The 72,089-nt window shown below is 38.8% G+C and overlaps 1 protein-coding gene and 5 pseudogenes across 1 annotated transcript; all 6 read right to left on the bottom strand.

Moving 5' to 3' along the window:
- Positions 281–1,257, bottom strand: OR7C73P (olfactory receptor family 7 subfamily C member 73, pseudogene; annotated as a pseudogene).
- On the bottom strand, positions 22,768–23,700 carry OR7A124P (olfactory receptor family 7 subfamily A member 124, pseudogene; annotated as a pseudogene).
- On the bottom strand, positions 35,421–36,351 carry OR7A142P (olfactory receptor family 7 subfamily A member 142, pseudogene; annotated as a pseudogene).
- On the bottom strand, positions 50,381–51,313 carry OR7A79 (olfactory receptor family 7 subfamily A member 79). The gene has a single exon (NM_001390825.1). The coding sequence runs from the start codon at positions 51,311–51,313 to the stop codon at positions 50,381–50,383; it is 933 nt and encodes a 310-aa protein (NP_001377754.1).
- OR7A170P (olfactory receptor family 7 subfamily A member 170, pseudogene) lies at positions 58,066–58,980 on the bottom strand (annotated as a pseudogene).
- Positions 69,696–70,644, bottom strand: OR7A162P (olfactory receptor family 7 subfamily A member 162, pseudogene; annotated as a pseudogene).

Here is a 72,089-nt window from a genome sequence, read left to right as displayed (position 1 = left end):
AGAAAGCAAATTTTAAAAAGCTAGGTATGGAACAGGTTATTGATCACAGCTTCAGGATGAATGGACCCTGCTTACCCCTTGTTTTCAGAATTTTAGTCTCTAGAACTGTGAGGCAATAAATTTCTGTTATTTAAGCCAACTGATTTACGGTACTTTGTCATAACAGCCCCAGAAAAATAATACACTGTCTTTAAATATAGTCAAAGTCAAGGCACAGTAAGATATAGTGATTACAAAACTAGAAAAATTAAACTAATGTTTATATATATCCAAGATTGTGAAAAATGCCTACCAAAGGTTTGATCCTTGCTACTGATGAGAGTCCTACAATAATCCCATCACTGAGAGATGGTGCCCTGCTGAGGAGTCTCCCTAGGGTCCCCTTCATGTCTCTGTTCCTCAGACTGTAGATGAAGGGGTTCAGCATGGGGGTGACCACAGTGTACATCACTGATGCCACCAGAATTGTCCTAGAGGATGAAGTGACTGCAGAACTGAGGTAGACCCCGAGGCCTGTGCTATAGAACAAGGAAACCACAAAAAGGTGAGATCCACAGGTGGAAAAAGCTTTATACTTTCCCCTGGCTGATGAAATTCTCAGGTGGAGGAGAAAATCTGAGAGTAAGAAAAGAGGATCCAAAAGAGAGGAAAAACACCTAGAACAGTAGCCCCAAAATACACCACTACGTTATTGATGAGGGTGTTAGAACAGGTGAGCTTCAGGACTTCAAGAAGATCACAAAAAAAGTGTGGGATCTTCATGTTCATGCAGAAGGACAGCCTCAAGACAGTCAAAGTCTAAAGCAGGGAGCTTGTGACACTGAGGCACCAGGAACCCAGAGTCAGCAACCCACAGACCCAGGGGTTAATGATGACCATATAGTGCAGAGGGTAACAGATGGCCACAAAGCGGTCATAGGCCATCACACTCAGGATTAAAATGTCCAGGCATCCAAATACAAAGAAAAAAAATATCTGGATGATGCAACCTTCATAAGTGATAACTTTACTCTGTGTCTGGATGTTCCATAGCATCTTTGGGATGGTGGTGGAGGTGAAACCGATGTCTGCAAATGACAGGTTGGAGAGAAAGAAGTACATGGGGGTGTGGAGGTGGGGGTCTGAGATGATGGCCAGGATGATGCCCAGGTTCCCAGCAAGTGTGACCACGTACAAGGACAGAAACAGCCCAAAGAAGAGAGGCTGCAGGTCTGGGTCCTCTGTGAATCCCAGGAGGAGAAAGCGTCTTCTTTGTTTATTTCCATGTGGCTATCGGGTTTGTTCAGAATCAGCTGAAAAGAAACACAGAATTCACTCCAGATAATAATTACTTTATATGATTTAAGCCTGAGCACACTGTGACAGATACATTTATTCCATTGTACTCCGACTTCTCATTATAATGCAAGATCCAAGCAAGCAGGATTTCACCTGTTTTGTTCACTTTCCTATTTTCAAACATATGTAAATATATGTGCTGTATTCAATTGCTCAGTGTGACTCTTTGCGACCCTATGGACTTAAGCCCACTGGGCTCTTCTGTCCATGGGATTTTTCTGGCAAGTTTACTGAAGTGGGTTGCCATTTCCTTCTCCAGGGGAACTCTCCACCCAGGGATCAAACCCATGTCTCTCATGTCTCCTGCACTGCAGACAGATTCTTTACCACTGAGCCACTGGGGAAGCCATGCAAAAATATGTACACCTACAAATTTAAATAAATGTGAAGTTATATAAAGTAAAAAGAATGACAGAGGGGATGAACCAGGTTATACACAGTAGTTTCAAAGAACTATATTTAACATAATTGAAATATGCATCAAAAGCTAACTGCAATGAGATATAAAATAATTTGATGACTTCAACATGGACTGATAATTAAGTTGAAAATCACAGACATAAAAGAATTGATATATAATATTCCTAGAAATTTTGGTACTTAGCAGGTCAGATCAGATCATATCAGATCAGTACTCAGTCGTTGTCAGACTCTTTGCGACCCCATGAATCGCAGCACACCAGGCCTCCCTGTCCATCAGCAACTCCCAGAGTTCACTCAGACTCACGTCCATTGAGTCAGTGATGCCATCCAACCATCTCATCCTCTGTCATCCCCTTCTCCTCCTGCCCCCAATCCCTCCCAACATCAGAGTCTTTTCCAATGAGTCAACTCTTTGCATGAGGTGGCCAAAGTACTGGAGTTTCAGCTTTAGCATCATTCCTTCCAAAGAAATCCCAGGGCTGATCTCCTTCAGAATGGACTGGTTGGATCTCCTTGCAGTCCAAGGGACTCTCAAGAGTCTTTTCCACACCACAGTTCAAAAGCATCAATTCTTTGGTGCTCAGCTTTAGACGGACCTTTTTTGGCAAAGTAATGTCACTGCTTTTGAATATGCTATTTAGGTTGGTCATAACTTTCCTTTCAAGGAGTAAGTGTCTTTTAATTTCATGGCTGCAGTCACCATCTGCAGTGATTTTGGAGCCTAGAAAAAAAGTCTGACACTGTTTTCACTGTTTCCCCATCTATTTCCCATGAAGTGATGGGACCGGATGCCATGATCTTCGTTTTCTGAATGTTGAGCTTTAAGCCAACTTTTTCACTTTCCACTTTCACTTTCATCAAGAGGCTTTTTAGTTCCTCTTCACTTTCTGCCATAAAGGTGGTGTCATCTGCATATCTGAGGTTATTGATATTTCTCCCAGCAATCTTGATTCCAGCTCGTGTTTCTTCCAGTCCAGCATTTCTCATGAGGTACTCTGCATATAAGTTAAATAAACAGGGTGAAAATATACAGTCTTGATGTACTCCTACATGGAGTATGTCACGTAGGAACCAGTCTGTTGTTCCATGTCCAGTTCTAACTGTTGCTTCCTGACCTGCATACAAATTTAGCAATGCCAAAGAATGCTCAAACTACCACAGAATTGCACTCATCTCACACGCTAGTAAAGTGATGCTCAAAATTATCCAATCCAGGCTTCAGCAATATGTGAACTGTGAACTTCCTGATGTTCAAGCTGGTTTTAGAAAAGGAAGAGATCAAATTGCCAACATCCGCTGGATCATGGGAAAAGCAATAGAGTTCCAGAAAAACATCTATTTCTGCTTTATTGAGTATGCCAAAGCCTTTGACTGTGTGGATCACAATAAACTTAGCAGGTACGTAATTATTATTTGTTGATTGATTCAATAAATTAAGTCTCAGTATGTAAGTGTATTTAGTATGCCAAGGTCATATTTCAATAGGTTTGAAAAGGTTGGATTGTTGACTGAAATCTGGCAGAATAGATATGTAATTGAAAGAAAATTAAGTTGATTCCCAGCCTCGGTCCTACTGCAATGAATCAGAGGGATTATATATTCACTGTAAGAGTAAGCAATACCCTCAGGTGAACATTTAGAAAACCACACATAAAATCTACAGGAAGGCCAACTATCTTATTTTTTTCCTTTTGAACTTTGTATTTTATATTAGCATATAGCCTATTAAAATGTTGTGAGAGTTTCAGGTGAACAGCAAAGGAACTCAGCCATATGTACACAGGTACGCATTCTCTCCCAAATATCACTCCCATCGAGGCTGCCACATAACGTTGCACAGAGTTCCCTGGGCTATACAGTAGGCCCTTGTTGGTTATCCTTTTTTTTTTTTTTTTTGGTTATCCATTTTAAATATAGCAAGAGGGCCAACTATCTTAACTAAGGAAAGAAACTCAGAAGTAAGAAGATAAGATGCATTTAACTAAATACAATGTAAAACATTTTAATAGCCAAATCACCATTCAAAAGTCAGTTGAGAAACAGTAATTAAAAAAGAAATCATTTTGAAAAGTTGATAATGGTAGAATAATAGGCATATGGTATATGGGCATAAAATAATATAGGCGAGTCAAAATGGTGATCAAATGTATGAGTCTTTGCCCAAAGTCAGGAATATTTTGGAAAACAATAAATACCTCTTTCACAAAAAAACGTTAAAGAGCTGTCACATTGATTGGGATTGGGACTTTTAAACAGGTAGCAAAGGAGTTCACTAATGCTTCTGACAAATGTAAAATGTTCCAAGTTTGGGGAAGCAGGCTGAAGAAAGGCATAGCTATTAATAGTACAGAAGTTCTTTAAGGAGAGGTTTCTCAGTCTCAGCACTACTGACCTTCTAGGGCAGGTTGGTCTTTGTGGTGGGGTGTGTCCTGTGCCTTGTAGAATGTCTAGAGCTTCCCTGGATTCCATGCACTCCTTTTCTGTGTGACAGACAGACATTTCCCCACACATTGCTCAATGTCTCCTGGGAGAAAAATCACTCTTGGTTAAAACTACAGTTTGAACTTCACAATCCCACAATATTTTTTATAGCCTTGTTATAACAGCAGTGGAATAACAAAGAATATGAAAGACCTTCAAACTTATGAGCAGCAGAGTCCCATCATACCAATTTTTAAAAAACAATGAAAGAATTTTTGTGGTTATACTTATCTACTGATGACACAAAACAATGGTTCTCAAAGAGTCCCTGAGAAGTTTACAAAGGAATTCTGTGACATCAAAACTGTCTTCATAGCAATACTAAAATTCTTTTCACTCTGGTTCCATCATGAAGGTACAACAGAGGGTTTTACAGGCAGATAACATGTGGCATCACAATAGCTGAATGTAGAAGCAGATATGAGATCTAGTTGCCTTTCCCTCCCACCCAGGGATATTTTAAAATTTATTTTTAATTGAAGGATAGTTGCTTTACAATTCCGTGTTGGTTTCTGCCACCATTGTGGCATATTACACAGCCACTGAAAGAATGGAATAAACAAAAGGAGTATCTATGATGTACATAGGATTCTATTCATGCATTTTTAGAAAAGGGTATGAATAGGCATGTGTGCATGATATAGAAACAAATTTTAAATGAAAGTAACAACCTGGTGGCTCAGCAGTAAAGAATCTGCCTGTCATTCAGGAGAACTGAGGGAGATACAGGTTAAATCCCTGGGTCAGAAAGATCCCCTGGAGGAGGGCATGGCATCCCACTCCAGTATTCTTGCCTGGGGAAACCTATGGACAGAGGAGTATTGCAGGCTACAGTCCATGGGGTTGCAAAGAGTCAGACATGACTTAGCAATGACACAATCACAACTTATGAAAAAACTGTCAGTAAGAATGAATTAGGTTAAATACAGTGGTTTCAAAACAACTGTTTATAACAAAATTTAATGAAAATCTACATCTAACATATACAAATATAAAATAGTAATAATTTAATAACATCAATATAGGTCACTAATTGATGACTAAATTATCAAAGTCTTGGACATAAAATATAACAAAGCCTTTTGAAGTGGGAGGTAGTATCTGTGTTATAATTTCATCTTATCTAAAGATATATGAGTTCAAACATACTTATTGAGATATAGGTTGTCTCTAGTCTTATGGTAAAAAAAGAAAAATAGGTCTATCTTTTGCTGAATGTCTTCAAATGCCTAAGGGGATGTGAGTTTTAGAAATATATCTAATCCCCAAATGCCAAACAGAACAGTAAGGAATAAAGGAATGTGAAAAATAGTCAGCAATATGTATAAAGAGTGATTTATTATCCTTAAGGGATGCAGGAGAACTTTCACTTTTCATTGTCGTTTTCATTTAAAACAAAAATTCACAAGTGAAAATTACTGGAATGAAAGCCATTTTAGTAAAAAAAAAATAAAAAGAAAAAAGCAATAGAGAGAAACAATAAAGTTAATAGGCTCAACTCCACAATTTATAAATTATCATACATTCACTACATGTATGTCTACACATACATAAAAGAACTAAGTGTCATCGTCCAGTTGGTAACAAAAATAGCAATTTCTCTTTTGAAAGAAAGCAATCAAAATGAGGAATAAAAATGCTCTGACCCACTTTGTTAAAAACAAAGGACTCAGACAATTTGCAATAGAGAATGTAATTGGTTAACTAACCCATGAAAATATAGTATCTTATAGGGAATGAAATAATTATAAAGTAATCTTTATTTGAATATAATTTTTAACCTATTAATTTTTTTCAATGTGAATACCCAGAATGAAGGATGATATTGTGAAATGTACATCTCATTTACTGCTGTCCCAAGTATGTATTTGCAAACTTTCCCTGGTCTGGATCTTTCTCATCAATGTGGAAACAAAGTCAATTATGCTCCATTTTAAAAATAAAAGAAATGCCATCATTTCACTGTGTATCTTGCCAGATCAATATTTTACTATTCTACTCCCCCTTATTAAAAAGATCCTTGGGCTTATACTCTACTATTATTTAAGTATCACAAATGACAATTGCTTTGCTGAGATCAAGTACCCTTCTCCTTTGGCATCATAAATAAATACATTAATTTATTAAGCAAGCTAGAAAATAGCCACAGTGATCTTTGGGCTCAAAATTAGGCTGCAATGGCCCTTGGGTGACCTCAGGTCACTTTCTAGGCTTCTATTCTCTTTGATCTTTTCCTGTAGTATCTACTGAAATTTCAGGCTCACCTTGATGGGAACTCTGAGAAGAAGATCACTGGGCGGAAGTCTAAATTCCTCCCTGGATGATTGATGATGGAGACTGAAGCTCTATATTCAGATAAAGCAGCAGGAAGGGGGCAAGCCCTGGTCTCCAAGGAAGATTTATGAGTCTAAACTGTGTTCTGTGCAGACTAAGGTTGCACATGCCCAGGGACTGCTGCTCGCTTTATCTGCTCATTAAGAATGTTTCCTTTTTGTTACTCTAAACTCTAAGGACATGATTTCCCTCTGGGACACTTTTCTGACAAAAAGGAAAGTTTCCAGCTGATTTCCTGCTCCTAGGAGACTATGTAGATAAGCCAGGTAATTCAGGTCTTGTTACTCCTCCCACATTAACACTCCTGTCTTCAAGAGCTTCTAGAACCTCATCACAATACTGATTTAGAATTTTCTCAAAAGTCTAATACTGAGAAATTTGCCTTAACTAACACTCTGGATCTTCAAAGCATTGACTTGTGGGGTCAAGTCAGTGTCTCAAGACAATAATTATTCTCCTCCTTAGAAAAGAGAGTAACATTGTGTCTTTAATTAAAAAACAAAACAAAACAAAAATGGGGGCACCAAATTCATTGGCTTCAGGATAATATTTTAAAAAACAATTAAGAATTTCAAACTTATGCCACAAGTTCACAGATATCATTAGTTCTTTATTATAAAATACTTAGTAGTTACAGGAGGAGTTAGATTTTATGCACTGTAACCTAGTTTAGCATAACAAAGAGATTCGACTTACCGTTTTATGAAATTTCAATCTATGAAGTAATACTTTTATAAACTCTATTTTCCATTGTAGAAATGTATCTTAGAAGGATTTAATATTCTGTCCGGTATAAACCAAGTAAGAGGTGAAGTCTTGACTGAAAATTCCATCAGGATGCTTCTAACTCTCAAACTCTGGGGCACTGGTCATCAACCAGAGATGATTTATCCTCTGGGGATATTGGCAATATCTGAATTGTTTTTCAGCTGCTCAGTCATGTCTGACTTTCTGCAACCCCATGGACAGCAGCATGCCAGGCTTCCCTGCCCTTCATTTACTCCTGGAGCTTGCTCAAACTCATGTCCATTGAGTTGATGATGCCACCAAACCATCTCATCCTCTGTCATCCCCTTCTCCTCTTGCCCTCAATCTTTCCCAACATCAGGATTTTTTTCAATGAGTCAGTTCTTCACATCAGATGGCCACAATATTGGAGCTTCAGCACCTTCAGCACCAGTCCTTTCAGTGAATATTCAGGATTGATTTCCTTTAGGGTTAACTGGTTTGATTGCCAGTGACTCTAAAATAACTGTCGGAAACAAAATGGATAGAAAAATATTAAACTAATGTATATAAATATAAAATGTTTTTCATTAAGTGACCTTGATATAAGTAATTAATTCACGATTATGTTGCCAAAGCCTTGGGAATAAGTGAATGTAACAAGAACCTTCTAAAAGAGGACATAACAGTATCTAAAAGTTATACTTTTATCTTATATAAAGATATATGGGTTTAAAGATGCTTTGGAAGCTAATCTTCAATCAAGTGTAAAAAGAGAGTGCCTTGCAGCTGATGGACAAAGGTGACACAAGTTTCAGAAACAGATTTATTCATAAAGTACAAAAGAAAGAAAGAAGAAGAAGTGAGATTTGAAATCTAATTGTACATATGCATAAAGGGTGATATATTAGAACAAAGCATGAAGAAGAACCTCCACTTTGTATTTTGTTTGAAGTACAGACTTTCAAGTGAATAACAATAAAGTGACAGCTCTATTCTTTCTGTCAAAAAAGGGGGAACACATTATGAATGACTAGATAGAATTAACCACACAAAATGTATACATTTTTACTTCCTCCCTTGTAAATTTATATGTATATAAATGAACACATGGAAAACAGCTAGCTGGTGAAAAAAAAATCTCCCACTTGTTTGAATAAGTACAAAAAAAAAATGAAATAGAAACACTGAAACCTCCCTATACAAAAGTAAAGAACTCCCACAGATAATTATGATACAGATAGTATCAAACCTGAAGACACATTCAGCTTCATAGGTGAATTGCAAAGTAAAACTTGTTAACACATCTCTTTTCACCTATAGTTTTATTTCATGTGAATACACATTCTGAAATGATACCATAAGAGGTATATCTCATAAATTTCTTTTCAAAAAATATTTTCAAGCCTTCTTTGTTCTGGATTTTTTTCATTAATATAAAAAGTCAAATAAGCCCCATCTTAAAAAGAAGCATCTTCACTTCATTGTATATTTATCTTCAGCTAATGTCCTATTCCTCTACTTTGGTTAATTCCAAAGATTCAGGATCAGATGGTAGTTCTACTTTTCATTTTTTCAGGAACTTCATACTATTTCACATAGTGGCTGTGACAATTTACATCCTCATCAATAGTGCACAAGGGTTCACTTTTCCACACATCTTCAGCAACATCATTTATCTCATCTTTTCCATAATAGTGACTCTAAATGATGTAAGACGATATTTCTTTGTGATTTAGATGTTGACTTCCCTAATGGTTAGTCATGTTGGACATCTTTTCATGTAGTTGTTGGCTGTTTGTATGTCTTTTTTTAAAGAATAAATTTCGATGCAGGATACAGGAAGCTTGGGGCTGGTGCACTGGGATGACCCAGAGGGATGGTATGGGGAGGGAGGAGGGAGCGGGGGTTAAGAATAGGGAACATGTGTACACCCGTGGTGGATGCATGTTGATGTATGGCAAAACCAATACAATATTGTAAAGTAAAAAAATAAATAAATAAATAAATAAAAGGGAAAGAAGACCAAAAAAATAAAAATAAATAAAGAATAAATTTCTATCAAGTTCTTTGCTCATTTACTAATTGGATTATTTGAGTTTTACTATTGAATTGTAGGAGTTCCTCATATATTTAGAACATATTTAGATATAGGGCTTGAAATATTTTCTTTCATTCCATCAGTTTCCTCCAACACTTTGGCCACCTGATGAGAAAAGCTGACTCATTAGAAAAGACCCTGATGCTGGGAAAGATTGAAGGCAAGGGGAGAAGGGGATGACAGAGGATGAGATGGTTGGATGGTATCACCAGTTCAGTGGACATGAGTTTGAGCAAGCTCTGGGAGATGGTGAAGGATAGGGAAGCCTGGTGTGCTACAGTCCATGGGGTCGCAAAGAGTTAGACACGACTGAGAGACTGAACATCAACAACAATCAGTTGCCTCCTCATTTTGTTGACTATTTTACTGCAAAGATTTTTAGTTTAGTATTTTCCCATTTTTAAATTTTTATTTTGGTTCCTTGTATTTTTGGTGTCACGTCCAAAGAAATCATTGACAATACCAATGTCAGAGAGGTGTTCCTTGTAGTTTATTCTAGGAATTTTACAATTTTAGTTTTTATGTTTAAGTTTTTAATCCATTTCAAGTTAAATTTTTATTTGTGCGGATAGGGATCCATTTTGTTCTCTTTATTATCCAGTTTTACCAGCACATTTTTTGAAGACACTGTTCTTTCTTAATTGAATTTTCTGGGCTCTGTTAAATAATAGTAGATGGTATATAAAAAGTTTATTTTCAGGCTCTCAATTCTATTCAGTTATGGCCATTTTTATGCTAGTAGTATACAGGTTTAATTACTATAGTTTTATAATGAAATTTGAAATCAGGAAGTATGATGCCTTCAACTTTCTTCTTTTTCGAGATTGTTTTGGCTATTTGGGATCTTTTATGATTCCATAAAAGTTTTAGGATTTTAAAATATATTTCTTCAGATAATGCCATTAGAATTTTGTTAGTGATTTCATAGAAACTGTAGATGAATTTGAGAAGGACAGTCTAAAAATACTAAATCTTTGGATCCACAAATAAAGATAATTTTCAATTTATTTGTGTCTTGTTTCAATTTCTTTCATCAGTATCTCATAGTTTTGTGTGTCTTTCACTTCCTTGGTTAAGTTTACTCTTAGGCATTTGTTATTTTGATGCTAGTATAATGTTGTTTTAATTTCTTTTTTTATGGCTTACTGTTGGTGTATAAAGCAAAATTTTTGTATGTTGATCTTATATTAATGTATGTTGATTTGGTATACTGAAACTTCACTATTTTGTCCATTGTTTCTAACAACTTTTGGTGAAGTTTTTAGGGATTTATATTCAAACAGGAACAATTTTCTTCCTTTTGATTTTAGATGATTTTTGTTTATTTTTCTTGTCTAACTGATTTAGGTAAAACTTTTAGTGCTATGTTGAATTGCAATCGTGAGAGTGACACCCTTGTCTCGTCCCTTATGGTAGAGAGGAAACTTTGAAACTGTCACTGTTGAGTATGATAGCTGTGACTTGTCACATATTATTTTGAGGAATGGTCCATCTATTCTAAATTTGTTGAGACTGTGTATCATAAAAGGAAGTTGAATAAAAAGTTGAATTTGTATTTACTTTATCTTTAGTTCTATCAGTGTGGTGTGTGTATCATGTTTATTTCTTTGCACATAGGGCACCACCCTTATATTCTAGAAATAAATCTCACTTGATCACAATGTATATTTTTCTCTTATTGATAGTTTATACATCTATGTTAATTAGGAATATCAATTTGTCATTTTCTTTTCTTGTAGGGTCTTTTTTGGTTTTGGTAGCAAGGTAAGAGTGTCCTTGGAAAATGAATTTGAGAGTATTTCCACCTCTTAAATCATTTGGGGGAGTTTGAGAAAAATTGTTAATTCTTTAAATTTTGGTAGGATTCACAGTAAAATAATCAGATCCTTGCTTTTGTCTGCTTTCTGTTGCTGCTGTTGTTGGGAAGTTCATGGTTACTGATTCCTTTGCCTTACACTTTATTTGTTGGTTCAGACTTTCTATTTCTTCACAGTTTTGTCTTGGCAGTCAAAGCCCTTCAGCAATCCACCTGTCAAGGGTATTCTGACAGATGGAGGTGTTCAAGGCAAGGAGTAGAGTGTACTGAGAGACAAAAGTCTCCACAGTTCAATGGAGAAATAATATTAGCAAATACAAAATCATATAAAATGCCACATGGTGACAGGTAAAATGAAGAAAAAGAAAAGGGGTACAGAGAGGTAAGTGGCTGTGGTGGTATTCTTTACTGAGTGTTTAGGAAGGTTGGTAAACAAGGTAACCTTTGCAGAGACTTCAAGGAAGAGAGGTGAGGAGGTGAAGACAGGGCCTGCCTGGAAGGTGGAATGGCCAGTGCAAAGACCCCAAAGATGCCATTTGTTTTAGGTGTTCAGTCTCCAAAAATTTGCAGTTTCCCAAAGGGATTATGCAAGAGGGAGGGTGATAGGAAATGGGGCCAGAGGATGTTAGGGAATGAAGTGACCTTCCTCTGCTCCTGAACTTCAAAACATGAGGATTCCCTAATCCACATGTTGTTCCTTGTACTTCATTAATTTTGTTTCCAAGAATCCTGAACATAGAAATAGATCCCCCTTTTGTTTTCCCGTTCAGTTAACATTCTGTCATCTATATTTCCAGGGGAAAATTTTGATGTCTATGAGGTCAGAGCTCAGGTCCTTTTGTTCTAAGGACACTCATATCCCACAACACACACGTGCGTGCGCGCACACACACACACACACACACATGTGCACCCGTGCAACACAGCACTGTGATCTCTTGTGGCCATGGGGGAGTCAAGAGTCTTTTCACCTCCAACCACACCATTTAGGAATGGAATGATGCAAGGCAAGAATGTGAACATCAGATTATCTCTACCCTACTGTATGTACAAATAGCACCCAGATTCTAGTTGCTAAACTTTCTGTAGACATGTAAACGTGGTCTTCAATTTTAAAATGATCATTTTGTGCCATATATGTCTTTATAAATATGAGAAAGCAGTTCTAAGAAACATAGGTATAGCAAGCGAATAAATATGAGCAACAAAGATGATCTAATAAGCTTCAGTTCAGTTCAGTCGCTAGTCGTGTCTGACTCTTTGCGACCCCATGAACCGCAGCACGCCAGGCCTACCTGTCCATCACCAACTCCTGGAGTTCACTCAGACTCACGTCCATCGAGTCAGTGACGCCATCCAGCCATCTCATCCTCTCTTGTCCCCTTCTCCTCCTGCCCCAAATCCCTCCCAGCATCAGAGTCTTTTCCCATGAGTCAACTCTTCGCATGAAGTGGCCAAAGTATTGGAGTTTCAGCTTTAGCATCATTCCTTCCAAAGAAATCCCAGGGCTGATCTCCTTCAGAATGGACTGGTTGGACTCCTTGCAGTCCAAGGGACTCTCAAGACTCTTCTCCAACACCACAGTTCAAAAGCATCAATTCTTCGGCTTAGTCCCTGATAAATTGTTATGAGGGGAAAGTTTCTTTGATTCTAGCAGCATTTCAAACCCAGCTATATCCTCTTGATGTCCAAAATACCTAACAAAGCAGCAAAATAATTCATCCAAAAGAGAAAGGAGTGATGACTTCATGGTGTCAAGACACCTTAGTGATTGACTATCCTCTTAGAAAAAGGAGCAAAGGGAATAATAATAAACACACAATTCAGAAGAGAAAATTCATGAAGTGCAGGAAAAGGGTTGATTTTTTTTTATTCATCCAAAACTTAATATATTTATCTAAAACAGATTTACAGATATTTGATTTTCAGTTGACAAAAACATTTAAAAAATGATCTCAAGGATTAGCATTACTCTGATAATAAAATTTGACAAAGGCTACAAGAAAATTCTTGATGGTCTGATCATGAGTAATGCTGGATAATTCCAGATTGGATTCAGACTACATATTATAATGACATAATGGGAAAAGTTGATGGTCAATTAGTTATCAGATTTGCTATGAGATGATAACATATACATTTAATTTTATTGCTAATTATATAAAATATTGAAAATAGCTAATCTTAACCTTTTCTGTTATATTTAAAGGAAGTTGTTAATAGGTTTTTAAGAATCAAAGAGCATAATTAAATGTGTGAGAAATTATCTCATAAATTACATATTTGAAACTAATTGTCAATCTGTGTTTTGATGTTTTTGAAGTTGGGGCAAAAAATCTTTTTACCTTCTTGTGTGTTAAAAATTGATATTTTGGGCTTCTCTGGTGGCTCAGTGGTAAAGAATCCGCCTGCCAATGCAGGAGACACAGGTTAGATCACTGATCTAGGAAGAGTCCACATTCCTCAGAGCAACTAAAGCCTGTGCACCACAACTACTGAACCTGTGAGCCAGAACTACTGAGCCTATATGCTGCAACCACTGAAGCCCATAAGCCCTAGAGCCTGTGCTCTGGAACAAGAGAAGCCACCACCATGTAAAGCCCATGCACTGCAACTAGAAAGTAACCCTCTGCTTGCTGCATCTAGAAAAAAGCACATGGGCAGCAACAAAGATCCAGCACAGCCATAAATACATAAAATCATAAAAAAATTAACATTCAATTTACTGAAATAAATTTTTTAAACTAGAGTTTTACTTTTAAACCAAAATTATAAAACCTTCTTTTTCTATATAATGCTCCTCTATCTCTGAAATCACTTTGAGGGATTTGCACTGAAGTAAAGAATTTTATTAAGAAATTTAAAGTTGATCATAAACACTCTCTTCCAACAACACAAGAGAAGACTACACATGGACATCACCAGATGGTCAACACCAAAATCAGACTGATTATATTCTTTGCAACCAAAGATGGAGAAGCTCTATACAGTGAGCAAAAACATGACCAGGAGCTGACTGCAGATCATGAACTCCTTATTGCCAAATTCAGACACTAATTGAAGAAAGTAGGGAAAGGGTTGATTTTTAAGGATGAAATGGTAAAAACCTTTTTATTGTTTTAACTTTTATTTCATATTGAGTATAGTTGATTAATGGGCTTCCCAAGTGACTCAGTGGTAAAAGACCCATCTGCAATGTAGAAGGTTCAGGTTTGATTCCTGAGTTGAGATCTCCTGGAGAAGGAAATGGCAACTCATTCCAGTATTCTTGCCTGGAGAATCCTATGGACAAAGAAGCCTGGTGGGCTACAGTCCATGGGGTCGCAAAAGAGTCTGACACGACTTATTGACTAAACAATAGCAACAACATAGTTGATTAACAATGTGTGTTAATTTCAGGTGTACAGCAAAGCAATCCAGTTATACATATTCATGTATCTATTCTTTTTCAAGACTTTTTCCTGTTTAGGTTAAGGGCTCTCTTGTAGCTCAGCTTGTAAAGAATCTGCCTGCAATGCAAGAGGTTTGATTCCTGGGACAGGAAATTTGCTGGATAAGGGATAGGCTTCCCACTCCAGTATTCTTGGGCTTCCCTGGTGGCTAAGCTGGTAAAGAATCTTCTTGCAGTGCAGGAGACCTGGGTTCGATCCCTGGGTTGGGAAGATCCTCTGGAGAAAGGAATGGCTACCCACTCCAGTGTTCTGTCCAGGAAAATTCCATGGACTGCATAGTCCATGCGGTCACAAAGAGTCAAACACAAATGAGAGATTTCACTTCACTTCATAGAATATTGAGCAGGGTTCCCTAGCACAGAGGATTTTTATTTTATTATTTTATTTTTATTTTAATTGAAGGGTAAGTACTTTACAATATTGTGATTTTTGCCATACATTCACATGAATCAGCCATGGGTGTACATGTGTTCCCCATCCAGACCTTCCCTCTCACCTCCCTCCCCATCCCATCTCTCAGGGTCATCCCGAGGCACCGGCCCTGAGCACTTTGCCTCGTGCATCAAACCTGGACTGGTGATCTATTTCACATATGATAATATACATGCTTCAATGCTATTCTCTCAAATCATCCCACCCTCGCCTTCTCCCACAGAGTCCAACAGTATGTTCTTTACATCTGTGTCTCTTGCTGTCTTGCATATAGGGTCATCGTTACCATCTTTCTAAATTCCATATGTATGTGTTAATATACTGTATTGGTGTTTTTCTTTTTGACTTACTTCACTCTGTATAATAGGCTCTGGTTTTATTCACCTCATTAGAACTGATTCAAATGCATTCTTTTTAATAGCTGAGTAATATTCCATTGTGTATATGTATCATAAATTTCTTATCCACTCATCTGCCAATGGACATGTAGGTTGCTTCCATGTCATGGCTATTGTAAACAGTGCTACAGTGAACATTGTGGTACATGTGTCTCTTTCAATTCTGATTTCCTCAGCATGTAGGCCCAGCAGTGGGATTGCTGGGTCATATGGCAGTTCTATTTCCAGTTATTTAAAGAATCTCCTCAATGTTCTCCATAGTGGCTGTACTAGATTGCATTTCCACCAACAGTGTAAGTGGGTTCCTTTTTTCTGCAACCTCTCCAGCATTTATTGTTTGTAGACTTTTGGATAGAAACCACACTGACTGGTATGAAATGGTACCTCATTGTGGTTTTGATTTGCATTTCTCTGATAATGAGTGGCGTTGAGAATCTTTTCATGTGTTTGTTAGCCATCTGTATATCTTCTTTGGAGAAATGTGTGTTTAGTTCTTTGGCTCATTTTTTGATTGAGTTGCTTATTTTTCTGGAATTGAGCTGCAGGAGCTGCTTGTATATTTTTGAGATTAATCCTTTGTCAGATGCTTCATTTGCCATTATTTTCTCCCATTCTGAAGGCTGTCTTTTCACCTTGTTTATAGTTTCCTTTGTTGTGCAAAAGCTTTTAAGTTTAATTAGGTCCCATTTGTTTATTTTTGCTTTTATTTCCATTAGTCTGGGAGGTGGATCATAGAGGATCCTCCTGTGATTTGTGTTACCTAGAGTGTTTTACCTATGTTTTCCTCTAGAAGTTGTACGGTTTCTGGTCTTACATTTAGATCTTTAATCCATTTTGAGTTTATTTTTGTGTATGGTGTTAGAAAGTGTTCTGCTGCTGCTGCTGCTAAGTCACTTCAGTCATGTTCGACTCTGTGGGACTCCACAGATGGCAGCCCACCAGGCTTCTCTGTCCATGGGATTTTACAGGCAAGAGTGCTGGAGTGGGGTGCCATCGCCTTCTCCAAGAAAGTGTTCTAGTTTCCTTCATTTACAAGTGGTTGACCAGTTTTCCCAGCACCACTTGTTAAAGAGATGGTCTTTTCTCCATTGTATATTCTTGTCTCCTTTTTCAAAGATAAGGTGTCCATAGCTGCATGGATTTATCTCTGGGCTTTCTATTTTGCTCCATTGATCTATGTTTCTGTCTTTGTGCCAGTACCACACTGCCTTGATGACTGTTGCTATGTAGTATAGCCTGAAGTCAGACAGGTTGATTCCTCCAGTTCCATTCTTCTTTCTCAAGATTGCTTTGGCTATTCGAGGTTTTTTGTATTTCCATACAAATTGTGAAATTATTTGTTCTAGCTCTGTGAAGAATACCGTTGGTAGCTTCATAGGGATTGCATTGAATCTATTGATTGCTTTGGGTAGTATGCCAATTTTCACTATATTGATTCTTCCAATCCATGAACATGGTATATTTCTCCATCTATTTGTGTCATCTTTGATTTCTTTCACCAGTGTTTTATAGTTTTCTATATATAGGTCTTTGGTTTCTTTAGGTAGATTTGTTCCTAAGTATTTTATTCTTTTCGTTGTAATGGTGAATGGTAAAGATTCCTTAATTTCTCTTTCTGTTTTTTCATTGTTAGTGTACAGGAATGCAAGGGAATTCTTCGTGTTAGTTTTATATCCTGCAACTTTACTGTATTCATTAATTAGCTTTAGTAATTTTCTGTTGGAGTCCTTAGGGTTTTCTATGTAGAAGACCATGTCATCTGCAAAGAGTGAGAGTTTTACTTCTTCTTTTCCAATCTGGATTCCTTTTATTTCCTTTTCTGCTCTGATTGCTGTGGCCAAAACTTCTGAAACTATGTTGAATAGTAGTGGTGAGATTGGGCATCCTTATCTTGTTCCTGACTTTAGTGGAAATGCTTTCAATTTTTCACCATTGAGGATAATGTTTGCTGTGCTTTTATCATATATGGCTTTTATTATGTTGAGGTTTGCTCCTTCTATGCCTGCTTTCTAAAGGTTTTTTTTTTTTTTTTAATCATAAATGGATGTTGAATTTTGTCAAAGGATTTCTCTGCATCCATTGAGTTAATTGTGTGCTTTTTATCTTTTAATTTGTTAATGTGGTGTATCACATTGATTGATTTGTGAATATTGAAGAATCCTTGCATCCCTGTGATTAAACCCACTTGGTCATCATGTATGATCTTTTAAATATGTTGTTGGATTCTGTTTGATAGAATTTTGTTAAGGATTTTTAAATCTATATTCAGCCGTGATATTGGCCTGAAGCTTTCTTTTTTAGTGGCATCTTTGTCAGGTTTTGGTATTATGGTGATGGTGGCCTCATAGATTGAGTTTGGAAGTTTACCTTCCTCTGCAATTTTCTAGAAGAATTTGAGTAGGATAGGTGTTAGCTCTTCTCGAAATTTTTTGTAGAAATCAGCAGTGAAGCTATCTGGTCCTGAGCTTTTATTTGTGGAAGATTTCTGATTATGGTTTCGATATCTGTGCTTGTGATGGGTCTGTTAAGATTCTCTATTTCTTCCTGGTTCAGTTTTGGAAAGTTTTACTATTCTAAGAATTTGTCCATTTCTTCCAAGTTGTCCAGTTTATTGGCACATAGTTGCTGATAGTCTCTTTTGATCCTTTGTGTTTCTGTGTTGTCTGTTGTGATTTCTCCATTTTCATTTCTAATTTTATTGATTTGATTCTTCTCACTTTGTTTCTTGATGAGTCTGGCTAATGGTTTGTCTATTTTATTTATCTTCTTGAAGAACTGGCTTTCAGCTTTTTTGATTTGTGCTATGGTCTCTTTTGCTTCTTTTGCATTTATTTCTGCCTTAATTTTTGTGATTTCTTTCCTTCTACTAACCCTGGGATTTTTCATTTCTTCCTTTTCTAGGTGCTTTTGGTGAGCAGTTAGGTTGTTTATTTGATTTCTCTCCTGTTTCTTGAGGTAGGCTTGTATTGCTATGAACATTACCCTTCAGTTCAGTTCAGTTCAGTCATTGAGTCGTGTCCAACTCTTTGAGACTCCAGCAGCTGCAGCACTCCAGGACTCACTGTCCATCACCAACTCCTGGAGTCCACCCAAACCCACATCCGTTGAGTCAGTGATGCCATCCAACCATCTCATCGTCTGTTGTACCCTTCTTCTCCTGCCCTCAACCTTTCCCATCATCAGGGACTTTTCCAATGAGTCAGCTCTTTGCATCACGTGGCCAAAGTATTGGAGTTTCAGCTTCAACATCAGTCCTACCAGTGAACACCTAGGACTGATCTCCTTTAGGATGGACCGGTTGTGTCTCCTTGAAGTCCAAGGGACTCTCAAGAGTCTTCTCCAACACCATAGTTCAAAAGCATCAATTTTTAGAAGCTCAGATTTCTTTATAGTCCAACTCTCACATCCATACATGACCACTGGAAAAACCATAGCCTTGACTAGACGGACCTTTGTTGGTAAAGTAATAGCTCTGCTTTTTAATATGCTGTCTAGGTTGTTTATAACTTTCCTTCCAAGGAGTAAGTGTCTTTTTTTTTTTTTTAATTTTTATTCCTTTATTTCTCATGTGTTCCCCATCCTGAACCCTCCTCCATCCTCCCTCCCCATACCATCCCTCTGGGTCGTCCCAGTGCACCAGGCCCAAGCATCCAGCATCGTGCATTGAGTTTCATGGCTGCAATCACCATCTGCAGTGATTTTGGAGCCCCAAAAAATAAAGTCAGCAATTGTTTCCACCGTTTCCCCATCTATTTGCCATGAAGTAATGGGACCAGATGCCATGATTTTAGTTTTCTGAATGTTGAGCTTTAAGTTAACTTTTTCACTCTCCTCTTTCACTTTCATCAAGAGGCTCTTTAGTTCTTTTACACTTTCTGCCATAAGAGTTGTGTCAGCTGCATATCTGAAGTTATTGATATTTCTCCCGGCAATCTTGATTCCAGCTTGAGCTTCTTCCAGCCCAGCGTTTCTCATGATGTACTCTGCATATAAGTTAAATAAGCAGGGTGACAATATATAGCCTTGACATACCCCTTTTCCTATTTGGAACCAGTCTGTTATTCCATGACCAGTTCTAACTGTTGCTTCCTGATCTGCATATAGGTTTCTCAAGAGGCAGGTCAGGTGGTCTTGTATTCCCATCTCTTGAAGCATTTTCCACAGTTTGTTGTGATGCACACAGTCAAAGGTTTTGGAATAGTCAATAAAGCAGAAATATATGTTTTTTTGAACAAGGAAGAAATAGAAATTATGAATAACCCTATTACAAGCACTAAAATTGAAACTGTGATTAAAAAAAAAAAAACTCCCCCAAAACGGAAGCCCAGGACCACATGGCTTCACAGGAGAAGTCTATCAAACATTTAGAGAAGAGCTAATGCCTATCCTTCTAAAACCCTTTCAAAAAACTGCAGAGGAAGGAACACTTCCAAACTCATTCTACAAGACCACAATTACCCTGATATGAAAACTGGACAAAGACAACACAAAAAAGGAAACTGCAGGCCAATATGACAGATGAACATAGATACAAATATCCACAACAAATTTTAGCAAACAGAATTCAACAACACATTAACATGATGAAGTTGGGTTTATTCCAGGCATTCAAGGATTCTTCAATATATCTAAATCAATCAAATGTGTTACACCATTTAACAAATTGAAAGATAAAAAACCATATAATCATCTCAATAGATGCATAAAAAAACCTTTGACAAAATTAAGCAACCATTTACGATCAAAACTCTTCAAAAAATGGGCACAGAAGGAACCTACCTCAGCGTAGTAAAAGCCATATATGATAAGCCCACAGTAAACAGTATTCTTAATGGTGAAAAATTGAAAGCATTTCCCTTAAGATCAGGAGCAAGACAAGGATGTCCACTTTCAGCACTATTATTAAACATAGGTTTGGACATCCTAGCTACAGCAATCAGAGAAGAAAAATTAATAAAAGGAATCCATATTGGAAAACAAGAAATAAAGCTCTCACTGTTTGCAGATGACATGATACTGTACATAGAAAGCCTTAAAGATAGTATCAGATAATTACTAGAGCTAATCAGTGAATTTAGCAAAGTTGCAGAATATAAAATCAATACGCAGAAATCACTTGCATTTCTATATACTAACAATGAAAAATCAGAAAGAGAAATTAAGCAATCAATTTATTCACCCTAGCAACAACAACAAAAAAATTAAATATCTAGGAATAAACTTACTGAAGAAGACAAAAAAATGTAGAAAGAAAATTATAAGACACTAATGAATTAAATAAAGACAACATAAACAAATGGAGAGATATTCTATGCTCCTGGGTGGGAGGAATCAATATTGTGAAAATGACTATACTACAAAATGCAATCTACAGATTCAATGTGATCCCTATGAAATTACCAACGATATTTTTTGCAGAACTCCAACAAAAATTTCACAATTCATATGGAAACACAAAAGATCCTAAATAGTCAAAGCAGTCCCAAGAAATAGAATGGAGCTGGAGGAATCAATCTTCCTGACTTCAGATTATACTACAAAGCTACAGTCATTAAGACAGCACAGTACTGGCACAAAAACAGAAACACAAACCAATGGAACAAGATAGAAAGCCCAGAAATAAACCCATGCACCTATGGGTACCCTATTTCTGGCAAAGGAGGAATGGGGCAAAGACAGCCTTTTCAATAAATGGTGCTGGGAAAACTGGACAGCTGCATGTAAAAGAATGAAATTAGAACAGTTCCTAACATCAAACACAAAGATAAACTCAAAATGGATTAAAGGCCTAAATGTAAGACCGGAAACTATAAAACTCTTGGAGGAAAACATAGGCAGAACACTCAATGACGTAAATCAAAGCAAGATCCTATATGACCCACCTCCTAGAGTAATGGAAATAGAAACAAAAGTAAACAAATAGGACCTGATTAAGCTTAAAAGCTTTTACATGGCAAAGGAAACTATAAGCAAGGTGAACAGACAGCTATCAGAATGGGAGAAAATTATTGCAAATGAAACAACTGATAAAGGATTAATTTCCAAAATATACAAGCAGTTCATACAATTCAATTCCAGAAAAACAAACAACTCAGTGAAAAAGTGGAAAACATACTTAAATAGACTTTTCTCCAAAGAAGATATACAGATGTCTAGCAAATACATGAAAAGAGGCTCAGCATCACTCACTATTACAGAATGAAAATCAAAATTACAGTGAGATATCACTTCACACTGGTCAGAATGGCCATCATTAAAAAGTCTACAAACAATAAATGCTGGAGAGGGTGTGGAGAAAAGGGAATGCTCTTGCACTGTTGGTGGGAATGTAAATTAATACAGCCTCTATGGAAGACGGTATGGAGATTCTTTAAAAGCTAGGAATAAAACCACCTTATGACCCAGCAATCCCACTTCTAGGCATATACTCTGAGGAAACCAAAATTGAAAAAGACACATGTATCCCACTGTTCATTGCAGCAGTATTTATAATAGCAAGAACGTGGAAGCAACCTAGATGTCCATTGACAGATGATTGGATGAAAAAGTTGTGGTACATATACACAATGGAATGTTACTCAGCCATAAAAAGGAATGTATTTGAGTCAGTTCTGATGAGGTCGGTGAACCTAGAATATATTATACAGACTAAAGTGAGTCAGAAAGAGAAAGATAAATTTTATATTCTAACACATATATATGGAATCGAGAAAAATGGTACTGAAGTATTTATTTACAGGGCAGCAGTGGAGGAACAGACATAGAGAATAGACTTATGGACATAGGGAGAGGGGAGGAGAGGGTGAGATGCATGGAAAGAGTAACATGGAAACTTACTTTGCCATATGTAAAATAGATAGCCAATGGGAATTTGCTGTATGGCTCAGGGGCTCTGTATCAACCTAGAGGGGTGGGATGGGCTGAGAAATGGGAGAGATGTTCAAAAGAGAGGAGATATATGTATACCTATGGCTGATCCATGTTGAGAATACAATAAAATTCTCTAAAGCAATTATCCTTAAATAAAAAATAAATTAAAAAAATATAAAACAAGGGAACATTTGCTGGATATCAAAGGAAGAAGAAAGCTTATTAAAATGAGCTATGAGTTAAGATAGAAAAGTTGAAATCAAAGAAATGGAAATTCAAGAAAATAAAAGTAGCAAGTTCTGCTTTCATAATCTGATCAAACAGTCACAAGATCTGACTCTGAGGCTTTGACCTCTTCAATCTTGGGTACTTCTTCAGTTTTACAACAATTGTCCTTTATATATTTCCCTTCACAAACAATGTTTTCAGAGCCCTCTTCATGTCTTTATTCCTCAGGCTATAGATGAAGGGGTTCAGCATGGGTGTGATGATTGCGTACACCACCGAGGCTGCTGCACTTGAGTGTGCATTGTGGGTAGCTGAAGAGCTAAGGTACACTCCAAGCATTGTACAATAAAATAAGAAGACAATGGTGAGGTGAGATGCACAGGTGGAAAATGTTTTATATTTCCCCTGAGCAGATGAGATTCTGCATATAGAGGAAACTATTTTAGAATATGAACAAAGGATACCAAAGAAGGGACCACCACACAGCAGGACAGCTGCAAAATACATCACTATGTTATTAAGAAAGGTGTCAGAACAGGCAAGTTGGACCATATGATTGAGTTCACAGAAAAAGTGGGGAATTTCAATGTTTGTGCAGTAGGACAGTCACAATACCATTAAGCTTTGTAATAAGGAATTCAGGACACTTATGATCCAGGATATCAGCACCAGTAGTCCACAGAGCTGGGGGTTCATGATGACTGTGTAGTGGAGAGGTTGACAAAAGGCCACAAAGCGGTCATAGGCCATCACGGTAAGGAGGAGGATGTCCAACACTGCAAAGAGGATGAGAAAATAAATCTGTGTGATGCATTATTTATAGCTGATAACTTTGCTTTGTGTCAAGATATTCCATAGCATCTTTGGGATGGTGGTGGAGGTGAAACAGATGGCTACAAAGGACAGGTTGGAGAGGAAGGAGTACATGGATGTGTGCAGGTGGGCGTCTGAAGTGATGGCCAAGATGATGAGCAGGTTTCCAAACATAATGGTCAGGTACGTGGAGAGGAAAAGCCCAAATATGAGGGGCTGTACTTTTGCTTCCTCTGAAAGTCCCAGAAGGAGAAATTTTAGAATTTGCATATCATTGTCTGGTTCCATGCAGGAAGGTGACTTCTGGAAAAGAAAGGCTATAATATGGCTAATTTTCACAAAAACTTGTATTACATATTCAAAATGGTGTTTCAAATTTATATTTTGTTTTCAAATATTAATTTGATATTTTGTGTGTTTTGTATAGCCCATTGAAGGTATCTTTGTGCCCCACATAATGTGGAATTTTTTCCCCAACCAGCTTTTACCATAAGGGTCATGAGTTTTGCACTTTTAACGAGATTTCATAGTGTAATTCAAGAATGTAATACAAAGTCTATCGTTTTTAAGCACTGTCTAGGCAACGAGTGAAAGGTGCTAAAAAGCAAAAGTCCCCAAAGTCTCATGTCAATTATAGAGAATGAATATATGGTGCGAATGTAAGTTGATATAGCGACTATGGAAAATAGTGTAGAGATGCCTTAAAAAAACTGGAATAAAACTACCATATGACTCTACTATCCCACAAATGGGTATATAATCTGAGAAAGCTATAAATCAAAACAACACATGTACCACAATGTTTACTGCAGCAGTATTTACAGTAGCCAAGACATGGAAGCAATCTAGATGTCTATGGAGAGATGAATGGATAAAGAAGTTGTGGTATATACACACAATGGAATATCATTCAGCCATAAAAAGGAACTAATTTGAGTCAACTGAAGGGTGGTGGACAAATCTAGAGCCTGTTATACAGAGTGAAGTAAGTTAGAAGGAGAAAAATAAATATTTCACATTAAGGCATATATATGGAATCTAGAAAAATGATACGATGAACCTATCTGAGGTGTAGGAATAGAGATGCAGATGTAGAGAATGAACTTGTGAACACACCAGGGGAAGAAGGGGGACGAATTGAGAAAATAACATTGACATCTATATATTATCATGTGTAGAATTGATAGCTAGTGAGAAACTGCTACGTAACATAGGGAGTCCTGCCTTGTGCTTGGTAATGACCTAGAGGGGTGGGACGGGGTGGGGTGAGAGGGAGGCTCAAGAAGGAGGTGATACATGTCTTCTTCTGGCTGATTCACATTGTTGTATAGCAGAAACCAGCACAACATCATAAAGTAATTATTATCCTCCAATTAAAAATAAATTGAAAAAATGAATCAGGACATAAAAACAAAGACTGACTATTTAAACAGACCGTAAAATTATATATCATCCTATGGTGACAGATTCTGTGACAAAACTAATGACAGGCACAAAAGAGAGATTGCGTCTATGTGGGGACATGAGTGCCCAGCAGAGGGAACGGCCAGGGCAAAGGCCCTAAAGAAGGTGCTTGTTTCCTGTGCTCAATTCAAATACAGAGAAGCAGTGTTGCAAGTGAATGGATCTGAAAGACTGAGGAGAGGTGGTGTCACACATGTTGAGGAGGGAGGTGGTCTCTGCCACTGCTGAAAGCCCAGGGCACAGATATTTCCTGTTCCATACTACAACTTGCATTTTTTTCACCTTGTTGCTAAAGGGTCCCCAGGGGACTCCTCTGGTGATCCAGTGGCTAAGACTCTTGCTTACAATGCAGGGGGCCAGGGTTTGATCCCTGCTTAGGGATCTAGATCCCACATGAGATGACTAAGAGTTCACATTCCGCAATTAAAGATCTCGTAGGCTGCAACAAAGATTCTGAACAGCCAAGTCAATCAATCAATCAATCAATTAGTCAATATTTTAAAAAAGAAAGAGCTCCCCTCCTTAGTACCTCCTCTGTTTGAGTTCTGGTCCCAGAACTGTAAGAATCATCTTGGAATGTATGATTGTACTCTTGTTCTGAAGACTGGCCACACTCCACAAGTGTCTCTCTCACACACACAATGGCCTCCAGCACTGTAGTATTTCCGTGTCTTTCTCAGGAACCACCTTTCTGATTACACTTTGTTGTTGATGATTTTCAGTTGCTAAGTCCTGTCTGACTCTTTGCAACCCCATGGACAGCAGCATGTCAGGCTCCCTGTCCTTCACTATCTCCTAGAGTTTTCTCAATTTCCATTGAGTCAGTTATCTAGCCATCTCATCCTCTGGTGCCCTCTTCTCCTTTTGCCTTCAATTCTTCCTGACATCAGGGTCTTTTCCAATTAGTTGGGTCTTCAGGTCTTCAAGTAGCTAAAGTATTGGAGCTCCAGCTTCATAAATAGTCCTTCCAGTGTATATTCAGTGTTGATTTCCTTTCCTAATTGCACTCAGTTCAGTTCAGTCACTCAGTCGTGTCCAACTCTTTGTGACCCCATGAATCACAGCACGCCAGGCCTCCCTGTCCATCACCAACTCTCGGAGTTCACTCAGACTCATGTCCATTGAGTTGGTGATGTCATCCAGCCATCTCATCCTCTGTCGTCCCCTTCTCCTCCTGCCCCCAATCCCTCCCAGAATCAGGGTCTTTTCCAATGAGTCAACTCTTTGCATGAGGTGGCCAAAGTATTGGAGTTTCAGCTTCAGCATCAGTCCTTCCAATGAACACCCAGGACTGATCTCCTTTAGGATGGACTGGTTGGTTCTCCTTTCAGTCCAAGGGACTCCCAAGAGGCTTCTCCAACACCACAGTTCAAAAGCATCAGTTCTTCGGTGACTCAGCTTTCTTCATAGCCCAACTCTGACATCCATATATGACCACTGGAAAAATCATAGCCTTGACTAGATGGACCTTTGTTGGAAAAGTAATATCTCTGGTTTTCAATATGCTATCTAGGTTGATCATTAACTTTCTTTCCAAGGAGTAAGCGTCTTTTAATTTCATGGCTGCAATCACCGTATGCAGTGATTTTGGAGCCGAAAAAAATAAAGTCTAACACTGTTTTCACTGTTTCCCATGAAGTGATAGGACCAGATGCCATGGTCTTAGTTTTCTGAATGTTTGCACTAGGAATGCATAAAACCCGAACTGGCCCAATCAGTGATCTTTCTCCTTTGGAATGCAGAAATGGTCCTTAGATATTTTAATTCTTCAACTTCCCATGGACATATAAACCTGGGACTCCATACTGATAGTGCCATTTTTAGTTGATTTTTTTTTTAAAGCAAAAAAGAATCTGTTCAATTAACAGAAAGAGAGAAAAAATAAAGTGGGTCAGGAAGAAAAGATCTAATAAGCTCAGCCAGTCCCAGAGACATTGTAAGGAAGAATAATCTCCTTTGGTTCTGGCAGCATTCCAATCCTGATTACATTCCCTTGATGCCCAGAGAAAATAATAAGAGAACAACAACAAAAAAAAAACTTGTCTAAAAGACAGAAGTAGTGATGTTCTTTAATGGTGTCAAGCACCTTATATATGGTACATCCACCAAAAAATGAACAAAGGGATAAACCAACATTTCCCCAGCAAAAATGCATACAGTATAACAAAAGTTGGACATTGTTAGTATGATGCAGTAGATTTACTTTTCCTGTGCCTATTCCATAATTATTTGACCAATTGGTTTTTTTTTTTTAAGATTGTTTTGATGTAAACCATTTTTAAAGTCGTTACTGAATTTGTTACAATATTGCTTCTGTTTTTTTATATTTTAGTTTTTTGGCCATCAGGCATGTGGAGTCATAGCTCTGGTACAGGGGATTGAACCTACACCCCCTGCATTGGAAGGCAATTTCTTAACCACTGGGCCACCAGGGAAGTCCATACATACAGTTTTTGTATGGCCCAATAATGGATGAGATTAGCCCTTTTCTCCATTTTATTACGTGGTATCTTTCTTTTACTGTTCCCGTTCTGTAATATTTCATCCCTTTTTTGAGAATCTCAGTGGGCACATTCTAACCGTGATTCTGGACTTCATCCAACATGCAGAGGCTGCCATGGGGCATGTTGTATAAGTCCTGTCCCCACTATGACAGTTCTGCTTCCTCATACTTCATACAAAAGAAACGTATTGCATCCACGCTCTGTGTACGGATAACCAATACATTTTAGATGAACATCTAGAAAATGACATATTCAATTTGCAGGGAGCAAAACAACCCAATAAAACAAGAAATTCAAAACTAAGAATATAGATATATTTCAATAAAATAAAAGTTTTTATGGCCAAAAATATCCTCCAAAAGTCAATTGAAAAGCAATGATCAGTAGAAATTTTTTGAAATGCTAAAAACTGTAGAAAAATAGGTAATTATTATATAGGCCAATGCAGGAGTTGGGAGTTTGATTCTTGGGTTGGGAAGATCCCCTGGAGCAGGAAATGGAAGCCCACTCTAGTGTTCTTGCCTGGGAAATCCTATGGACAGAGGAGCCTAGAGGGCTACTGTCCATGGGATCACAAAAGAGTTGGACATGACTTAGCCACGAAACAACAACAGTAGCATAATAGGCAGATCAAAATGGTGATCAAATACATAAAGTGTGATGAATCTGAGCTATAGCTTAAGAAACAAAGAAGTGTCTTTCATACCTATCAGCCTGGTGGAGTGGGGGAACCCTTAAAGAACTGTCACGTTGATTGTGATTAGATCTTTTAAACTGGCAGCAAAAGCAGTTCTCTAACTTTGCTGTTAGAAACATAAAATGTTACAAGATTGGAAAGAAACCTGAAGACAATTATAAGTTCAGTTCAGTCATTCAGCAATGCCGACTCTTTGTGACCCCATGAACCACAGCACGCCAGGCCTCCCTGTACATCACCAACTCCCGGAGTCTACCCAAACCCATGTCTATTGAGTCGGTGATGCCATCCAACCATCTCAACCTCTGTCATCCCCTTCTCCTCCTTTCCTCAATCTTTCCCAGCATCATGGTCTTTTCAAATGAGTCAGCTCTTCACATCAGGTGGCCAAAGTATAGGAGTTTCAGCTTCAACATCAGTGCTTCCAATGAACACCCAAGACTGATCTCCTTTAGGATGGACTGGTTGGATCTCCTTGCAGTCCAAGGGACTCTCAAGACAACTGTAAATATTGCAATATTTTTTTTTAACTCAGGCTTTCTCAACCCCACGTGCTGTGAATATTCTGGGCCAAATCATTCTCTATTGTGTGCTCTGTCCTGTGCATTGAAAGACGTTTACACCATCCATGGTCTCCACTCACCCCTCTCCAGTGTGACAGCTAAAAATGTCCTTGGACATTGTTCAATGTGTCCCCCGGGGAGAAATCTAATCCCCTGACTAGAAGCACAGTTTTAAATTAACAAACTCAACGTATTTTTCCAACACTGACATAACAGCAATTTAATGATAAAGAATGTGAAAGATGGTCAAAGGTGTAAATAGCACTCTTGCATTGTGAAATATGTAATCACAGAAATAAACACATTAATTAATCAAACAAAGGAACAAGAGCAGCAGTCTCTTGCCTCTGGGTTGAGTTGAATTGGCTTCCATTCTCTCTGACCATCTCACACACCATCATCTGGGTTGTTGGACTCACCTGGATGGGAACTGAGAGGAAGGTCTCTGAGGAGGAGTCTGAACCCCTCCCTGGATGGTTAATGATGGAGACTAAAGTTCTGTTCCCAGACTAGCAGCAGGAAAGAGTGAATCTACAGCCCCCCAGGTAGGATTAGGACTCAAATCAAACAAAACAAAATAAAGACCCTTCTAGGCAAGGTTTGCAAACACCAAGGAGACTTCAGACGTGGAGATATTTATAGCTCCCTGTATCTGCTCATTAAGCACACTTCTCTCTCATTATTTCAACCTCTAAGTACATAATTCCCCTATGGAAAGCTCTTCTGGAAGAAAAGAAAATTTTCCTAATGATTTTCTGGTCACAAGAGGCCAGTGTACAAGTCAATTGAATCCAGTTTTGTTTTCTTCTTTTTACTCCTTATCCATTAAGTTGCTCCCCTTTCATATCTCTAAATCTCTTAGCATATTATCTCAACTCTCAATTAGAATTTTCTCCCAGGTCAAAGACTGAAGAACCTGTCTGGATTGGGTCTCTTGTGTCTTCAAAGCTTTGATTTATAATGGGGACACAGTCCCTGAACCTCCAGAAAATTTCTGTTCTCCTTTTCAACAGGGGGAGGAACTGAGTTTTTTTTGTTAGTGAAGCTTGGGCACAACATACAAGCATCCCCACCTCCAGTCTTCAGAGCCAGGCAATTGAGGATGGTTACTTGTGCAGTAGCTACAAAGTCCAGGCCATTGGATGCATAGAAGTTAAATAAACAGGGTGACAGTACACAGCCTTGACGTACTCCTTTTCCTATTTGGAACCAGTCTGTTGTTCCATGTCCAGTTCCAACTGTTGCTTCCTGACCGGCATACAGATTTCTCAAGAGGCAGGTCAGGTGGTCTGATATTCCCATCTATTTTAGATTTTTCCACAGTTTATTGTGGTCCACACAGTCAAAGGCTTTGGCATAGTCAATAAAGCAGAAATAGATGTTTTTTCTGGAACTCTCTTGCTTTTTCAATGATCCAGGGGATGTTGGCAATTTGATCTCTGGTTCCTCTGCCTTTTCTAAAACCAGCTTGAACATCTGGAACTTCACGGTTCATGTACTGCTGAAGCCTAGCTTGCATAATTTTGAGCATTACTTTACTAGCGTGTGAGATGAGTGCAATTGTGCAGTAGTTTAAGCATTCTTTGGCATTGCCTTTCTTTGGGATTGGAATGAAAATTGAACTTTTCCAGTCCTGTGGCCACTGCTGAGTTTTCCAAATTTGCTGGCATATTGAGTGCAACACTTTCACAGCATCATCTTTCAGGATTTGAAAGAGCTCAACTGGAATTCCATCACCTGCTCTTGCTTTGCCCATAGTGTTGCTTTCTAAGGCCCACTTGACTTCACATTCCAGGACGTTTGGCTGTAGGTCAGTGATCACACCATCGTGATTATCTGGATCATGAAGATCTTTTTTGTACAGTTCTTCTGTGTATTCTTGCCACCTCTTCTTAATATCTTGTGCTTCTGTTAGCTCCATACCATTTCTGTCCTTTATCGAGCCCATCTTTGCATGAAATGTTCCCTTGGTATCTCTGATTTTCTTGAAGAGATCTCTAGTCTTTTCCATTCTGTTGTTTTCCTCTATTTCTTTGCATTGATCACTGAGTAAGGCTTTCTTATCTCTCCTTGCTATTCTTTGGAACTCTGCATTCAGATGGGTATATCTTCCCTTTTCTCCTTTGCTTTCTGCTTCTCTTCTTTTCACAGCTATTTGTAAGGCCTCCTCAGATAACCATTTTGCTTTTTTGCATTTCTTTTCCATGGGGATGGTCTTGATCCCTGTCTCCTGTACAATGTCATGAACCTCCATCCATAGTTCATCAGTCACTCCATCTATCATATCTAGTCCCTTAAATCTATTTCTCACTTCCACTGTATAATCATAAGGGATTTGATTTAGGTCATACCTGAATGGTCAATTGGGTTTCCCAATAGACCAAATTCAGACTTAAATTGAAGAAAGTAGGGAAAACCACTAGATCATTCAGGTATTCAGATTAGCAACTCAATATCCCCCAGGTGGCTCGGTGGTAAAGAATCTGTCTGCCAATGCACTAGACACGGGTTTGATCCCTGGGTGGGGAAGATCCCCTGGAGCAGGAAATGGCAACCCACTCCAGTATTCTTGCTTGGGAAATCCCATGGACAGAGAAACTAGTGGGCTACAGTCCATGGGATCGTGAAGAGTTGAACACAACCTAACGACTAAATAAACAGCAACAGTCCCTCACATATAGTCTAGGCACTTTTCAAACTTTTGCTTCAGCAGTGAGCCTTGAGTTTATGTGGTTTATGATTGAGTCTATGTGTGAGCGTTTTAAAAGCAGTGTCTCCATTTGCTATGTCACTTTGCATCTCATAGACATAAATTCTGATGGTTTTCAAAGATAGGTATTTTGGAGGCTCATCTCCCACATGCAGGTCTTAAGAGTTGGGGTCTTTATATTAAGAGCAGGTCTTAATATAGGCTATGAACATTTTAATCCTCAAGAAGAGGCTCCAGATTTGTAAAACCCCTTCTGAATTTGGGTTGCTGCATCAGGGTTGGGAATTTTGGCAAGATATCATCTCAGTCTCTCCTACCTGCCTGAATGTGGTCTTTTCTCATTTGATACAAAGGAACATTTCAGCTAGTTTTCAGGTCTTTTTTGGAGGGACTTGATCCACGTGTAGCTGTAAATTCAGCATATCCATGGGAGGAGTGAATTCAGTATCTTCCTGTATAACCATCTTGGACCAGTCCCTCTATGGTTCACTTTAAATCTATGCTTAACTTTCTACAGTTTTTTTTTTTTTTTTCTCTCATAATGTTTTAAAAATTGTTATTGGGATAAAATTGCTTTACAATGCTATGCCAATTTTTGCTGTACAACAAAGTGAATCAGCTATATGTGTACATATATTCCTACCCTCTTGAGTCTCCTTCTCACCCCATCCCCTATCTCAGGTCATCACAGAGCACCCTGAGCTGAGCTCCCTGTGTTATACAACAGCTTCCTGCCAGCTGTCTATTTTAGTCATGGTGGTATATATACGTCAATGCCACTGTCTCAGTTTGTTCCCCCTCTTCTTTCTCCTTTGTGTTCACAGGTCTATTCTCTACATTTAAATCTCTGTTCTTCCCCTGCAAATGGTTCATCAGCACCAGTTTTCTAGATTCTGTATGTATGCATTAATATATGATATTTGTTTTTCTGGCTTACTTCACTCTGTATGGTAGGCTCTAGGTTCATCCATATCACTACAACTGATTCAATTTCATTCCTTTTTATGGTTGAGTAATATTCCATTGTATATATGTACTACATCTTCTTTATCCACTCATCTGTTGATGGACATCTAGGTTGCTTCTATATCATATCATGGCTATTGTAAATAGTGCTTCAATGAACATTGGGGTACATGTGCTTTGAATTATCTTTTTGAATTATGGTTTTCTCAGTATATATGCCCAGTAGTGTATCCTCTCCAACTTTCTTTCAAGCTTTCTTTCTGTATAAAATATAGAACCACGAATGCATTTCTGTGTGTACATACATAAGTATGCTTATGCTCATTTGAAAGATAAATTTATATAAATAAATAAACACAAGTTTACATTTGAACATTTTCTTAGGATTCCACAAAAATACATCCACTTACATTATTAATTTCTTGAAATCTTCCTCTGAAGTTATGTTTATTATCCCACATTACCTACATAGATAATGATTTAGGCTCAGGGAGATTAATATATTTAAACATTTTTAAAAGCCTTTGAAGTTATTGTGCATTGTCATGAATTATGTGCAATGGAAATATACAGTATGCATTGTAAATTTGGTACAGATTATTTTATTTATCATTTCAAAATATGCAGTTTATGGTATGCAATTATTTTCCAGTACATCACTTTGAAGTCTAAAGATGTGTGGCTCAGAGTAGGATCTAGAGCACAGATAGCTGATTCACACTGAGCAGTGATGGGAGATATCTCATTACCCAGGTGAAAAGAAAAGCGTCATATATGGGTATAGAAACAGAAGTAAATTAAAGCAATTCACTCTTGGTACTCTCTTGGTAAAATTCAAGATACAACCAGAGAAACAAACTGATCACATTGGGTCAAGTGAAAAAGGTATCATCTCACACATCGTATCATGGATAAACCTAAGAAAAGCAATGTAGAGACTCACAGCTGAGTTCACACTCATTAGGAGATCAGCAGAGCTCAGAACAACTCTACCTTATAATCTCATCTGGTAACAAAGGCAGTATATTACAGCATTAGCTTTAGTATGGCTTGTTATGCAGCAATATCTAACTGATACAATAATCAAAGTGAACAGAATGAGGACAGTTATAATTGCTCCTGATTATTCTTGTCATTTGTTCTTTTTTGAGTTGTTTTGTAATGAATTTTTTTTTTTTTTGTACTTTACAATATTGTATTGGTTTTGCCATACATCAACATGAATCCGCCACAGGTATACATGTGTTCCACATCCTGAACCGCCCTCATTTGCTCTTATATTTCAGGATAGCTTTCATGGTTACTCTGTCATTTCAGTTCATTTCAGATAACTGCAACTGAAATCTCTCACTGCAGTTCATTTCTCAGTAACCAGAAGAGGTTGAAAGGACAGGTATGTCTATGTAGGAAAAAAGACTGGTAACTCTGATTCACATGACTGGACAGCAATTCAAGATGTCTGTTGAGTCACTCTTTGTTCATAAAATGTGAATAGAATCATGAGTATAACAGAGTTATGGAGGATGATAGTGATCATTCACCATCCTTCTTGGGTTATGACAAAATGCAGTGGAGATACAGTTCCATTAAATCAATGACATGAATCATATTACAGGTATCACTGAAAGTTTTCAAGCAGCAACAGGAAGATAATTGAATAAAAAAAGAAAAAAAATGTTAATCAATCTTTCACAAATACGTATAAACCTCCCCTTAACACATGGACACCAATCCTCCATTCTCCAATGAGTAGATATGCAGCATGGAAAATGAGTATTTTTCAAAGTAATACAATGTATGAATCACAATTTTGTTTCATTGTGTTAAAGGTCCCTTGGGCTGCAAGGAGATCAAACCAGTTAATCCTAAAACAAGTCAGTCCTGAATATTCATTGGAAGGACTGATGCTGAAGCTGCAACTCCAATACTTTGGCCATTTGATGTGAAGAGCGGACGCATTGAAAAAGACCCTGATGCTGGGAAAGATTGAAGGCAGGGGGAGAAGGGGATGACAGAGAATAAGATGGTTGGATGGACATGAGTTTGAGCAAGCTCTGAGAGTTGATGATGGACAGGGAAGCCTGACATGCTGCAGTCCATGGGGTTGCAAAGAGTTGGACACAACTGAGCAACTGAACTGAAATACTGATGTTCATCTGTGATTCTAAAGCCATATTAGGTCGATCTGTTTATTAAAATGTGTCTTTCAGTGGGGACTCCTTTTGCAGACATGTATCTGATAATCATGTTGACAGTGGCTATTGTGGGAAATATGGATGCCAAAAACAGGATCCAAATGAGGAGAATAAAAATTAATGACTTGTCACAAATCACAATAGTATGTTACAGTCTCAATGGCGAGAAAAGGCAGATAAGATAGTGATGTACATGAGAATATTGGATATAAAGGTGAAAATAGTGTCTCAGGTTTTCCTCTGTTATAAAATTATATAAATTGTCTTCATGATCAAACATATGTTTTTTGGTAGGAAGACTACAACTCATGACACTTCTTTTAGAGAAACAGAAGGAAACTATCTGGTAATACAAATGTCGTTTGTGGGGCTTCCCAGTGCACTAGGGGTAAATAATGTGCCTGCCAATGCAGATGAAAGAGACACAAGTTTGATCCCTGGAGGAGGAAATGGCAACCCACAGCAGTATCCTTGCCAGAAAAATTCCATGGACAGAAGAGCCTGGTAGACTACAGTCCATAGGGTTGCATAGAGTCAGACATGATTGAGCGACTGAGCAGGTATGTCATTTGTGAAAAGTTATTCTAAAAAAAAAAAAAAAACTATGTTGTCTCATTTAGTCAGTGGGAATTTCCCAACATTCCTGATACATTGATGAAGTAAATTTGTGAAAGTGGGAATAAAACAAAGAGAAAGCAGATGAATGTCAGAGAGAAAAGGAAGCTTAATAAAGTGATTTACACGAATTGAATAGAAAAGTTAGTCAAATAAATGCAAATTCCAGGAATGTATTTATTTAAAAAGAGCAAGTTCTAATTTCATTGTCTGATCAAATAGTCACAATTTCTGACTCTGAGGCTTTGACCTCTTCAATCTCAAGTGCTTTTTCAGTTTTTTGACAACTAGCTCTTACACAGTTCCTCTCACAAAGAATACTTTCAGAGCCCTCTTCATGTTTTTATTCCTCAGGCTGTAGATGAAGGGGTTCAGCATGAGTGTGATGACTGTGTACATCACCGAGGCTGTTGCACTTGAGTGTGCATTGTGGGTAGCTGCAGAGCTAAGGTACACTCCAAGCATCATACAATAAAATAAGGAGACAACAGTGAGGTGAGATGCACAGGTGGAAAATGCTTTATACTTCCCCTGAGCTGATGAGATTCTGCGTATAGAGGAGACTATCTCAGAATAAAAGTAAAGGATACCAACAAAGGGACCACCACCCAGCAGGACAGCTGCAAAATACATCACTATGTTATTAAGAAAGGTGTCAGAACAGGCAAATTGAACCATATGATTGAGTTCAAGAAAAAGTGGGGAATTTCAATGTTTGTGCAGAAGGACAGTTGCAGTATCATTAAGCTTTGTAATGAGGAATTAAGAATATTTATGATCCAGGACATCAACACCAGCAGTCCACACAGTATTGGGTTCACGATGACTGTGTAGTGCAGGGGATGGCAGATGGCCACAAAGTGGTCATAGGCCATTACAGTCAGGAGAAAAATGTCCAACACCACAAAGAGGATGAGAAAATAAATCTGTGTGATGCAGCCTTCATAGGTGATCACTTTGCTCTGTGTTTGGATGTTCCACAGCATCTTTGGGATGGTGGTGGAAGTGAAACAGATGTCTACAAAGGACAGGTTGGAGAGGAGAAGTACATGGGGGTGTGCAGGTGGGAGTCTGAAGTGATGGCCAAAATGATGAGCAGGTTTCCAAAAGCAGTGATGAGGTACATAGAGAGGAAAAGCCCAAAAATGATGGGCCATAGTTCTGGATCCTCTGAAAATCCCAGAAGAAGAAATTCTGAAATTCGTGTATCATTACCTCGTTCCATATGATGGAAGTGGCTTCACCGAAAGAGGAAAGTAACATGACTAATTTTCACAACTACATGGTTTACTCCCAAGTTTTAAATACTGGTATTTACATATTTCAATCATGTAATTCAATAAAATACATTTTGTGTATGAATATGATCTCCTTTAGATTCCCTCATGCCACCATTAATATGGAATGTTTGACCTTGTCAACTCTTTCCCTGAGGGATTATGCATCCTATAATTTACATTAGAAATTTTTTCAGCATTTCAGTAGTAAAATTGAGAGCTGACCATGTTACCAATGTCTAGGCAACAAGTATAGTTTGCTGAAGAACAAAATAGGACCCTACTATTAAATGATGGGAGTACTTCCCATGTGGTGCAGTGGTAAAGAATCCGCCTGCCCATGCAGGAGATGCAAGAGACTAGGGTTTGATCCCTGGGTCAGGAAGATCCCCTGGAGAAACAAATGGCAGCCCACTCCAGTATTCTTGCCTAGATAATCCCATGGACTGAGGAGCCCAGTGGGCTATAGTCCATGGGGTCACAGAAAGATAGACACCACTGAGCATATACATACATTCAATGATGCAGATAGAAAATCTAAGCAAATATTAGAGATCATTACATTTAAGATGGTGAAAAGTGCTATATAGAAAGCATGCTGCTGCTGCTAAGTCGCTTCAGTCCTGTCCGACTCTGAGCGACCCCACAGATGGCAGCCCACCAGGCTCCCCCATCCCTGGGATTCTCCAGGCAAGAACACTGGAGTTGGTTGCCATTTCCTTCTCCAATGCGTGAAAGTGAAAAGTGAAAGTGAAGTCACTCAGTCGTGTCCGACTGTTAGCGACCCCATGGACTGCAGCCTACCAGGCTCCTCTGCCCAGGGGATTTTCCAGGCAAGAGGACTGGAGTGGGGTGCCATTGAAAGGGTAAGCTCATGTAAAGGAGAGGGTGAATTAGGCTTTATATTTTGCATAGGTGTTTAGGTAAGACCTGCAAACAAGGTGACATTTGAAGAGTGACCTCAAGCAAGAGAGGGAGGGAGATGCAGTTTATGTAATGAAGTATGTCCCTGGCAGAGGAAATGTCCAGTGAAAGGCCGTGAGGAATGTGCTTGTTTCCAGGGCTCAAGTCAAAGAAAGTAAAGCCAGTGCTGCAAGTGAATGACGACGACAAAGAGTGATGAAAGATGGTGTCACACTTGTTGAGGAGGGACGTGGTCTCTCGGCTACTGCTGAAATCCCAGGGCAAGGGACTTCCTGTTCTGTACTATATCTTACCATTTATTAATCTTGTTGCAAAGGGATCCTGTGAATTGAAACAGCCCACCTCTTTAGTACCTCCCTTGATTGAATTCAGGCCCCACTACCAAGAGTCATCTTGGAATATAAGAGAACTGGTACCCTTGTTCTGAAAATTTCTGACACCCCACCAATAGCAAACAGACACAGAACACACTGTGTCTTTCTTCACTATGTTATTTTCATTTCTTTCTCAGCTGCAGCATTACTGAGTACACTAGGAATGTGTGCAACCCAAGCTGGGCAGATCAATGAACCTTACACTATATAACATAGAAGTGATTCCCTGAAATTCCAATTCTCAAGTTTCCTATGGACAAATAAACCTGGGGTTCCACACTGAGATGGCCATTTTGTGTATTTAAACAAACATTAAATTGCCTTTTCAATAAACAGAGAGCAAAGAGAGGGAAGGAGGGAGGGAGAGAGAGAGAGTAATGATGAGAAAAATATCTTAATAAGGTCAGTTGATCCCTGAGAGCCTGTGAGAAAGAATAATCTTCCTTGGTTCTGGCAGCATTCCAACCTTAATTATTTTCCTTTGATGCCCAGAAAAATAATAAGAGATCCAAAATGAACTTGTCTGAAAGACAACAGTAGTGATACCTCTATGATGTCAAAAGATATCAAAAGACATTTTACTTATTGTTTCCCCTAAGAGAAAATGAGTAAAGGGATAAACCAACACCTCATAAAACAAAATATACAAAGTATAACAAAACTGGGCATTTTTAATATCAAGCCATAGAAAACTTGTTTCTCCTGGGCCCGTTTCATAATTACTTGACCAGTTAGTTTTTGTATGGTCTGGTAAGGGATGAGGTTAGCTCCTTTCTCACTTTTCTCATGTAGCATCTTTCCTTAGCTGTTCTTGGACTTTGGGTTTTGAGAAACCCAATGGGCATACTCTGATCCTTGTTCTGAACTTCATCCAAATTGCAGAGGCCTCCTTGGGCCATGCTTTGTAAACCCATGGTGTCCTACACCATGACAATTCTGTATTTTTATGCTGAATAACTGCCTTCATATAATTAAGTCTGAGGACATTACATCATGACACATTTATTTCATTGTACTCTGACCTTATTGTTAGACTGTGTGACCCAAAAAGGCAAGGACTTTACCTGCTTTGTTCACTTTTGTACTTTTCAGAAAGGTATATGAATATATGCTTATCCAGAAAAACACAGAAGAGTGTGAAAAGCTATATAATGAAAGAATAAGGGATAGTATGTCAAGGCTGTATATTGTCACCCTGCTTATTTAACTTATATGCAGAGTACATCATGAGAAATGCTAGGCTGGAGGAAGCACAAGCTGGAATCAAGATTACTGGGAGAAATATCAATAACCTCAGATATGGAGCTGACACCACCCTTATGGCAGAAAGTGAAGAACTAAAGAGTCTCTTGATGAAAGTGAAAGAGGAGAGTGAAAAAGTTGGCTTAAAGCTTAACATTCAGAAAACTAAGATCATGGCATATGGTCCCATCACTTCATGGCAAATAGATGGGAAAACAGTGGAAACAGTGTCAGACTTTATTTTTCTGGTCCCAAAATCACTGCAGATGGTGACTGCAGCCTTGAAATTTAAAGACACTCCTTGGAAGGAAAGTTATAACCAACCTAGATAGCATATTCAAAAGCAGAGACATTACTTTGTCAACAAAGGTCCGTCTAGTCAAGGCTATGGTTTTTCCAGTAGTCCTTTATGAATGTGAGAGTTGGACTATAAAGAAAGGTGAACACTGAATAATTGATGCTTTTGAACTGTGGTGTTGGAGAAGACTCTTGAGAGTCCCTTGGACTGCAAGGAGATCCAACCAGTCCATCCTAAAGGAAATCAGTCCTGAATATTTATTGGAAGGACTGATGTTGGAACTGAAAGTCCAATTCTTTAACCACCTGATGTGAATAGTTGACTCATTTGAAATGACCCTCATGCTGGGAAAGATTGAGGGCAGGAGGAAAAGGGGATGACAGAGGATGAGATGGTTGGATGGCATCACCAACTCAATGGACATGGGTTTGGGTGGACTCCAGGAGTTGGTGATGGACAGGGAGGCCTGGCGTGCTGTGATTCATGGGGTTGCAAAGAGTCAGACACGACTAAGCAACTGAAATGAACTGAACTGAACTGTAACCAGGTTAGAGTGAAAGTTTCTAAAAACTGTAGTGAGAAAAATTGAATGAAGAACCAGACTAAATGAAATGTGATATAAAATAGCAATAATTTAATGGCATGAATATGTGCTGATATTTAATGCAGCAAAGGCCTGTTAGAAGAGAATATAACGTGTAATGTACCGAGGACTTCCTGGCACATAGTGGATGTTCCATTTTTTATTTTTGAATGATCAGGAATTAAGTCATAATACTTTTGAACATTTAGCAAATGGCAAGGTCATGTTTCCATTTACTTGCAAAAGATTATATTGTCAAATAAGATCTGGCCTGAAGCTGATTCATGTTGATGTTTAACGGACACCAAAGCAATACTGTAAAGCAGCTACCATTTAATGAAAAGTAAAAAAAAAAAAAAAAAAAAAAATTAAACAAATACTTACCAAAAAAAAAAGATCAATCATGAATGACTAGTTATCTGAAAGATTATGAAGTTGGTGTCCTAGCTCACTCATTTTACAAAAAATGAGGTATTACAATGTTAGTGTAAAGTGACCAATACATTTCAGATGAACATTTTAGAAAAGTATACGTAAAATTTACTTGTGGCAAAATGTAAACCAAAAAACTCAGAAGTCGGAAGATAGATATTTTGAAATAAAATAAATATTTTATCATGAAAATATCCTCCAAAAGTCAATTGAGAAATAATAGTCCATAAATTTATTTATTTTAATTGGAGGCTAGTTACTTTACAATATTGCAATGGTTCTGCCATAAAATTTTTTGAAATGCTGATAACTGGAGAAAACTGGATAAATGATATATGACATAGTAATAACAGGCAAGTCAAAATGAGGATCAAATATGTAAAGTTTGCTGAAGCTGAGCCATAGTTTATGAAAACAAAAAAATGTCTTGCATAACCATTAGCCTGAGAAATAAGTGTAAAGACCTGTCACACTGCTTGGGGTTTGAACTTTTAAACCAGTAGCAAAAGAAGTGTTGCTAATTTTGCTGCCAGAAAACTAAAGTCACAGATTTGGGAAACAACCTGAAGACAGCTATAAATGTTATCGTGCAGATATTCTCTAACTCAAATTTTCTGAGTCTCAACACTACTGACATTCCCAGTCAGATCAGTCTCTGTTGCTCTGTTTGTCCTGTGCGTTGAAAGATGCTGAGAGCCTCTGTGGCCTCCACTCAACTCTCTCCAGTGAGACAGTCAAAATGTTCCTGGACATTGCTCAGAATCTTCTGCATGGGAAAAATCCTTCTTGATGTGAACAACAATGTGAACTTAAAATCTCAACATATTTCTGTGGCATGAATGAAATAGCACTTTAATGATAAAGAGTATGAAAGGCCATTCATCAAAAGTGTGAGTAGCATAACCACACTGTGAAATATTACCTAGCTACTGACACATATACTTTAATTAATCAAGCAAACAAACAGACACAGCGATCTTTTGCCTCTGGGCTGAGTTGAACTGGCTTCTTTTCTTTCTGACCTTCTCATGTACCATCATCTAGATTGGAGACTCACCTGGATGGGGGAACTCTAAGAGGAAAGTCTCTGAGGGGGAGTCTGAATTCTTCTCTGGAAGGCTAATGATGGAGACGGAGTCTCTGTCCCCAGACAAAACAGCAGGAAGGGATGAAGCTACAGCCCACCCCCAACCCCAATCAGGATTAGGACTCCAAACAAAGGAAATAAAGTGTCCATCCAGCTCAAGATTACACACACTGAGAGACTGCAGATGTTAGTGTTTATAGGTCCCTCGACCTGCTCATTAGGCACATTTCTTGTTATTTCAACCTCTAAGCACATAATTCCCCTGTGGAAACCTGGTCAAGAAGGAAGGAAATTTTCCCTAAAGATTCTTTATTCACAAGGGATCAGGATAGAAGTCAAGAGAATCCATTTTTTTTTCTTCTTGTTTTTTAATTCCTTCTCCCTAAAATTTCCTTCCTTTCAGATCTCTAAATCTCCTAGCACCTTGTTTCAACCCTGAGTTGAAGTTTTCTCCAAGTCTAAGACTGAGTATCTGAATTCGGTCTCTTGTATCTCCAAAGTTTTGATTTATGATGGAGATACAGACTCTAAATCTCCAGGAAATTTTTATTCTCTTTTTCAATAAGGGAAAGAACTGAGTTCTTTTGTTGATCTACCTTGGGGCACTACATATGTTGTCTTCATGACACTTTTGCATAACATTTAGGAACTTCATACTTACATCTCTAGTTCTGAGATTTCATGTAATTCTCCATTAAAAATATTTGTTGATGATAGTAAATATACTAGATATTTTGTGCTAAAGCTTGATCTTAGTGCCTGATAAGAATTGCTTGACTGAATTCTTACAGATGTTTCATCTGTGAGGAAGTACATTTAAGAACTCCATTCTCCATGCAGAAATGGAGCTTGGAGGAGTTTAATGATATGGCCAAAGTTAATATCTGAGTATTTGATGGTCCTTGATTGTAAACCTGTCAGGGTGTGTCTAGTTTCCAAACTGTACATCAGTAGTTCTGAATCATAGAGGATTTTCCCCTGGGATGTTTGACAACACCTGAAATGATGCTGCCAAACATCTAAAATCTGTGGGAAAGCATCCCCAGAATAGCATGCTTCCTCAAATGGCAACAATAAAGGATAGCAAAGTTATTCTAAGTCAGTCCTTTGCTAACTTCATTAGAAATCAACAACAATCCTACTACAAATTCAGAATCTAATTCAGCAGGTCCTGGTGGGTCCAAAGACTGCATTTCTAACAAGCTGCTGGATGATGCTGAGTCTACAGGTCCCGGTCTGTGGACACTCTTTGAGTAGCAAGGCTGTGATCCCATGATACAATTAGTTGTAGATAGTTTTAGGTCTTCTTCCCCAAAATGTGTCTTGGCATTTAACTTTGAAGAAATAGTGTATTCACTCATTTCAGAGGCTGTGGTTAATTCTGTGTCTGTTTCTTTTATAGAAGGGTTCTTGAATGATACAAAATGATACACTTACAAAAATGACTGTATAGTAGGCAGAATGTTGTTTAGTGGCTAAGTCATGTCAACTCTTTGTGACCCCATGGACTGCAGTGCGCCAGGCTCCTCTGCCCATGGATTTTCCCAGGCAAGAATATTGGAGTGTGTTGCCATTTCCTCCTCTAGGGGATCCTTCTGACCCAGGGATGGAATCTGTGTTTCCTGCTTGTCAGACAGATTCTTTACCGCTGAATCACCTGGAAGCGCAATCAGCATAACAAGCCAGCTAATATGTGTCATATTACAATTGACTGCCTTCACCCAGTTTGCCGAACTACCCCAATCTGCTTCCTCTCTGATAAACATCAATCCGTTCTTTGCATCTATAAGTTTTGGTCCATTTTTTATTTGTTTTGTTTTTTAGATTTCATGTGCAAGTGAAATCATACTTGTATTTATCTTTCTCTGTCTGGCTTATTTAGTATGGCATAATACCTGGAAGTTCCATCCACATTGTCACAAATGGCCAGATTTTTATTTTTTATGGCTGAGTACTATGCCACTGTGTGTGTGTGTGTGTGTGTGTATTTCACATCATTATCCATTCATCCATCAATGGACATGTAGGTAGCTTTCATGTCTTCGTCCATGTAAATAATGCTGCAATGAAATAGGGTTGCATATATCTTTTCAAATTACTGCTCTCATTTTATTTAGAGAAATACCCAGAAGTTGAATAGCTAGATAATATAGTAGTTCTATTTATAATTTTTGAGGAATCTCTATACTGCTCTCCATAATGGCTGTACACATTCATATTTCTACCAACAGTGCACTAGGGTTTCCTTTTCTCCACATCCTCACCAACATTTGTTATTTCTCCTTTTTCATTTTTTAAGAAGCTTTAAAAAATTAGTTTTATTAAGGTATAGTTAATATTTATAATCATAAGATACTTGAAGTGTACATCATGATGATTTGATTTATGTATACTTTGTGAAAGGAATTCTCCTTTAACTTACACACTGATTACTTTACACACTTATCTTATTTTTTTGTGTGTGTGTATGTGTGAGAAAATTTAAGTTCTACTCTCTTCAGTTCAGTTCAGTCACTGAGTCATGTCTGACTCTTTCCTACCCCATGAACTGCAGCACGCCAGGCCTCCCTGTTCATCACCAATTCCTGGAGTTTACTCAAACTCATGTCCATTAAGTCGGTGATGCCATCCAACCATCTCATCCTCTGTCATCCCCTTCTTCCATTTTCAATCTTTCCCAGCCTCAGGGTTTTTTCAAATGAGTCAACTCTTTGCATCAAGTGGCCAAAGTATTGGAGTTTCAACTTCAACATCAGTCCTTCCAATGAATATTCAGGGCTCATTTCCTTTAGGATGGACTGGTTGGATCTCCTTGTAGTCCAAGAAGCTCTCAGTTCAAAAGTATCAATACTTTGCTGCTCAGCTTTCTTTATAGTCCAATTCTCACATCCATACATGACTACTGGAAAAACCATACCCTTGACTAGATGGACCTTTTTTGGCAAAGTAATGCCTCTGCTTTTTAATATGCTGTCCAGGTTGGTTATAACTTTCCTTCCAAGGAGTAAGCATCTTTTAATTTTGTGGCTGAAATCACCATCTGCAGTGATTTTGAAGCCCCCCAAAATAAAGTCTGCCACTGTTTCCACTGTTTCTCCATCTATTCACCATGAAGGGATGGCAAATATGCTACTGTCTTAGCAAATTTCAATTGTATAATGCAGTGTTGTCAAAATAGTCATCATGATTTATTTGGTTGGCCAAAAAGTTCATTTGGGTTTTCTGTATGATATTATGGGGTGTGCGTGTGTGTGTATGCAGATAAATTTAGATTAATATTAGACTACCCAGATGAATGGAAAAAGAAGATATGGTACATATATGCAATGGAATATAGCTCAGCTATAAAAAGGAAAGCATTGAGTCAGTTGTAGTGGGGTGGATGAACATACAGCCAGTTATACAGAGTGAAGTAAGTCAGAAAGAGAAAAACAAATATCATTTATTAATGCATGTACATGGAATCTATAAAAAATAGTACTGATGAACCTATTTAGAGAGAAGAAATATGGATATAGGTTAAAGAACAGACTTGTGGGCACTGTGGGGGAAGGAGAGGATAGGACCCACTGAAAAAACAGCACTGATATATAAACACTATCATGTGTAAAATAGACAACTAGCGGGAAGCTTCTGTGTAACACAGAGAGACCAGCCTCGCGCTCTGTGATGACCTAGACAGGTGGAAGGGGGGAGTGGGAGGGAGACTCAAGAGGAAGGGTATAATAAATATATGTATATACATTTATGGATATAAATATATATGTATATATATATATATATATATATATATATATATATAATTATGACTTATTCACATTAAAGTATGGCAGAGACCACCACAACATTGTAAAGCAATTAACCTCCAATAAGAAAAAATGTCAAACACATGAAAAGATGCTCAACATCACTCATTATCAGAGAAATGCAAATCAAAACCACTATGAGGTACCATTTCACACCAGTCAGAATGGCTGTGATCCAAAATTATACAAGCAAAAATGCTGGAGAGGGTGTGGAGAAAAGGGAGCCCTCTTACACTGTTGGTGGGAATGCAAACTAGTATAGCCACTATGGAGAACAGTGTGGAGATTCCTTAACAAACTGGAAATAGAACTGCCTTATGACCCAGCTTTCCCACTGCTGGGCATACACACTGAGGAAACCAGAATTGAAAGAGACACGTGTACCCCAATGTTCATCACAGCACTGTTTATAATAGCCAGGACATGGAAGCAACCTAGATGTCCACCAGTAGATGAATGGATAAGAAAGCAGTGGTACATATACACAATGGAGCATTACTCAGCCATTAAAAAGAATATATTTCAATCAGTTCTAATACGGTGAATGAAACTGGAGCCGATTATACAGAGTGAAGTAAGCCAGAAAGAAAAACACCAATACAGATTACTAATGCATATATATGGAATTTAGAAAGGTGGTAACAATAACCCTGTATATGATACAGCAAAAGAGACACTGATGTATATAACAGTCTTTTGGACTCTATGGGAGAGGGAGAGGATGGGATGATTTGGGAGAATGGCATTGAAACATGTATAATATCATATATGAAACGAGTTGCCAGTCCAGGTTCGATGCACAATACTGGATGCTTGGGGCTGATACACTGGGACGACCCCGAGGCATGGTATGGGGAGGAAGAAGGGAGGAGGGTTCAAGATGGGGAACACATGTATACCTGTGGTGGATTCATGTTGATATATGGCAAAACCAATACAATATAGTAAAGTTAAAAATAAAAGAAAAGAAAAATAAAAGAAAAAAATGTCAGGTGGTATACTTGTAACTCTGGGCTTCCCTGGTGGCTTAGATGGTAAAGAATCCACCTGCATTGTGGGAGACTCAGGTTCGACCCCTGAGTCAGGAAGATCCCCTGGAGAAGGGAAAGGCAACCCACTACAGTATTCTTGCCCTGAGAATCCCATGTACAGAAGCCCTTGGAGGCTATATTCCGTTGCTGCTGCTGAGTCACTTCAGTCATGTCCGACTCTGTGCGACCGCATAGTCAGTAGCCCACCAGGATGCCCCGTCCCTGGGATTCTCCTGGCAAGAACACTGAAGTGGGTTGCCATTTCCTTCTCCAATGCATAAAAGTGAAAAGTGAAAGTGAAGTTGCTCAGTCATGTCCCACCCTTAGCGATCCTATGGACTGCAGCCTTCCAGGCTATTCCATCCATGGGACTTTCCAGGCAAGAGTGCTGGAGTGGAATGCCATTGCCTTCTTCGCTAAGGGGTCACAAAGAGTTGGGCACGACTGTGTGACTAAATATTTGTAACTACATAGAAAAGTTGTAGGGGGTGGGGATAATAGGGAGAGTGTAGTAAAATCTTTCAGTTACAGAATGAATAGGCTCTCAGGCTCTCATCTTTCTTATAATAGCCATTCTAAAGAATGTGACATGATTTCTTTCTGTTTTGATTTGCATTTTCCTGGTAATTAATGCTGTTGAAACACCTGTTTATGTGTCTGTTTGCCACTTGTATGCCTTTTTGGAAAAATATCTAGGTCATTTTAAGAATATTAATGATTTCAATCCATGAACTTAAGGTATATTTCCATTTATTTGTGACTTCTTCAATTTCTTTCCTCCACGTTTTCTAGATTTCAGTGTATAAGTCTTTTCCCTCTTTCATAAATTGTGCCAAGTTATTTTATTTTTTATGTAGTTTTAAATGGGATTCTTTTCTACATTTCTTTTTCTGATAATTCATTATTAGAGTCTAGAAACTTGAGAGGTATCTGTATGTTGATTTTGTATCTCATAGTTTCATGAAATTTATTTATTAGTTCAAAAAGTTCTTTGTTAGAATTTTTAAATATATATATAGTATCATTTTATCTGTAAATGCTGCTGCTGCTGCTGCTGCTGCTAAGTCACTTCAGTTGTGTCCTACTCTGTGTGACCCCATAGATGGCAGCCCACCAGGCTCCCCCGTCCCTGTGATTCTCCAGGCAAGAACACTGGAATGGGTTGCCATTTCCTTCTCCAATGCATGAAAGTTAAAAGTGAAATAGTGACAGTTTTACTTCTTCCTTTCTAATTTGGACTCTTTTATTGCATTTTATTGTCTAATTACGGAGGCTAGGATTTCCAATACTATGTTGAATGAAAGTGGCCTGCGTGAGCATTCTTTTCTTTTTTTTTTTTTTTTTGATCTTAGAGGAAAGGTTTTCATCTTCTCAGCACTGGGTATAATGTCATCTGTGGACTTGTATATATAGCCTATATTATGTGGTGGTATGCTTCCTCTGTACCCACTCTGTTGAGGGCTTTTATCATAAACAAACATTCAGTTCAGTTCTGTCGCTCAGTCATGTCCGACTCTTTGCGACCCCATGAATCACAGCACGCCAGGCCTCCCTGTCCATCACCAACTCCCAGAGTTCACTCAGACTCATGTCCATCGAGTCAGTGATGCCATCCAGCCATCTCATCCTCTGTTGTCCCCTTAAACATTGAATTTTGTCAAATGATTTTTCTGCATCTGTTGAAATGATTGGGCTTTCCAGGTGGCGCTAGTAGTAAAGAACCCGCCTGCCAATCCAGGAGACATAAAGTTTCAGTCCCTGGATTGGGAAGATCCCCTGGAAGAGGAAATGATAACCCACTCCAGTGTGCTTGCCTGGAAAGTCCCATGGACAAAGGAATCTGGTGGGCTACAGTCCATGGGGTCACAAAGAGATGGACATGACTGAAGCGACTTAGCACAGCACATTGAAATTATCATATGATATTTATCCTTCTTTTAGTTAATTTGGTGTATCATTTGACTGATTTGAGGATGTTTAACCATTCTTGCATCCTTGAAGTGAGTCCCACTTGATCTTGATGTATGATCCATTAGATATATTTTTTAACTTATTTGTTAATATTTTTTCAAAGATTTTTGCATGTGTGTTCATCAAGGATATTGGTCTACAATTCTTTATTCTTTTATTGCCCTTGTCTGGTTTTGAATCAAGGTAATGCTGGCCTTGTAAAGTGAGTTTGGAAGCATTTTTCCTCTTTGATTTTTTTGAAAGTTTTTGGAAGATAGATACTAAATCTTTAATGTTTATTAGAATTTATCAGTGAAGCTTCTGGTCCTGGACTTTTGTTTGTTGTGAGATTTTTGGTTACTGATTCAATATCTGTACTAGTAACTAGTGTATTCATATTTTCTGTTTCTTCATAATTTCCTCTTGGGAAAATGTTTGTTTTGTAGGAATGTTTCTGTTTCTTCTAGGTTGTTCAATTTGTTAGTATAAATATTCATAGTAGTCTCTTGTGGTCCTTTGCATTTCTGTGATATTAATTTTAATTTTTCCTCTTTCATTTCTGATTTATTTGAGCCCTTTCTGTTTTTTTCTATGCTGACATATTGAACTGTCACCCAAATAGTTTATATTAGCCCAACAAGACTCATTTTAGGCTTCTTGCATCCAAGAGAATAAATGTGTTTATTTAAGCAACTAGCATGGAAGTATTTTGCAATTGGACTGGAAGTCTAATGTAGACACTTATTTAATAAAATTTGTTTGCAAGAATAAAATTTAATCTTCTCCATTCATTAGCTTAGCTTGAGTAAGGGCATGTTATGTCAAAAACCCATATTAAGTAAATAAAAGCCCATATTAAGTAAAAAACATACTAAATCAATTTGAAGATATTCTGCCTCATTAACTGATACAATGAATTGTTCATTTTATAGATGTAAATGTCAACTGGCTGCCTGTGATTCTTTTGCGACATTGAGGTAGGAAAAGTAATTCACATCAAATTGAGGTTACTCATTTCACTTTAAAATTTTGTGTCTATATTTCTATATTTTTATTTTATATTAATTCCAATGTTCTTTATTTTCATTTCCATTCTTTCCCAGTTTCTCTCATTTACTTTCCACAGAAAAGATGTCTGTGTGCATGCACACATGTGTAGTACAGTGTTTATTTGAAAGAAAAAAATGCATACACACAGAAATGAACTTTAGCCCTTAGCTGTTTTCTTTGGATTAAAAAAGAAACATCCACACATTCCATTTGTTTCTCATAGCATCCATATGAAGTTTTGTTTAGTATTTCACAACACCTTCATAAACAAGGAAACAGGCTCAGGAAGCTTAAATTTTTTTCACAATTACATAATAAAGCATGTAAAGCTATGTGCACTGTCAAATTAAACACAAAGAGAAATAGGCATTATGTTCTCAGTTTTGGATAGCTTGTTTATTTCATTAAATCATACACTTTTTATTTATTTACTTATTTAGACTCCACAGGTTCTTCACTATGGTGTGCAGGCTTTTCTCTAGCTGTGGCATGTGGGCTCTCTAGTTGAGGTGCAGGGGCTTAGTTGCCCTGTGGCATGTGGGATCTTAGTTCCCGGACCAAGGATTGAACCTGTGTCCCTTGCATTGGAAGGCAGATTTTTAATCACTGGACCATCAGGGAAGCCCCCCAAACTGTACACTTTAAATATGCAGTTTATTTGTGTAATTATATTCCAATAATTTAATTAAATGGAAAAGAATCCGATGGTGAATGGCTAAGGGTAAAATCTAGGGCCTAGGCAGGTGATTCTCACTTAACATGGGTGAGAGTTGTCTTCTAACTGGGAAGGAAGTCAAACGTCATTTATGGATATAGATATGCTGAAATTAAATATAAGTAATTCACATGATAAACTTATTTTTTTTTTCTGTAAATAGGAGATCAGCATAGATACAGAAATAACCATAAACCAATTCAAGACAGAAGAGCATGGTATCCTTACTCAACATCACTTAGAAACATAATAGATTTACAGCTGACTACACATTCATGGGGAGAACAATAGAAGTTGGTACAGTTCCCCAGTATATAATTTCATTTGATAATAAAATGTAGAGGCCTTGAATTCAAAGAAATGGAAATTTGGGGAAGTAAATAGAAGGATCAAGTTCTACTTCAGCAACCTCATCAAAGAATTGGGCTCTGAGGTTTTGAGCCCTAAAATCACAGGCATTTCTTCAGCCCCAATAAAACTGGTCTTTATATAGCTGCCATCCCAATGATCCTTTTCAAAGCCCTCTTTATGTCTTTATTCCTCAGACTGTAGATGAAGGGGTTCAGCATGGGTGTGACCACAGTGTACATCACCGAGAAAACAGCAATTGATTGTGAGCTGTGAGTAGCAGCAGAGCTAAGATATACACCCAGGACTGTACAATAGAATAAAGAGACAACTGAGAGGTGAGAGGCACAGGTGGAAAATGCTTTATACTTCCCCCGAGCAGATGAAATTCCTAGTATAGAGGAAACTACCTTAGAATATGAGTAAAGAATTCCAGTGAGGGAAATGCCACCATACACCCCAGTTACAAAATACATCAACAGGTCATTAAGAAAAGTGTCAGAACAAGCAAGTTGAACCACTTGATTAACTTCACAGAAAAAGTGGGGGATTTCCAAGTCTGTACAGAAAGCCAGCCACAACACCATTATGCTTTGTATCAAGGAATTCAGAGCACTCATGATCCAGGTCAGCAGAACCAGCAGTCCACAGACCCGGGGTTTCATGATGACTGTGTAGTGGAGTGGGTGGCAGATGGCCACAAAGCGGTCATAAGCCATCACGGTCAAGAGGAACACATCCAATGTTGCAAAAAGTATGAAAAAATGCATCTGGATGATGCAGCCTTCATAGGTTATTACTTTGTTCTGTGTCCTTATGTTCTTCAACATCTTTGGGATGGTGGTGGAGATAAAGCAGATGTCTACAAAGGACAGATTGGAGAGGAAGAAGTACATGGGGGTGTGGAGGTGGGAGTCTGAGCTGACAGCCAGCATGATGAGCAGGTTTCCAATCACAGTGATTAGGTACATGGAGAGGAAAAGTCCAAATATGAGGGGTTGCAGTTCTGGTTCATTTGATAATCCCAGGAGAATAAATTCTGAAATTGGTGTCTCATTCCTGTGTTCCATGTGGTGCAAATGACTTCCTGGAAACAAAAAATAGCATGACTAGTTTTTCAAAAATTTGCATTGCAAACATAGGTGAACTCTAACATTTATATTTTGTATTCAAAAAATATTCTTGACTTTGTATAGAAAGTTCCCCTTCAAGCCAATCTCCTGTGCCATCTCCAAATAGGAAAGCCTGTCTTATAGTCAGCTTTTTCCCCCAATAGTCAAGTATTCTACATTCGTAATGAGGGATTTTGTCATGCATTCGAGGGAATACAAATTTACAACCTATAGAATTCTGGAGAAAGAGGAGAGGGTGCTGAGAGACAACAGATCATGTAGTTCAATGGTGGAGAAAACATATAAGGAAAAAATTTTAAAACTCATACAAATGATCATATGTTGACAAGTGCTGTAAAGGAAAATAGATCAAATATAAAGAAGAGAGTTGATGAGGGTATTATTTTTTACTCGGTGTTCAGGTAGCCTGGAAAACATTTGATCAGAGACTTCAAGAAAGAGAAAAAAGGAGACATGAGTCTCTCTGGGTAGAAGTGTGTGCTAGTCAGAGGGAACAGCTGTGCTTCAAAACAACCAACTCCCTGACTTCCTTCTCTCCCTGTGACTCCCCACTGTGAAACGAGCCCCAAATTCCACAGCTTCAAATCCTAGCCTTGACTCTCCGTGACTGAACCACCACTTCACCCTCGTGCTGCCTTCACTCACATCAATCTCATGAATATTCAACTTGAGTCACAGCTTCACTTGATGCCACAGGCTCAAGACTCAGAGCTGATATGAACCTCCTTAGAGAATCAACAACTCTATTTGGAATTTTCACCCCTCCCGATCTCCAAAACACCATCTTCTTTTTTCAGACTTCTTTTTCAGATCATTTCTTTCATGAATTCTCCTCTTTTTTAAAAATTTGTACAGAAAACAGGGAATTTCATTTACAGTGATTTAGATACAGGATTATCATTATGAGCTTTTAATTAATTCTGCATCTGTTATTCTCTGCTAGACTATAAGTGCCATACTCTTCAACCCCTTAGATTTTGTTTAGTTGTGAGCAGTATCTGAATAAATACATACTGCATGAAGGAATGAAAAAGACATGTTCTCATAGAAATCTCCAAAAAAGTCCAGGGAAACATTAACAGAGTTTTCAAAGACATGCTGGAGAAACGTTTCCCATATTCTGAGATTCACGCCTATTAGAGGTTCAGACTATGTAGTTTGTAAGAATAAAATAGGGTAGAAAAAATTAAATGCAAAATTAAACTGTCAGACTGCATCATATGCAGTAGTATTTTTCTGATTCTCTTTGTTCAGATGACTGTGTTTGTGTATGCTCATGCCCATGCATGCAGGTATGGTTGGATCACATGTAAAAGGCAAGTCTTAGCTGGGACAGAGTCAAAAAAGTTTCTTACCCACTGCAATAAATGCAAGAAGACATTTATAAGAGACCAGTCCCTGCCAAGGGAGAAGCAGTATAAATAGAGGCCAAGGCAAGAGCAGATTGCAGAAGGAGCAGATGGCAGTGTGGGGCTGACGTGACCTCAGACTCAAGGGCCCACACACTGACTGCACTTCTATCCCTCCAGTGCCTCACTACAGTGTCCACATCAGGCCCTCGGTCAATTCTTTATTCCATATTTATTCCTGTGTGTTTGTCCACACTTATTTTCATATGGTCCAGTAGTGAATGAGACTTTCCCTTCTATTGCTTTTCTTTCTTTTTAAAAAAGATTTTATTTATTTAACTTTGGTTGTGTTGGGTCTACATTGCTGTGTGGACTTTTCTCTAGATGCAAGGAGCAGGGGCTACTCTCTGGTTGTGGTGTGGCTTTCTCATTACTGTGACTTCCCGTTGCAGAGTCCAGGCTCTAGGGTGTGTGGGCTTGAGTAGTTGCACCTCCTGCGCTCTAGATCAAGGGCTCAATAGTTGTGGTACACAGGCCTAGTTGCTCCACAGCATGTGGGATCTTCCTGGATCAGGGATTGGGCCATGTCTCCTACACTGGCAGGTGGATTCTTCACTATTGAGCCAGTACATAAGTCCCCTATCACTTTTCTTAAGTGGCATTTTTGTTATTCCAGTGCTTTGATTTTTTTTTTTTTGGTGGCAAACCCCTTGGTCACACTCTACTTCTGTTTCTGAGACTTGTCCCACCTGTGATAAACTCCTCATAATATACCCTACAAAATCCTATAAACACCACAGAACCTATCCCTTCCTTCATGTGATTTGTATCTGATGACACTTTGCAAAATATGCATTTATTTTATTCTGAAATATTTCTCCATTAAAATGCTAGATCCAGATCATCAGAGACCTCACGTGTTTTATACATTCTGTTGCCTTCATAGAGGTATGAATAAAATTACAGAGGAAATGATAGAGCAAAAAAGAAAGGAACAATAACACTCATATGCCAGTATATGAAACAATGTGCATAGATAATATGTAATAGAGAAGCAAATGACTAATCACCCCCCCAAATATATTCAGCCTCCCAGGTAACAAACTTAACGCAAAATTAAGCCTTTTAGCATAATGTGACTCTGTATACTAAATTCAATTTTTTCAAGTTAATACTCAATGTGAGAAAAGATTCTATGAAATGTGTCTTAAGAACTGTAAGCTTCTGGGTAGTAGCTATTCCATTGATCTGGATCTTCTTTATGAATATAGAACATGCTCAAATATACCCCATCTCAAAAATCAAAAATAAATACATAAAATGTCATCACTTCACTGCAAGTCATTCTTGACCAAATAGTATGTTTCCCTACTCTCTCAAACTGCAAATCTCCTTGGAAATGTTCAAAGTTTACTGACACCACTGTGCCTGACATTTCTTCTTGAGTCTACCCTAACTAGGTTTTCATCCCCATCACATAATTATCAACAATTCTTGAATTGCTGAATGCAATAGGCACTTGTCTTTTTTACATATGAAACAAATTGATTATAAATTATTAAGACAACCTTGGCTCTGGACCAGCAGTTTGGGCTTTCAGGTGACCTCAAGTAAATGTTTTTGGGTTTCATCCTCTCTGACTTTCTCCTGCTGGGCTTTCAGACTCACCCAGATAGGAAGTCTGAGAGGAAGGTCTCTGTGTGGAAGTCCAAATTCCTCCTGAAGGGTTGATGGTGGAGACTGAAGCTCTGAATTCAGACAAGAAAGAAGGAAAGAGTGAAGCGTGGGTCTCTGAACCATACTTAAGAATCCAAATGCAAAACCATGCCCTGTTCAGCTCAAGGTGGAGCTACTCAGACACTGCAGCAGTGGAGATATTTATAGCTCTGTGTATTTGCTTTATCTGCTCATTATACATGTTCAGCACATTTTCCACTATTACCTCAATCTTCAAACACATCATTTCCTCAGGGGAACTTGTCTGGACAGAATGGAATTTTTTCAGCTGATTGGTAATTCCCAGGAGACCAGGTTAGAAGTCAAGTGTATCCAATTCTTATTACTACTCCATGAACACTCCTGTATCCCAGAGTTCTAACAGTGACACATTTTGCAACCCTGAGTCAAAGTGTCCTCCAAATCTAAGTCTGAGGAACCTGTCTGGACTAGGTCCCTTGGTTCCAAAAGCACTATCTTGTGATGGGGAATGCAGCTCTTGAGATCTCCGGAAAAAATATTATTTCCTCCTCCATAATGGATAGAGCTGTGTTCCTTTGCTATGAAACCATAGGTAAAATAATCCCTGACTTCAAAACACTTTTGACACATCAATTAGGTGTTTTCTGTTTTAACACAAGTAAAAGCTAGGGTTTAATCCTTTAATCATAAAAAACTTGGTAATGATAAGAGATCCACATGGATCTTTTAATGCACCATGGACTGAGCTTAGCATCTTATATCTGTTGTCTCATTTGTTACTTTGCAACAGAGCATCTTATGAGGATGTACAATTATAAGCTTCATTCTAATATTGCAAAACTGTGGTTCAGAAGGGTGAGATGATTAAACTGATTATTAGGGAAATGCAAATCAAAACCACTATGAGGTATCATCTCACTCCTGTCAGAATGGCTGCTATCCAAAAATCTACAAACAATATATGCTGGAGAGGGTGTGGAGAAAAGGGAACCCTCTTACACTGTGGGTGGGAATGCAAAATAGTACAGCCACTATGGAGAACAGTGTGGAGATTCCTTAAAAAACTGGAAATAGAACTGCCTTATGACCCAGCAATGCCACTGCTAGGCATACACACTGAGGAAGCCAGACTTGAAAGAGGCATGTGTACTCCAATGTTCATTGCAGCACTGTTTATAATAGCCAGGACATGGAAGCAACCTAGATGTCCAGTAGCAGATGAATGAATAAGAAAGCTGTGGTACGTATACACAATGGAGTATTACTCAGCCATTAAAAATAATCTACTATGAGGTACCATTTCACACCAGTCAGAATGGCTGCGATCCAAAATTCTACAAGCAATAAATGCTGGAGAGGGTGTGGAGAAAAGGGAACCCTCTTACACTGTTGGTGGGAAGGCAAACTAGTACAGCCACTATGGAGAACAGTGTGGAGATTCCTTAAAAAACTGGAAATAGAACTGCCTTATGATCCAGCAGTCCCACTGCTGGGCATACACACTGAGGAAACCAGAAGGGAAAGAAACACGTGTACCCCAATGTTCATTGCAGCACTGTTTATAATAGCCAGGACATGGAAGCAACCTAGATGTCCATCAGCAGATGAATGGATAAGAAAGCAGTGGTACATATACACAATGGAGTATTACTCAGCCATTAAAAAGAATACATTTGAATCAGTTCTAATGAGGTGGATGAAACTGGAGCCTATTATACAGAGTGAAGTAAGCCAGAAGGAAAAACATAAATACAGTATATTAACGCATATATATGGAATTTAGAAAGATGGTAACAATAACCCGGTGTATGAGACAGCAAAAGAGACACTGATGTATAGAACAGTCTTATGGACTCTGTGGGAGAGGGAGAGGGTGGGAAGATTTGGTAGAATGACATTGAAACATGTAAAATATCATGTAAGAAACGAGTTGCCAGTCCAGGTTCGATGCACGATACTGGATGCTTGGGGCTAGTGCACTGGGACGACCCAGAGGGATGGTATGGGGAGGGAGGAGGGAGGAGGGTTCAGGATGGGGAACACATGTCTACCTGTGGTGGATTCATTTCGATATTTGGCAAAACTAATACAATTATGTAAAGTTTAAAAATAAAATAAAATTAAAAAAAAATACATTTGAATCAGTTCTAATGAGGTGGGTGAAACTGGCGCCTATTATACAGAGTGAGTGAAGTAAGCCAGAAAGAAAAACACAAATACAGTATACTCAACCTAGATAGCATATTCAAAAGCAGAGACATTACTTTGCCAACAAAGGTTCGTCTAGTCAAGGCTATGGTTTTTCCTGTGGTCATGTATGGATCTGAGAGTTGGACTGTGAAGAAGGCTGAGCGCTGAAGAATTGATGCTTTTGAACTGTGGTGTTGGAGAAGACTCTTGAGAGTCCCTTGGACTGCAAGGAGATCCAACCAGTCCATTCTGAAGGAGATCAGCCCTGGGATTTCTTTGGAGGGAATGATGCTGAAGCTGAAACTCCAGTACTTTGGCCACCTCATGCAAAGAGTTGACTCACTAGAGAAGACTCTAATGCTGGGAGGGATTAGGGGCAGGAGGAGAAGGGGACGACAGAGAATGAGATGGCTGGATGGTATCACTGACTCGATGGACGAACTCCGGGAGTTGGTGTTGGACAGGGAGTCCTGGCGTGCTGTGAATCATGAGGTCACAAAGAATCAGACACGTTTGAGCGACTGAACTGAACTGAGCGCATATATATGGAATTTAGAAAGATGGTAACGATAACCCTGTATGCGAGACAGGCAAAGAGACACAGATGTGAAGAACAGACTTTTGGACTCTGTGGGAGAAGGCGAGTGTGGGATGATTTGAGAGAATAGCAGTGAAACATGTATATTATCATATGTGAAATAGATCACCAGTCCAGGTTCGATGCATGAGACAGGGTGCTCAGGGCTGGTGCACTGGGATGACCCAGAGGGATGGGATGGGGAGGGAGGTGGAGGGGGGTGCAGGATGGGGAACATAGGTACACCCATGGGCTGATTCACGTGAATGTATGGCAAAAACCACTACAATATTGTAAAGTAATTAGCCTCCAATTAAAATAAATAAATTAAATTTTTAAAATAAAGAAAACCCAAAGCTATGAAGTGAGTAAGGTGTGTATGGTGATTAGAACATGAGAATTTTCTAGTTCTCTTGCTCTAGGTCAGTGGTTCTCAGTTATTATTCTGTATGAGATAGAAGAAAAGGCCTGATAAAGTGAATTACTTAAATTACATAGTGAAGATGCCAAGTAGAGCTTATTCAATATGAGTAATACAACTTCTAACTATTCTTTTAGTAAAATAAAAGAAAAAACTTGAAATGATATATGTCACTTGAAAAGATACTATTCTTAGAAATTCACATAGACTCAAGAAATAAAAGGGAATTCGCAAATATTTCTGATATAAGTTTGGAAGAAAATATGTGAAAGCAGGAAAATGAAATAAATGGGAAAGCTTAATAAACTGCATTATTTACATATAAACAGAAGTTGAAGTCAAAAAATGTAAAATTAAGGAAGCAATAGAAAAGACAAATTATATATTCACAGTCTAATGGAAGAATGGCAATTTCTGGATCCACTTATTAGCCCCAGAAGAGTTTGTCCTTTTATCACTCAATGAATCTTTTCAGAGCCTCTTTTATGTCTTTATTCGAAAGACTGTAGATGAAGGGGTTCAGCATCGGGGTGACCACAGTGTACATCACTGAGGCTATTGCACTTGAGTGTGAGTTGTGCACATCAGCAGGGTTAAGGTACATTCCTAGGATTGTACAATAAAATAAGGAGACAACTGAGAGGTGAGATGCACAGGTGGAAAATGCTCTGTACTTCTCCTGAGCTGATGAGATTCCTCGTATGGAGGAAACTATCTTAGAGTAAGAGTAAAGGATACCAATGAAAGGACCACCACTCAGCAGCTGCAACATACACCATCACGTCATTAAGAAACGTGTCAGAACAGGCACTTGGGACTACCTGACTGAGTTCACAGAAAATGTTGGGGATCTCCGGGACTCTACAGAAGGACAGCCGCAACATCATTAAGATTTGTATCAAGGCATTCAGGGCACTCATCATCCATGACACTAGAACCAGCATCCACAGAGCCAGGGGTTCATGATGACTGTGTAGTGCAGGGGGTGACAGATGGCCACAAACCGGTCATAGGCCATCACAGTCAGGAGGAAGTCATCCAACCCTGCAAAGAGTAGTAAAAAGTATATCTGGTTGATGCAGCCTTCATAGGTGATAACTTTGCTCTGCATCTGGATATTCTACATCATCTTTGGGATGGTGGTAGAGATGAAACAGATGTCTACAAAGGACAGGTTGGAGAGGAAGAAGTACATGAGGGTGTGGAGGTGGGAGTCTGAGCTGATGGCCAGGATGATGAGCAGGTTTCCAAACACAGTGATCAGCTACATGGTGAGGAAAAGCCCAAATATGAGGGGCTGAAGTTTTGGTTCATTTGATAGTCCAAGAAGAAGAAATTCTGAAATATGTGTATCATTCTCCAGCTCCATGGTTTAGAGGGAATGACCTGGAATTAAATCCCCCCAAATGATATGACCACTTTTCACAAAAATGAGCCTTACTGGCATAGTCAAATGATACAATTTATATTTTGCAGTCATGAAATCAATGCCTATAATTTTGGTGTGAAATCTGTCCCCTTCAGGACATTTCCTGTTCCAGCTCTGGTTACAAATTCCTGTTCTTTTGCAGCCATTTCCCCAAGAGGTCAGGTATTGCATACTTTTAATGAGATTTCTGTCAATGCTCTGGGGCTCATAAATTGAGTACTTACCAGCTTCAAGGCAAGAGGTAGAGTGTGCTGAGAGACAAAAGTTCCTATAATCGGATGATGGAGAAATAATGTTAGCAAATATAAAATCATATAACATGTAAAACGATGACAGGTAAAATGAATAAAAAGGGGGCATAAAGGAGAGAGGCTGGGGTATTATTCTTTACCAGGTGTTCAGGTCGGCTGGTAAAGTAGGTAACATTTGAACAGAGATCTCAAGGAAGAGAGGCCTGCCTGATAGAAGGAATGGCTGGTGCAAAGGCCCTGAAGAAGACACCTGTTTCAGGGATTCAGGCTCCAAAGAAGCCAGTTTCCCAAGGGGAAGATACAAGAGGGAGGGTGATGAGAGAGGGGGCCAGAGGATACTAAGGAATGAAGTGACCTTCCTGCTGCTACTCAAACTTAAGGTACTGCTGCTGCTGCTGCTAAGTCGCTTCAGTCGTGTCCGACTCTGTGCGACCCCATAGATGGCAGCCCACCAGGCTCCCCCATCCCTGGGATTCTCCAGGCAAGAGTATCGAGTGGGTTGCCATTTCTTTCTCCAATGCATGAAAGTGAAAAGTGAAAGTGAAGTTGCTTAGTCGCGTCCGACTCGTAGCGACCCCATGGACTGTAGCCTACCAGGCTCCTCCATCCATGGAATTTTCCAGTCAAGAGTACTGGAATGGGGTGCCATCACCTTCTCTGACCTTAAGGTACAGGGAGTCCCTTATTCATAAGTTGTTCTTTGCACCTTATTAATTTTATTTCCAAGGAATCCTGAGCACAAAAATCAATCCACTTTTTGTTTTCATATTTGGTTGACATTCTGTCATCTGTATTTTCAGGGGAACATTTTGGTGTACAGCAGTTCACACACACACACAGCACTGTAGTGGGGCTATTCTTCTCTCTGTAATTTTTTATTTAATTCCATGTGTTTTTTGCCTGCTAGGTTGTGAGAAACTTGACACATGCAGCAATGTTATACACATTCACCACCTTTTCCCTACCCCACTCCGAGCAGATTTAGTGGGGAACTATAGATAATTCAGTATATATTGCATTGACTTGAAAGAATATGGCCTCAAAAAATTGCTGCTAATAAAAGACAATGAGAGACAGAAATGATGCAGGGGGATACTAGAATAGGCATGGAGAACAAGCAAGAGGAATGTTTCCATGTTCTCAGATTAGGTCACATTGGGGGTTTGAACTATGGTTTACAAAAATTAAATAGAATGTAATAAATGAAACACACAAAATGTATCAGAGTGTATCATAACTAGTAAGGATACACACAAAATCATTTCTGACCCTCTTTGCTCAGTCATATGCATGGTTAGGTGCCGAGGTCCAGCCCCGGCTGATCCAGGGTATTCGAAGGAGAGACGGCTTCGGCGACCTATTTATTTATTTATTTATCAAAGATATAAAGAGTAATAGAATGAGGATAGCTCAGTAGGAAAATTCAGTGGAGAAAAGAAGCTGAGTAGCCTGGTTTATGCGGAGAATCAATATAACCTGTGACACCAGCTTAGCTCTGACCACGGAGGCCGCAGGCGCCCTCTCAAATAGTGGAAGGTGCCCCACCTTAGACACCTTCTCGAGTGGGTCTTAGAAGCCCAGACAAATAAATGGTTGCAGAGGATATCCGCACTCCAGATGGAGACTCAGCTGGAAATTGAGGGGAAGAATGACATGGGGAGACCAAGCTTTGGTGAGCAAGGCCTGTAGCTTTATTTTCAACAGGGGCTTATATATCCTAAGTTACACATAGAGGATAATAGCGGATGCAAAGTCAGCAGTCTTTGATCCTTATCAAAAACCAGGGTTTCTTTCCTGCAAATTTATCATATACAAATGGTTTAGGTGATTTACATCATCTTCTGGCCAGAAGGCCTATTAACAGTTTATGACTTTTGACAAAGACTTATTTTCTCTAAGAGTAATTATTTTAAGGTTTGGCGCCATCTTCCAAAGGTGTTAGATAAAATTGCATTCCTACAGGGCAGATGTGTAATGGGTTTACAACAAAGGAAAGAATTTATTACCTTAAGGGTCTAAAGTTGCTAACACCAAGGCCACTACTGATTTTTTCTACATACCAACTATATTAATTAATACACATTCAAGGATGCAATACAGGGGATGTGAAAACTTGGCAGCAAGCATTGGTTCATCAATGAAATATTTTGCTAGTTTTATTCTGACAGTTTCTAACTCTCAGAGGCTCTAAGCTATTTGAATATCTTAAGCTTCCCATGCCTCTCGAGGCTGGGAGACTGTAAACAATCGTATGCATAGCTGTAGGAGTCCAGGTAAATTTGTCAGGTGAGTTAGAGAGCTATCTGAGGGGTTTGGATTTAAACACTACTAATTGCCCAGGAACTTTATTAATTGGAGCTGTAAGTTAACTTTTTGACAGAGAGAGCGAGATGGTGGTGGGGGACAGCCCCCAGTAAAGTCAGAGGTGAGAGCACAAAGCAATAAAGTAGGCAGACTCTGGTTTTTTTGCGGGGGTAGATGCTTGAGAATATCCAGGGGGGACTCCTGAGGCTCGATCCCGCCTTTGCATATGCTGAACTTCCTTCCTCATGACCTTTGTCACACATGAGTGGAATGCCTCACCGTCTCCTGGCAGTTCGGTACCTGTCTGTGTGTGTATATGTGTGTTTGTCTATGTTTGTCTATACAGACATGCTAGTGTGCATGTGCAATTGTGGAGTCACGTCTGATTCTTTGCAACCACCCCAGGATCATGATGTGAAAGGCATATATTACTTTGGGACTTAGTCAAAAAGTCTGGAATCCACTGCAGTAAAGGCAAGAAAACTTTTATTTATTTATTTTTCTTTTAAATTTTATTTTATTTTTAAACTTTACATAATTGTATTAGTTTTGCCAAATATCAAAACGAATCCGCCACAGGCATACATGTGTTAACTTTTAAAAGGGCAGTTTCTGCTAATGAGGGAAAATCAATATGAATAAAGAGCCCAAGAGAGGAGCCAGGTTTCAGAGAGAAGAGGCAGCTGTTTGGGTGCTGAAGTACCTTGGATTCAAGGGAGCACAGACCACTGGACCTTTATTGCTCCACTTGCTTCATCATGTCATCAGTGTCAGGTCCCTGATCTAATTTTTAATCCTGTACCTATTCCTATTTATTTACCACACTAGTTTTCATATGGTCCAATAGTGAATGAGGTTGGCCTTTCTCTTATTTTCCTCTATGTAATTCTTCTTTGTTACTCTTGGGCTGTAAATCCCCCCCCCCCCCCCTTCGGACATATCCAGTAGGCTTCCTTTTTGACACTAGTCCAGGTTCTGCTCCTTACACCTCGTGCAAAGTTCTCCCCAGCTTATACTCTGTAATGTACTGCTGCAACTGTCTGTCTCCATTCTTCCTATGAATTATCCCTGAGGATGTTACGTTATTCATGCATTTATTTTATTGTGTTCTGTTTTCTCTATTATAATATCCACATGAGCAAGAATCTCCTCTGCTTGGTTCACATTTTTGTTTTCATAAATGTGTGCACATATATGGAAAAAAATGAAAATGAGGTGGAAACAAAACTAGATTAAATATGGCAGTATCAAAAAAAATTAAGTGAAATATAATTAAAGTCTGGCAGGCAGATTCTTTACCACTGTGCCACCTGAAAATTCACTAATAAAGTACTTATAAATAAATTGGTCAACCAACAAACAAACATGTCCAAGTCTTGGCTCTGAACTAGTCTCCTGAGAATCTCTTGTGACCTTGGGTAAAATTTTTCATCTTCCATTCTCTCTGAATCTAACCTGAAGTATCTGTGAGTCCTTAGACCCACCTAAATAGGTTCTTTGAAAGGAAGATCTTGTGTGGAAGTCTGAATTCCTTAAGGATGGTTTATGATGGAGTCTGAAGCTGTGTTCTTTTTTTTTTTTTAATTTTATTTAATTTTTAAACTTTACATAATTGTATTAGTTTTGCCAAATATCAAAATGAATCCACCACAGGTATACATGTGTTCCCCATCCTAAACCCTCCTCCCTCCGTCCTCCCCATACCACCCCTCTGGGTCGTCCCAGTGCACTAGCCCCAAGCATCCAGTATCGTGCATCGAACCTGGACTGGCATCTCATTTCATACATGATATTTTACATGTTTCAATGCCATTCTCTCAAATCTTCCCACCCTCTCCCTCTCCCACAGAGTCCATAAGATTGTTCTAGACATCTTACACAAGACAGCAAGAGGAACTAAAGTCCCTTTGCAGATGCAGGACTCCAAAAGCAATGAGCATGTCTCCTGTACTCCGAGGTGGCAGAATCGGACGGACTGCAGCATGTGAGATATTTATGGATGCCTAGATTTGGTCATTAGGGACATTTCCCTCTTGTTACTCCATCCTTAAGCATGTGATTTCTCTCAGTGAACTGGTTTAGAGAGAAGTTTCTTGTAATGATTTTCTGTTCCCAACACACCAAGTTAGAAGTCAGGTGAATCCTGTTTATACTAATCCTTCTCCACGACTCTTCTGCCTTCTAGAGTTCCAAACTTCTAGCACTTTATCCCAAGTTTTCCCTTCCACACTGACTTCGGGGTCTTCTGGAAATAAGCCCTATTGTCACATATTTTGGTGACTTGTCTTTCTGGTGCAGGTTCCAAGGGTTGACACATAAAATGTACTGCACAAACCTATCGTCTTTAAGGAAAATGTGAAGTCGCTCAGTCGTGTCCAACTCTTTGTGACCCCATGGACTGTAGTCTGCCAGGTTCCTCTGTCCATGGGATTTCCCAGGCAAGAATACTGGAGTGGGTTGCCATTTCTTTCTCCAGGGGATCTTCCCAGTCCAGGGATTGAGCCTGTGTCTTACGCACTGCAGGCTGACTGTTTACTGTCTTGAGTCACCAGGAAAAGATCTCTGTAAATGTGAAATCCAGCCCATTTGTGGGTTACAATGCTCGTGGTGGGGTTTTTGAAGAGACTACTTCTCTGCCTCTTCTGCCATGTTGATGCGGTCCTATTATCCTTTGTTTTGGAGCAGATGTTCAGCTGCGGCTTCCCTGATAGCTCAGCTGGTAAAGAATCTGCCTGCAATGCAGAAGACACCAGTTTGATTCCAGGTTCAGGAAGATCCCTTAGGAAAGGGATAGGCTACCCACTCCAGTATTCATGGGCTTCCCTGGTGGCTCAGATGGTAAATTATCTGCCTCCAATGCAGGAGACCTCGGTTTGACCCTGTGTTGAGAAGATCCCCTGGAGGAGGGCATGCAACCAACTTCAGTATTCTTGCCTGGAGCATCCCCATGGACAGAGAAGCCTGGCAGGTTACAGTCCATGGGGGTCACGAAGAGTTGGGCACAACTGAGTGACTAAGCACAGCACAGTAGCACAGATATTCTGCTAATTTTCTGAGGAAATTAACCCACATGTAGCTGTAGATTTGGCGTGTCCATGGGTTGTGGTGAGTTTAGGATCTTTCTATGCTGCCATCTTGTACTGCCACCCCAACATTTGATATTAGCCCAACAAGACTCATTTAAAGCTTTTGCCACCCGAACTATAAAAACATATATTTGCTTATTTTAAGCAACTTACTTAGCAGTATTTTACAACAGCAATATGAATCTAATATAGACATTTATTCAATAAAATTTGTTTACAAGAATTGATTTTAAACTTCTCAATTTATTAATTAGCTAGCTGGCCTTGGATAAGGGCATTTTATGTGGAAAAACATACGTAGGAAAAAAAAAATCATTTAAATCGATTTGAAGAACCTTCCACTTCATTAGCTGATACAGTGAACTCCTCATTACATAATTGTAAATACTGCCTGACCAGGATGCCTTGTGATATTATGGTGGAAAACGAACCCATTATGCAAGTTGAGGTCATCTTGTACTTTAAAATTTTGTGTTTATATTTCTACATTCTTCTGCTTTATGATAATTCAAATGTTCAACCTCTTTTTCAGTCTCTACGGTGTATAGGCTCTTTGTTGTGGTGTGCAAGCTTCTCTATTTGCTGTGCATGAACTCAAGAGCAAGCAATATCTGTAGTTGTTGCTTGTAGGTTTCTCTAGTTGCAGCGTGTGGGCTCTAGTTGTGGTGCGTGGGTTTGGTTGCCCCGTGGTATGTGGGATCTTACTTCCCTGACTAGGGATTGAACCCATGTCCCCTGCATTGAAAGGCGGATTCTTAACCACCTGATCACCAGTGAACTCCCAAAATGTTCATTGTTTTCATTTCTATTTCTCTCAGGTTTCTTTTTAACACAAGGAATTAACAATTGTGTCCACGTGTGTATATGTGTGTATGATTGTGTTTATTTGAAATAAAAATGTATACAAGCACACAGATAATCAGACACAACATTTACCCTTGTTTTCTTTGGACTAAAAAAATGAACTACACCTTTCATTTATTTCTCAGAGCATCCACGTGATGTTTGGCTTAGTATCCCCACAATACCTTCAGAAATATGCAAACTGAGGCTCAAGGAACTGAAATTTCTCATAATTATGTAACAAAGCATTTAAAGACATGCTTTAAATTATACCATCCAATTATACAGAAGTGGAAACATGCAATATGCTCTTTAATTTTTGTATAACTCCTTTAATTTATCAAATTGTACACTCTAAGTATGCAGTTTTTGTGTGCAATTATACTATGATTATTTAATTAAATTTAAAGAATTCAATGTGTATGGCTAAGGGTAGGATTTAAGCATAGGTAGCTGGTTCTCATTTAGCAAATGTAGGAGATATGTCATCTAACAGGGAAGAAAGCCAAGTATTATTTATGGATGTAGGGACAGTGGAACTAAATTTAAGTAATTCACATGGTAAACTCATTCTTTTCTGTAAATATATGACTAGTCTTAACAGAACTATAGTAAACTGAAGATAAATTGATTCAAGACAGAAAAGTGCTACAGCCTTACTAACATCATGAATGAGCCTTAAAAACACAGTATAGAGACTTACAGCTGACCACACACTCATGAGCTATGCAAAGAAATCAATACAACTCCCCAGCATAAAACTTCATTGGGTAGAAAGGATATCATGGTACCCAAATTGACATAGAATGGCTTGTTATGCAGCGACAGCTAACTGATACAATAATCCAAATGAACATAACCAAGAACAATTATAATAATCTACAGCATTTTTTTTTTTTTGGCATATGTTCTTATATTTGAGGAGAACATCCATGGTCATTCCAATACCCAAGCTTATTTAAGGTAACTATAGTAACAAGGGGCTATTTTCTAGGAAACTAGGAGAGGTGGACAGACATTCCTGTTGCTACAGAAAAACTGGTGAATCTTAATCATATGACTGGGCAGGATGTCAGCCTCTATTGAGGATCATCCTCTGATCATGAGGAAGGAAGAGATTCCTGAGTTTGAAAGACATGGGAAATGGATGAATTGATGTTGTTCACTCACCATCTTTGTGTATTTGTGACACATCAGGAAAGAGATATTTCATAAAACAACAGACAGAGTCATGTTAGTAGGTAGCAGTAGAAGTTTTCAAGCACAAACAGGACAAAAATATTGTGACAAAATGTAAAATACAGTAACAAACCCTTCACCTCAATTAATAAAATCTCTCATTTGTGGGGAGACATCTGATCAGTTCTGTTCAGTTCAGTCACTCAGTTGTGTCCGACTCTGAGACCCCATGAATTGCAGCATGCCAGGCCTCCCTGTTCATAACCAACTCCCAGAGTCTACCCAAACTCATGTCTGTTGAGTTGGTGATGCCACCCAGCCATCTCATTCTCTGTCATCTCCTTCTCCTCCTGCTCCCAATCCCTCCCAGCATCAAGGTCTTTTCCAATGAGTCTTTCCCATAAGGTGGCCAAAGTATTGGAGTTTCAGCCTCAGCATCAGTTCTTTCAATGAACACTCAGGACTGGTCTGCTTTAGAATGGACTGGTTGGATCTCCTTGCAGTCCAAGGGACTCAAAAGAGTCTTCTCCAACACCACAGTTCAAAAACATCAATTCTTTGGCACTCAGCTTTCTTCACAATCCAACTCTCACATCCATACATGACCACTGGAAAAACCATAGCCTTGACTAGGTGGACCTTTGTTGGCAAAGTAATGTTTCTGCTTTTGAATATGCTATCTAGGTTGGTCATAACTTTCCTTCCAAGGACTAAGCATCTTTTAATTTCATGGCTGCAATCACCATCTGCAGGGATTTTGGAGCCCCAAAAATAAAGTCTGAGACTGTTTCCACTGTTTCCCCATCTATTTGCCATGAAGTGATGGGACCAGATGCCATGATCTCAGTTTTCTGAATGTTGAGCTTTAAGCCAATTTTTTCACTCTCTACTTTCACTTTCATCAAGAGGCTCTTTAGTGCTTCTTCACTTTCTGCCATAAGGGTGGTGTCATCTGCATATCTGAAGTTATTGATATTTCTCCTCGAAATCTTGATTCCAGCTTGTGGCTTCTTCCAGCCTAGCGTTTCTCATGATGTACTCTGCATAGAAGTTAAATAAGCAGGGTGACAATGTACAACCTTGAAGTACTCCTTTTCCTATTTGGAACCAGTCTGTTGTTCCATGTCAGTTCTAACTGTTGCTTCCTGACCTTCATAAGGATTTCTCAAGAGGCAGGTCAGGTGGTCTGGTATTCCCATCTCTTTCAGAATTTTCCACAGTTTATTGTGATCTACACAGTCAAAGGATTTGGTATAATCAATAAAGCAGAAATAGATGTTTTTCTGGAACTCTCTTGCTTTTCTAGGATCCAGCGGATGTTGGCAATTTGATCTCTGGTTCCTCTGCCTTTCCTAAAACCAGCTTGAACATCTGGAAGTCCACAGTTCACATACTGCTGAAGCCTGGCTTGCGGAATTTTGAGCATTACTTTACTAGCATGTGAGATGAATGCAGTTGTGTGGTAGTTTGAGTATTCTTCGGCATTACCTTTCTTTGGGATTGGAATGAAACCTGATCTTTTCCAGTTGTGTGGCCACTGCTGAGTTTTCCAAATTTGCTGGCATTTTGAGTGCAGCACTTTCACAGCATCATCTTTCAGGATTTGAAATAGCTCAAGTGGAATTCCATCACCTCCACTAGCTTTGTTTGTAGTGATGCTTTCTAAGGCCCACTTGACTTCACATTCCAGGATGTCTGGCTGTAGGTCAGTGATCACACCATTGTGATTATTTTCATCGTGAAGCTCTTTTTTTTGTGCAGTTCTTCTGTGTATTCTTGCCACCTCTTCTTAGTATCTTCTGCTTCTGTTAGGTCCATGCCATTTCTGTCCTTTATCAAGCCCATCTTTGCATGAAATTTTCCCTTGGTATCTCTAATTTTCTTAAAGGGATATCTAGTCTTTCCCATTCTGTTGTTTTCATCTATTTCTTTGCATTGATCGCTGAGGAATGCTTTCTTATCGCTCCTTGCTATTCTTTGGAACTCTGCATTCAAATGGGAATATCTTTCTTTTTCTCCTTTGCTTTTCTCTTCTCTTCTTTTCACATCTATTTGTAAGGCCTCTTCAGACAGCCATTTTGCTTTTTTGCATTTTTTTTCCATGGGGATGGTCTTGATTCCTGTCTCCTGTACAATGTCACGAACCTATGTCCATAGTTCATCAGGCACTCTGTCTATCAGATCTATTCCCTTAAATGCATTTCTCAGTTTCACTGTATAAGGCTTTAATAAATAGATGTACAGTATGATAAAGAAACATTGTGCATAGTCACGAAATGTGTGACTTGACATTTTGTCTCCTCATGGGTCATCTTGATGCTATGATCATATCAGTTCAATTTATTCCAATTTGTCTTTCCATGTAGATTTAAACTGGAATACACATATTTTATAGTCAATTTTTTGGCCAGTGACTGTGATAAGCATTTGGACACCAAGGTGAATAATTTAACAAAACCAGGAGAGCAATTATAAACCACATGTTTGTAATGTGAGTGCTAGAAACTTAGCTTTTGATTTCTGAGGCATTCACTTCAAAGACAATTGTGGCAAAAAATATATTGCCAGCAGCTATGTAACACGGCTACTAGACTTGTATCCAGTGACACACCCCACTGCCCCCATCCCGCCCCAACCATGAAGGCTCTTTTAGATTTACCCCTGGATAAAGAGAACTTATGAACTTGTTTCCCCTTTGTTCAGTCACTCAGTCATGTCCAACTCTTTGTGACCCCATGGACTGTAGCCCACCAGGCTCCTCTGTCCATGGGATTCTCCAAGCAAGAATACTGAAGTGGGTTGCCATTCTCTTTTCCAGGGCATCTACCTGAATCAGGGATCAAACCTGGGTCTCCTACATTGTAGGCAGATTCTTTGCTATCTGAGCCACCAGGGAAGGGTGGATGAGCACACTTTAATTGTGTGGAAGAGTTGAATTCAGATAAATGGAAATTCTAAAAATAATTTGGCTCTAAGGCTTTGAACCCTACAGTCATGGGCACTTCTTGGGCCCAAGGAAAATTGCCCCTTTCATAGCAGCCATCCCAATGCTTCTTTTCAGAGCCCTGTTTCTGTCTTTGTTCCTCAGGCTGTAGATGAAGGGATTTAGTATGGATGTAACCACAGTGTACAATTGTTCTTGAGTGTGAGCTGTTTGTAGCAGCAGAGCTAAGGTACACTCCTAAGGCTGTACAATAAAATAAGGAGGCCACTGAGAGGTGAGATGCACAGGTGGAAAGTGCCTTATACTTCCCCTGAGCTGATGAGATTCCATGTACGGCAGAAACGATCTTAGAGTAAGAGTACAGGATACCAGGGAGGGAAACACCATCCAAAATGGCAGCTGCAAAATACATCACTATGTCATTGAGATACACGTCAGAACAGGCAAGTCGGACCACCTGATTGAGTTCACAGAAAAAACGGGGGGTCTCCAGTATTCTACAGAAGGACAGCCACAAAATCAGTAAGCTTAGTAGCAAGGAATTCAGGACACTCATCATCCAGGATACCAGGACCAGCAATCCACAGAGTTGAAGGTTCGTGATGACTGTGTAGTTCAGGGGGCCATAAAGCAGTCATATGCCATCACTGTCAGGAGAAAGATGTCCAATCCTGCAAAGAACATGAAAAAATACATCTGGGTGATGCAGCCTTCATAGGCTATAACTTTTCTCTGGTTCTGGGTGTTCTACAGCAACTTTGGGATGGTGGTGGAAGTGACACAGATGTCTACAGAGGACAGGTTGGAGGGGAAGAAGTACATGAGGGTGTGGATGTGGAAGTCTGGGCTGACAGCTAGGATGATGAGCAGGTTTCCAAATACAGTGATCAGATACATGTAGAGGAAATGTCCAAAATAAGAGAGGCTGCTGTTCTGATTCTTTTGAAATTCCCAGAAGAAGAAATTCTGAAATTTGTGTAGCATTCCCTGGTTCCATGTAGAAGAGGTGACTGCCAGAAGACAAAAGTAACATGATCAGTTTCTCAACTTTGTGGTTTGTAAGAATAAGATAGAAGAGAATAAATAAAACACAAAAGAAAATATCAGAGTGCATCATACATAGTAAGGTTTTTATTCTTGTTGTTCTTTTTGTTCAGATATGTCTGTACATGTATGTTCGAATGTGCATGCAATATGCATGCATGTGAATTTCTTGCTTGCCTGTGTACATATGCTGGATCACATGTAAAAAGCATGCTGTGCTCTGGGACACAATCTGAAATTTTTTTAATCCCTTGCATTAAATGGAAGAATTGTTTTTGAAGAAGATCAGTTTCTGCTGATGGAAGAAGAATGTGAATAAAGAGTTCAACAAAAGAGGCAAGTTGCAGAGAGAACAGGCTACAGTGTGTTCAGACTCAAGGGACCTCACACTGACTGCACTTTTTTCCTCCACTTTCTTAATTATTGTATCCACATCAGACCACTGACTCAATTTTTATGAGTGAGTAAGACTGGTCCTTTTCTTACTTTTCTTATGTGGCATCTTTCTTTGTTATTCTTGGCCTTTCAGTTTTGATCTCCTTTTGACAAATCCAGTGGGTCCACACTACTCCTGTTTCAGATTCTCTTCCCACATGCAAAGACCTGCCCACAATATGCTCTATAAAGGCCTACATACCACAAAAACCTACTTTTTCCTTCATTTAATTTATATCTGAGGACACTTGGTCATACATGAATTTGTTTTACTGTACTATTTCTCCATTAAAATGTTAGATCTAAATGGACAGGGACTTCATGCTTTGTTCACTATTAATGGGCTTGCCAGGTAGCACAGTGATAATTTGCCTGCCATGCAGGAGATGCAGATTTGGTCCCTCAGTCAAGAAGGTCCCCTGGAGTAGGATAGGATATGGCAGCCTGATCAAGTATTCTTGCCTGGGAAATGCCATGAACAGAGGAACCTTGTGGGCTACAGTCCATGGAGCTGCAAAGAATCAAAAATGACTGAGTGACTTTCACTTTTCTTCTTTTTTAAAAGCATAAATAGATTCAACCATCCTTATGAAAAAGAAGAAATATTTGAGTGCAGAAGCACATATTCCACAAGGCGGCAGAAAATGTTATTTAAAAAATTGATCTAGTCACAAAAGGCAATTGTAGTACTAGGTGAAAATGTGAAATAAGATGGCAATTTATAGAAAAGATGGTTTCTTATTTCTAAGGATGTTGAAGAATTTTCTGTGTGTGAAAAGCAATGAGAGGGAGGACACAATGTGACCAACTGATAACTTTGATCACTCACAGTTTTTACACTCTCACATAACACAACAAATACATTATACACTACATACATACAAGATGTAAATGGAAAATATTAATAGGAAGCTTCTTTAAAAAATTGTAATTCTTTGTTTAGAAGAATGCAAACCGTTCCCC

This window comes from Bos taurus, chromosome 7 (genome assembly GCF_002263795.3).
Source record: "Bos taurus isolate L1 Dominette 01449 registration number 42190680 breed Hereford chromosome 7, ARS-UCD2.0, whole genome shotgun sequence".
In the NCBI taxonomy this organism is placed as follows: domain Eukaryota; kingdom Metazoa; phylum Chordata; class Mammalia; order Artiodactyla; family Bovidae; genus Bos; species Bos taurus.
This window is presented reverse-complemented; position numbering and strand designations above follow the sequence as displayed.

Bases quoted from the DNA above. Each gene is read 5' to 3' on its own strand.
- OR7A79 (NM_001390825.1), bottom strand. From the start codon at position 51,313: ATGGAACACAGGAATGAGACACCAATTTCAGAATTTATTCTCCTGGGA.